General features: G+C 38.3%; 1 protein-coding gene and 1 pseudogene across 3 annotated transcripts in view; both read left to right on the top strand.

Annotated features, from left to right (window-relative positions):
- The first annotated feature begins 8970 nt into the window (after positions 1-8970).
- LOC101424927 (arylacetamide deacetylase-like) lies at positions 8971-50260 on the top strand (annotated as a pseudogene).
- A 20321-nt stretch (positions 50261-70581) lies between these two features.
- The window catches only part of LOC101432426 (arylacetamide deacetylase), a 24582-nt gene continuing 23074 nt past the window's right edge, over positions 70582-72089 (top strand). Inside the window, exons 1-2 of one of the 3 annotated variants that reach the window (XM_058295160.2) lie at positions 70582-70661; positions 70753-70914. In XM_058295160.2, the coding sequence (XP_058151143.1) occupies positions 70620-70661; positions 70753-70914 (204 nt within the window). In that variant the 5' untranslated portion in view covers positions 70582-70619. Of the gene's footprint in view, positions 70662-70752; positions 70915-72089 lie in introns of those variants that run through there. The other 2 variants (XM_058295163.2, XM_058295162.2) reach the window with 2 other exon arrangements.

Raw genomic sequence — 72089 nt, forward strand, 5'->3', positions numbered from 1 at the left:
TTAGCTTTTTATCTAGCAACACGTGTGAGATTAGACTTTCCCTTTAATCACTATTCTACCTAAATATTAGGGCTTCTAATTACAAATGTGCTTTCAACATTTTAATCCATTTCCAAACATTTCCAAAAAAACTTTTTTGACAATTCTACACAGATTAAGCCTCAGCTTTCCATTTTCTGTTCTTACTCTATCTTCTAAAGACCTGTGTTCTAGCTGTTAACTCCATGAGTTTGCTCATTATATTTAGTTCATAATAGCAAAACCATACAATATTTGCTTTTTGCATCTGACTTGCTTCACTCAACATAATGTCCTCCAGGTTCATACAAGTTGTCACATGCTTCACCACTTCATTTCTTACAGCTGAAAAATATTGCATCATATGCATATGCCACAATTTGTTTACCCATTCATAGGTAAACAAATTGACGGATACCTGGGTTGTTTCCATCTTTTGGCAATTGTGAATAACGCCACTTCGAACATCCAGGAGCAGATGTCTGTTTGTGTCTCTGCTGTCACTTCTTCTGGATATATGCCTAGTAGTGGTATTGCTGGGTCATATGGTAGATCTATATTGAACTGCCAAACAATTTTCTACAGTGGCTGTACCATTCTGCCTTCCCACCAAGCAGTGGATAAGTGTTCCTATTTCTCCACATCCTCTCCAACACTTGTAGTTTTCTGTTTGTTTTAATGTTGGCCACTCTAAGAGCTGTGAAATGATATTATAGTTTTGATTTGCATTTACCTAATAGCTAATGATATTGAACATCTTTTCATATTTTTTTTTTCCATTTGTATCTCTTCTTTGGAAAAATGTCTATTTAAATCCTTTGCCTGTTTTTAATCAGGTTGTTTGATTTCTTATTGTAGAATTGTAGTATCTCTTTATATATTATGGATATTAAACCCTTGTCAGATATGTGATTTCCAACTATTTTTTCCCACTTAGTAGGCCGCCTTTTCATCCTCTTGAAAAAGCCCTTTGAGGTACAAAAGTAATTAGTTTTGAGGAGGTCCCATTAATCTATTTTTTCTTTCATTGTTTGAGGTTTGGGTGTGACATCTAAGAACCCACAACCTCCTACTATTAAACCTTGAAGATGTTTTCCTACATTATCTTCTAAGAGTTTCATGGTCCTGGCTTTTATGTTTAGGTCTTTGATCCATTTTGAATTGATTCTTGCATAGAGAGTGATCCTCTTTAATTCTTTTTGTTATGGCTAACCAGTTTTCCTAGTACCATTTGTTGAAGAGAATGTTCTGTCCAAGTAAAATGGACTTGGTAGTCTTGTCAAAAATCAGTTGCTCATATGGGTGAGGGTCTATTTCTGAATTTCAACTTGATTCTATTGATCAATGTGTCTATTTTTATGGTAATACCATACTGTTTTGACCACTGTAGTTTTGTAATATGCTTTAAGTTCAGAAAGTGTGAGTCCTCCAACTTTGCTCTTCTTTTTTAGGATGTTTTGGTTATTTGGAACTCTTTCCTTTCCAAATAAATTTGGTAATTGACTTTTCTGTTTCTGTAAAGTAGGCTATTGACATTCTTATTGGGATTGTGCTGAATCTATAAATCAACATGGGTAAAATTGACATCTTAATGACAATTAGTCTTCCAATCCATGAACACAGAATGTCCTGCTTATTTAAGTCTTCCTTGACTTCTTTTAGCACTGCTTTGTGTTTTTTGAGTACAGGTCCTTTACATCTCTGGTTAAATTAATTCCTAGATATTTGATTCTTTTTGTTGCTATTATAAATGGAATTTTTTCTTGATTTCCTCCTCAGATTGTTCAATACTAGTGTATAAAAACCTTACTGTTTTTTGCATGTTGATATTATATGCTGCCATTTGGTTAGACTTGTTTATTAGCTCTCGTGTCTTTCTCATAGATATTTTCTAAATATAGAATCACTTCTTCTGCAAATATTGAGAGTTTTACATCTTGGATGCTTTTTATTTCTGTTTCTTGCCTAATTGCTCTAGCTAGAACTTCTAGGAGAATATTGAATAACAGTGGTGACAGTACGTATCCTTGTCTTGTATCTGATCTTAGAGGGAAAGATTTCAACCTTTCCCTTTTGAGTACAATATTGACTATGGGATTTTTAGATCTGTCATATATCATGTTAAGGAATTTTCCTTCTATTCCTATCTTTTGAAGTGCTTTTGTCAAGAAAGGATGCTGGATTTTGCAAATGCTTTTTCTGCATCAATTGAGATAATCATGTGTTTTTTCCCCTTGATTTGTTAATGCAATTTATTACATTAATGGATTTTCTTGTGTTGAACAACTCACATACCAAGAATAAAATCCACTTAATCGTGGTGTATCATTATTTTAATATGTTGTTGGATTGAGTTTACAAGTATTTTTTTGAGAATGTTTGCATCTCTATTCATTAGAAATATTAGTCTACAATTTCCTATTCTTGTGGTACCTTTATCTGGTTTTGATTTTAGGCAGATGTTGGCTTCAGAAAATGAGTCGGGTAATTTTCCCTCCTCTTCAATTCTTTTGGAAGCATTTAAACAAGATTGGTATTAATTCTTGAAATTCTTGGTAGAATTCATGTGTGAAGCCATTTGGTTCTGGAATCTTCTTTGTTGGGAGATTTTTGATGATTGATTCAATCTCTTGTGATTGGTTTGTTGAGGTCTTCTATTCTTCTAGAGTCAATGAAGGTCATTTGTGTATTTAGAGGAATTTGCCCGTTTTGTCTGGATTGTGTAATATGTTGGCATACAGCTTTTCATAATATCCTCTTATGATCATTTTTACTTTTGTGGGATCAGTGGTAATGTCCCCACTTTTATTCCTAATTTTATTTGCATCTTCTCTCTCTCTTTTTTTATTGGTCTAGCTGAGGGTTTGTCGATTTTATTCATCTTCTCAAAGAACCAGCGTTTGGTTTTGTTGGTTCTCTCTCTCTCTCTGTTCTCAGTTTCATTTATTTCTGCTCTAATCTTTGTTATTTCTTTCCCTCTCTTTGCTTTGAGATTAGTTTGTGGATCTTCTTCTACTTTCTCCAGGTGTTCAGTTAGGTCTTTGATTTTAGCTCTTTTATCCTTTCTAATGTAGGTGTTTAGGGCTTTAAGTTTCCCTCTTAGCACTGCATTCTTTGCACCCATGTATATATTTATATATTTCTAGGAGGTATCAGGGATCAAATTCAGGACCTCACATATGGGAGGCAGATAGCAACATCGACTCCCCTGTACCCATAATTTTTGATAAGTTGTGTTCTCATTTTCATTTGTCTCAAGATATTTTCAATTGTTCTTGCAATTTCCTTTTTGATCCACTGATTTGAATATTTTGTTTAGTATCCAAATATTTGCAAATTATCCCTCTTACCATTATTAATTTCCTGCTTCATTCCATTAAAATCAGAGAAGATGCTGTGTATTATATAATTTCAACCTTTTAAAATTTATTGAAACCTGTTTTGTGACCCAATATGTGGTCTATCCTGAAGAAGGATCCATGAGCACTTTAGAAGAATGTATATTCTGCTGATTTGGGGTGCACTGTTCTGTATAGGTCTGTTAGTTCTGGCTTATTTATCATACTGTTGAAGTTCTTTGTTTCCTTGTTGTTCCTCTGTCTCATTGTTCTATCTATTGATGTGACTGGCATATTGAAGTCTCCAACTATTATTATAGAGACATCTATTTTTCTCTTCAGTTTTGCTAGATTTTGCTTCATGTATTTTTGGGCACCCTGGTTAGGTGCATAGATTGATGGCTATTTCTTCCTAGTGGATTGCCCTTTTATTAATCTTTATGGCCTTCTGCATCTCTTATAATATTTTTGTGTTTAAAATCTGTTTTGCCCAATTTTAGAATAGCTACCCCTGCTCTTTTCTGGTATCTGTGTGAAATAACTTTTTCTAATATTTTTCCTTAGCCTATTTACATTCTTGTAGTCTAAGGTAAATCTCCTATCAATAACATTTGGATGGCTCATATTATTTTATCCATTTTGTCTGCCTGTGTCTTTTGATTGTGGAGTTTAATCTATTAACTTTAATTGTTATTACTGTATAGGCACTACTTACTTTAACCATTTTATCCTTTGGCTTTCATAGGTCATACCTTATTTTTCTCTGCCTTTTAAACTTTTTGGATACCTTTTCTGATATTCTTCATTTCTAAACTCTTCTCCAAGCCTCTCTCTCCTGTCTTTACTTCTCAGGCTGTAGAACTTCCTTTAGCATTTCTTCTAGAGCTCACCTCATTTCCAATTCTCTTAGTTTCTGCTTTTCTGTGCCTAATTTAAACTCATCCTCATTATTGAAGGACAACTTTTCCAGATAAAGAATTCCTGGCTGGAGAGTTTTTCTCTTTCAGTATCTTAAAATATATCATGCCACTATCCTCTCACCTCTCTGATTTCTGATGAGAAATCCTCACTAAATCTTACTGTACATTCCTTGTATGTAATGGCTCACTTTTCTCTTGCTGCTTTCAGAATTTTCTCTTTATCTTTGACATTTAACGTTCTGAATAGTATGTGTCTCAGAGAAGTTCTATTTGGATTTATTCTGTTTGGAGTACTTTATGCTCCTTCTATACATATATTCATATGTTTCATGACAGTTGGGAAATTTTGGACCATTTTTTCCTCAAATACTCTTTCTGTCCCTTTTCCCTTCTCTGATTCTCTGGAACTGCCATGGCACTTACATTAGTGCACCTCATGTATTATTCAATTCCCTGACTTCCTGCTCCATTTTTCCATTATTTTTTAAAAATTTCTGTTCTTCTGTGTTTTCAATTTTAGCTATTCTATCTTCTAATTCACTAATTCTTTCTTCTGCCATTTCAAATCTGTTGGTCTATGCCTCAAATGTATTTTAAACTCATCAAATGTGTCTTTCATTCCCATAAGCTCTGTTATTTCTAGTCAAGCTTTTAAATTCTTTTTTGTGCTCACCCAGGGTGTTCTAAATGTCCATTATCTCTTTAGCCATATTTTCCTGTAACTCCTTGAATCAATTTAGGAGGTCTGTATGAATATCATTGATTGGTTCTTTCAAATCTTATGTCTCATCTGACATTTTGATTTGTTCATTTGCCTTGTCCATATATTTGTTTCTTAGTATAACTTGTAATTTTTTGCTGATATCTAGGCATGTGATTATGATGGCAAGTTTACTCTGGTGATCAGTTTCTTTCTCTTGGTTAGGGATTTGGTGTTAAGTGCTTCTGTGTTAGGGTTCTTTTTTGATTCTTGGTTCAATGTATTCTAGGTCTTTAATTACACCTGTTTAACTGCTCACTATAGGGATAGGGACCCACTAATCAGGAGCAGACCAGTTTTCAAGGGCCTTGGGGAGAGGGGTAGTAATGGTATCAAAAAACTACTTTTATTTATTTTCTTGCTGGAGTGTGCTTTCCTGGTCTGCTGGCTGATAGTGCTCTTCAGAAAACCCATTCCACTCAAACCGTAGTGTGGAGGTATGTGTTCACTTGAATCCCACCCAGTCTGGCTGTGTAGAATCAATGTCTGGGATAGTTTCCCCTCAGGCAGGGCTATTCAAAGCCAAGCCTCACTGTTTAGACTTGTTGATCAGAAGCCTCTCGCCTCCCTATGCCACACTGTCACTATCCAAGAAGAGAAAGAAATTCCCACATCTCTCTGTGTTGGCAGCCACCATTCCAGGTCAGTAGAAGGGTATTTGAGAAGGCAGATTGTCTTTAGCTCTCTGCCAGCTCCCAACTGAAGACAATGATGCAGTCATGCCCAGCCAGGAAGGGTGGTGCCTGGGATAAGGCAGACCAAATTCACTGGTTAAAAAAGCTGGATCAGCAGGAGGCTGTGTTTCCTCCCTCTCCCATTCACTGGGAAAGTGGACCATTGCAGCCCTCTCATTCTATAGCCACTGGTAGAAACCAGAGGATCCAAAGCTGTCTGCTCCAAGAGTGGGGGTGGGCATCAGCTGCCGCAATGGCCCAAGTTACTCATAGAGTCTCCCTGCAGTCTCCTTTTCTTAGCCCCTCTCTCTTCTGGTGCTGTCTAGCATTCCTCTGGTGTCCTGAGCCCAAGAACAGCTGATCTGGACAGTTTCTACCTGTCCTCTAGTTACTTTTCTGGGAGAGAAATGAGCCCTGTACCTCTCTAATCCTCCATCTTCCCTGTAGTCTGCTAATGGTATTTTGACATAGCACTTTTCTTCTCATTTGAGGGAAAAGGTCAAAGAATTTCAAGTGTTCAAAAAGAAGTGAATCATGGTTCATGGAGGTAATGGTAATTAAAGATCGAAAACCAGCTTAATGGGTAGGATGCATGGGTCTATAGATCGACACAAAATTACCTAAAACAAGTCCCACTGTCCCTCAGTCAGGAAAGAATTTTATTAGATTCTGTAAGTATCTGACTAGTGGGATTATTTAAAAGCTCTATTTCTCTAAGAGCATTAGTATTAGAACAGTTGCAGTGAAGTACAGCATTTAGCAAGTGATGCTGTAACATGAACATTTTCATTTTACACCATCCCATCTTCCATGCAAGAATCCCCTTAATGCAGAAGAAGAAGGTTATCCAACTTCTGGACGATGAGTCAGTGGAGCATACGCATATACACAAATAAAATAAGTCCTAGTGATATGAATTGGTACACTTAATTGATAACAAATAGAATAAAATACAATCAGACAAGATTGCATATTAATTAAGCTAGAACTTGACATACAAAAGAATATGTAGTTATGTATTAGACTGAGAAATTTACATTAAAATAGGAATTACTTAGCCTTCTTGCATGTTCTATTTTAAAAGAATTTTAGCTAGAATGTCTTGCTTTCTCTAAATTACTAACCCATAACACATAGCACCATGTAACCTTTGTCACAAAGCTGCTTGGCAATTTGTTCATTATTATTAAGCTGTTTATAATATTTATTATTCAGCACTTAAGTATATCTTGCTCCTTAAGAGATCATAAAACTTTCTATGGTATCTGTTTTGCACTTCCCTTCTAGGAGGAGTGTTGACTTAAAGGCATTTCCTCCATAAATGTGAACTTTGAAATCAGAGAACATGTATTTTCATCTTTGCATTCCTAGCACCTAACATAATGCCAAACATATAGAAGAACTCTTAAGTTTCAGGAATAGGGTTTGGATGGGTGTTGAGAGATTGAAGCAAGTTTAAAATAGGCAACGAGGAAATGGAAAAGGAAGTTGATTATGGGTACATCAAAGAATCACTGAGTAGCATTTTCATTCATCATGCATTTGATCACAAGTAGACTTTTCTTCCTGGGTTTTCTATGTAATGTAAAATCATCATAGTAGGCTTCCTGCTGAAGACAAAGAAGAATTATATCTGTTAATTCTCATTAATATTTTGATTTTGCTTTACCTGAGTTCTTTTTAGATAAAAAAAAACTTGATGGGTTGACAGACTTGATGGGCTGTTCTTTGAACAGTTGTCGGCTATGTTTTGAGCCAGATGCTCTACACACCAAAATACTCACAGCTTTCTTGAATGTGTTATTATACCAACAATAAATCTGTGTCCCACATGAAGCTGAATGTGGAACAAGAAGCTGATATCAGAGCTGAATTAGAAAGAAAAAGGAGACATAGCTAATTAAAGAGGAAGAGAAGTTCTGAAAGTCAAGAAGTTGTTAAAAGTAAAAGGTGCCACCACATGGACACAACAATCCATTCTGGATTTCCACTTCTCATTAATTTTCAGTTTTAAGAATAAGGCTTCATGGGGAGTGGCTGAGCACCTGCTTCCCACCTGGAAGTTCCTGGTTTAGGTTCCTGGCACCTTCTAAAAACAAAAAAACAAACAACAAGCAAACAAGCGAAAAAAACAACTCAGGGGAGCCAATGTGGCTCAGTAGTTGAGTGCCCGCTTCTCACATATGAGGCCACAGTACCTAAAGGAAAATAAAATAGGGACTCAGAGGATCCAGGCTAATATGTAAACTTTACAATAGATATTGACATGACCTTAGGAAAGAAGGATAGCATCTTATAATATTAGTCCCTACCTTCCTGTATTGATATGAGAGTTAGGTGACAGGATATATACAAAAAGTGATTGAGAATTAAGTGCTATATTATATTAAACTGGGCAGAAAATTTACTTGTTCCTCAAGAACTGAACCCTTTGGCACTCAGAAAATAATTTATATTTTGTGATGCTACCATTTCAAACCATAATTTCCATTTAACTACAAGACATCTAAAACTTATAGACTGGCATATGGATATTCAGTGAGCAGGAACTATCTCTGACAATGCTGCTTGATTTTGTGTATCCTTGGCAAGTTACTTAATCTTCTTAATCTCAATTCCTTTTCTGTAATTTGAGGCTACGGGCTGGAACAAGGGAGATTTTTAATGAGCTCTCATAGAAGATTGTACTGGTTTTTCCATGTATATACCGTTGAAGGAGCTTTCTTCTTTCTCATGGGAATAAAGTTAGAGAGGATTAAATAAGATTATATTGATCTTGTACATTGTCTGGGGCAAGAGTATCTCCATGGTTGTTATGAAATATTAATATATAATTAGTATTATTCACTGATAATTGTATTTGTGGCAAGAGAATAAAAGTAATGTACAATACATGTGACCCTATCCATCTTCATAAAATCTGTCAAAAGTTTTCCAGTATTTACTTGCTCTCTCCTATTCTAAGAGATTTTATTTGAGGCATATACTGGGCTTCCTGTATTTTCTTTGACCTTTCTTTTATTGCTAAAGAAAAGATGCTGTACTTAGAAATTGTGCAAAAAATGTTTGTTTACTGACTGCCTAGCAACATAATAAAGCTGTTGGATTTGACAGACTTACAGGCAATATGCGTTCTTTGTTTTTCAGTCAGTTGTCCTTTCTAGTTTTACAAAATATACTTATTTCTGGATGGCCCATTGAAATGATTAACTGAGCAGTGGAATTTGATTTCAGAAAGTTAGTAAATAGTTTACATTCGGGCTTGTACACACTTATTAAGAGATTATACCATCTGAATGTTTCAAAAGTGTATTTGCTGTTTTACCAAAGGAGAAAGAGCAGAAGGGAAACATGGGAAGAAAGGCTGTTTTGCTTCTCATTCTGGGGTTCCTTGTGGCATATTATATTTACACACCTCTCCCAGATAATTTTGAGGAACCATGGAGAGCTGTGTGGACTTCTGCACAATGAAAACTCTAACAGATTTGGTAAGTTCAGAATATAAACTTTGTGAATATCTAACAGCTTGACCAGGAGAGAAAAATTATGTGTGCTTTTGAAAAAATTTCTACTGTTTTGGAAAGTTGGCTTTCAATTTTTGCTTGTTGATTTTAAATTCTCTTTTGTATCTTTTATGCGGATCTCTAACAAAATAGATATGAAGGAAGTATCCAAGTAATTTTTTTTCTGTGTCTGTATTTTATTTTTATTTATTTCCCCTGCCCCCCTTGTGGCTTGTTTGCTGTCTGTTCTCTATGTCCGTTCACTGCAAGCTCTTCTGCATTTTTGCTTGTCTCCCTTTCTGTTGTGTCACCTTGCTGAGTCAGCGCTCCATGGTGCTTGCGGGCCGGGCAGCACCCTGCGGTGTGCGGGTGAATCTACCTTCACAAGGTGGCCCTGGGACACGAACCCAGGGCCTTCCATATGGTAGATGGGAGCCCAGCTGGTTGAGCCACAGCTGCTTCCCCCAAGTAATTTTTATTTTAAATATTAAACAATACAACATGCTGGTTAAGTAAACCAAAACATCTTATTATGAGTTTAGTGATATGAATGATGCCAAAATAAAACATTTTAATGAAGAAATATATTTTAAAGTATGACGTTCAGAAATGGCAAGGTTGAGCTGTACTGGGATGAGTTATACAATTTAAAAAAAAAATTATTTATTTATTTTATTTTTATTTTTTCACACTATTTTTTTTTTAAAATGTTACATTAAAAAAATATAAAAGGCACCCACATACCCCCACCCCCTTCACCCCACTCCTCCCACATCAACAACCTCTTTCAGCATTGTGGGATATTCATTGCATTTGGTGAATACATTTTGGAACACTGCTGCCCCACATGGATAATGGTTTACATTGTAGTTTACACTCTTCCCCACTCCATCCAGTGGGCTATGGCAGGATATACAATGTCCAGCATCTGTCCCTGCAGTACCACCCAGGACAACTCCAAGTCCTGAAAATGCCCCCATGTCAAATCTCTTCTTCCCTCTCCTTAACTTCAGAAACTACCATGTTCACTTTCTTCACATCACTGCTACAATTTCTTCCATTACTAATCACAATAGTTCCATAGTAGAATATCAGTAGGTCCACTCTAATCCATACTTTTTCCTTCACCCTGTGGACCCTGGGATGGTGATGTCCACTCTACCTCTATATTAAGAGGGGGGTTAGATTCCACATGGATGGAGGATGCAATTCTCCTACTTGCAGTTGTAGGCTCTCTTGGCTCCCTGGTGTGGTGGTTGACCTTCTTCACCTCCCTGTTTGCTGGCCAGGGTAAGTCCAATAAACCAGAGGGTAGAAGCTGCAAGTCTGCTGAGGCTCAGGGCCTGGCTGTCACATGACAGTCCAGAGATTCAGGTCTCCTGAGTATACACCAACCCCAGCATCAACCACAGGTCCAGTAAAAGTGACAGAAGAGGCATATGTAGAAAGGTCATATTTGAGTCCAACTCGATCACACTCAGGAACACAAACTCCAAAGAAGGCCAACTGACATGGTGCTGAACTCCAGGGCCATTTGCCATGACCATAGAACCTGTGGGTCTCTGTATCCTTCAGGAGAACCAGTACCTGGGGTTGTATCTACTTTGGTTGTCTCTGGACCCTGCTGAGGTGTGCGTAAGCGCAACCCCTCTGATGACCTCCCGACTCTTTTTTGGAAACTCAGAGCCATATAAACTCATTTCAGACATGAAAATGGATAGTTACTGAAATATTTTGTAAACAGAGCAACCGGTAAATGGCCAAGGGTAACTGGCTTGCATGCTCTGCAGTTAAGGAGGGTGAGCTGCTGTGATGACAGGGCGCTGGCTGCCTGACTGCCCATGCCGTGACCATGCTGTCTCTCAAAGACCTGTGGTTCCTCTCTAGTGAAGTTAATTATTTCAAAGTGGAAATGTGCCATTTCTCTTTACCTTCTCAGTAATAAATTGCCTTCCTATAGCTAGAATCTGAAGGTCAGTCTTCCTAAGGGTGCCATAAAATTATTTATTGGTGCAGGAAAATAGTAAATTTTAAAGCAGAAAACTGGACATTGATACTGGGTAAATATTTCCAGTAATGGATAGCTGACTACCTTACTGGGTAGCCCACTCATTTTTAAAAATTTTAAATAGTTTTAGGATATAAAAAAGTATATACATTGAGAAATCTGCTTTCATTCTAGTCTCTGTCCAAACCATTTCTCTTATCCACTTCCTCTAAGGAAACATTTTTTATTACTGCCTTCTACAAAATATATGCATTTATCACTATAGATAAATATTTATTTCTCACCCTTGATTACACAAAACATAACATAATAACTTATTGATTTTGACTAGCTGTTTCTTTTCTACTTAATGATATATCCTGGAGAATTTTTCATATCAGCACACAGAAAGCATCTTCATTTACCTTTTCCTCATCTGTTGTGTGTAAATGCATAGTTTATTTAACTAGACTCCCTCTGGCAGGTGATTAGATGTATCCAGAATTTGCTGATATAAGCCAGGATGTCTTTAGTAGCTTAGTGCATTCTTCACTTCATATGTGTACAGGTAAATCTGTAGGATAAATTCCCTGAAACTAAATTGTAGTCAAAACTTAAATGCATTTGTAATTATTAAAATTCTTGCCAATTACTCACTATGATGATAGTAGCATTTTGCATGCCCTAAGCAATATAACAAGATTCTGCATATCTCGACAAAGGAATGTAACAAATCTTAATTTTTAAAAACTTGATAGATGAGAGGCAATCTTTGTTATGAGTGTTTTTGGATATATAGTAATGAGACACTTCATTTGTTTTTCAAATAGAACTATCTATTTTCAGGGACTTAATTTTTTCCCTCTATTTTTGGTCATTTTCTATTCAATCTTCTTTATAGCTCTAGGCTTTGATTTCAAATATTTTTCCCAGTTTGCTATTTGCCTTTGGATTTATAATTCAGATTTTGATAACTCAGAAGTTTTGTTGTATTTAGTTTCAATGTCATTTGATTTACCTACCTTACCTTTTATGGTTTTTGGATTTTGAAGTCAGTTAGAAATATCTTCTTCAGTCAATGATTATAGTGATCTCACCCATGTTGCTTTCTAGTATTATTATGGGTTCCTTATCTATTTAAATCTTTGCTTCATTTGGATATTGCCTGATGTTTTCTAAGGTATGAGTCCATTTTTATGATTCTGTAGAGGGAGGATTGCCAGATTCAGCAAATAAAATTACAGGATGCCAGTTAAACTTGAATTTAAGATAAACAATGCACTTCTTTTAGTATGTCTTTTATTTTATTTTTTAATTTTTTAATTTTTTATTTATTTCTCCCCCATCCCATGTCCCCCATTATCTGCTCTCTTCTGTGTGTTCTTCTGTGTTTGCTTGTATTCTCATTAGGCAGCTCTGGGAAGAGATCCTGGGACCTTCCAGAGTGGGAGAGAGGCAATTAGTCTCTTGCGCCACCTCAGCTCCTCTGTTCTGCTACATCTTCCTATTTTCTCTCCTCTTTGTGTCTTGTTGCATCATCTTGCTGTGCCAGCTCTCCCCGTCAGCCAGGACTCCTGTGCAGGAGTGGCTTTTCCCACCCAAGGCAGCATTCCCTTGCAGGGCAGTGCTCCTGCATGGGGCTGCATTCCCACATGGGCCGGCATTCCATGTGGGCCGGCACACCATGTGGGGCAGCTTGCCCTCACCAGGAGGCCCTGGGTATCAAATCCTGGACCTCGTGTATGGTAGATAAGAGCCCAATTAGCTGGGCCACATCCGTTTCCCTATAAGTATGTCTTATGTGGGGGACACATCCTTAAATATTTGTTGTTTTTTTGAAATTCAAGTTTAATTTGTGTCTGGTATTTTTTCTGGCAAACTTATTCACAAATCTACTTAGTTTTCCCAGGATCATTTATTATAAAATCTCATTGTTGCACCCACTTATGAAATGTTATCTCTTTCCTATATAAATCCCCATACATATTTAGGTCTATTTCTGTACTTTTTAATCTATTTTATTTTCCTATTGTCTTTCAGTGACTATTGTCAAAATGTCTTAATTATAGAGATTTATAGTATATTTCAGTATTTGCTCAGACAAGGGTTTCCTTAGTATTCTTTCTTTTATGGTATTTCTGACTATTTTTGTTTTCTTATTTTTCTATATGCATTTTAAACTTACATTGTCTAGTTTTATGAAAAGGCCTATTGGCTATTTTATTGGTAATCATATTAAATTCACACATTTGTTGCAATTTGACACTGCTACCATTTTTCCCTGGACTGAGGTGTCCCTCAGGCCGGTGGGCTCGAACTAGTTGGCCCCGGGGGAGTGAGGATGGTACGGACACTATGCACACTCTGGAGACAGTGTTCTGGACCAAGTCTAACTTTATTACATAGGAACAGCAATAGGGAAGGGGGGCTAGGTGGTATTTGATTGGCGGAGGCGAATATATGCCCAAACAAGAGGGGTAAGCTATGGGGGATGGTTTTGTTGATCACGCAGGCTGAGCTTTTTCACGCCATACTGCTTGATTGGTGGGGATCAAACAAAGGGAGAGGGGCTCAGAGAGGAAGAAGAAGATGTGGTGTAGCTGGACAGGGCCTGGTGCCATTCTGTCTGACCTCGTGGTTAGCGGCTATTTTGTTTAGCTGTGTGGTTGCCTTAGAGACAGCGTGTCGGCAACTGATAAACTATGCCTTGTCGGCTGTGCACAGGGTGCTCTTGGGCGCTTTTATTCCTCCTACAATTCCTCCTTTTTTATATTTTTAAAGAAAGGGCCTCATGAGTAGAGACTTGCAGTGACTGCGCCTGTCTTAGGTTGCCTTCCCCTGAAGGTCTTACCCGTTATTGGCTGCCAGTCAAGCCTAAGCAAGTGTAATGGTCTAAGGTGGCTGCGCCTGTTTTAGGTTGCCTTCCTCTGAAGGTCTTACCCGTCATTGGCTGCCAGCCAAGCTCTTAGAAGGGGGAGGCCTAGCGTGTACTTTTAGCACGTTTGTCACATGACCTGATTGATGAAGACTGTTTGGTTGTTTTTATGGCAACCCGGGTTGAGTGGGTGCTTGTTGGCATGAGTTGTAGCAGGTTAAAAATTGGTTTGAGCTTCAGTTTGTGGTAACGGCTGATATGGCAGGTGCTGCAATTGAAAAAAGGTTAGTAGGGAGATACTTCGTATTTGCTTCCTAATGAATTTCACGATACAAGAAGCTAGAAGTAAGAAAAAGAACAGGGTAAAGAGGGGGGTAATGAGAGGGGCCATTCAAGCTAGGAGTGGAGAGCTGAACCAGGAAAGAAGAGTGTTTTGGTTTTGGTTTTTATTGGACAGTTTGATACATAAGTTGTGTGGGGTTTGTAGGTTTTGTTCTATGACTTTGGACTCATTTATGTAGAAACAGCATTCTTCTTGTAAGAAGAGGCATGTGCCACCTTTTTCTGCTGTTAGTAGATCTAGGGCATGATGGTTTTGAAGGGCTATTTGTGCTAGTGAAGTAAGCTGTCTTTGGAGGGCTTCTAGGGATTGAGCGGTATTTTCAATAGTGATTTGCAGTGCATTGTTAAAGTTGTTAGCGGTGATAACACTATGTCCTAGGGTGCTGCCAGTGATGGCAACAGTAGCGAGTGTGGCTGTAAGACTGGTGCCCACTAGAATGGGAAGAAACGCTGCTCTCTTAGAGCGGGATTGCGGGAGCAGGTAACTAACCTCGTATTCACTATATAGTGTAAGTTGAGGGACTAAGGCAACTAAGACACAAGGCGTGTTGAAAAATGTGTTTAAACAGGGGGTGAGGTAGTGGTTGCACCAGAAGTAAAGGCCTTTTGGTGCGGGATAGGGTGCAGTGATGGAGAGGTTGTGCATACATGGGAGAGAGGAAGGGCTAGAGGAAGGAGGGGTGGAGGCGGCAGAGGGAAAAGTAAAGCACGTGATGTTGATGAGGCTGACGTTCCAGAGGGGGATGTTGGTCAGTATGGGCTCGGTGCATGAGTTGTTGTTTCTGTGAGGGAAAGATGAATTGTAATTGCTGATTGGGACAGCGGTCATAAGGGGGCGGGCAAAAGAGGCGCATAAGAAACAGTGGATAAGGTTGGGGGCTATGTGTGAGTTGTTGAACTAGATCACAAAGGTGAGTAAGTTTATGTCGAGGTAGCAGCCACTGCTCCACCCAGATGGGGCTTTTAGTATCCCATTGGAGTTTTATTGGATCTGGTTTGCTTATAGTTAATAATGGTTGAGCAGTGGCCTTTAGAATTGGGGGGGCTGGCTGGTAGTTAAAACTGCTCTGAGTTGTTGAAATGTATCTCTGTCCCATAAAGTATTATGTAAATTAGGCAGTACTAGCGGTTTAAAGGAACCCGAATGACTTTCTCAGTTTGACCAAGGGAGTGGGTTATGTGATTGTTGATACGTTCTTAAACCTTCAACCCCTTGTATTATTGGGCCTAGGATTAACGGCCAGGATGGATCAGCATCTTTGGCGCTTAGGACAGAAACATCTGCGCCTGTGTTTATTTGTCTTTTTATTTCTTTACCATGGACTGATAATGTTAGCCAGGCCTTCTGCTGTGTTATAGGGATAGTCCAATAAATGCTAAAAGGGTTGTCATTTGCATTGCTTTCTGATTCTTTTCTTGTTATGCAAAAAGGGTTAATATCATTTCTATAGCCTTTTGAGTCCTCTCTTTCTGGTGGGGCTGAGAGTTGCCTGGGAGGGAGTTTAAAGATGGGAGGGGAAGGAGTAGTAGGGGTGTTACCATAGGAGGAGGACGTAGACGGCTCCAAGGATGTTGCTGGTTGGACGCACCAGCTAGGAACCCAGATGGAATATTTAGCATTTTCTGGAAAGATACAAGCATATCCTCTACCTTGGGTTAGCAATGCATGCGGACTGTGCCAGTCATTTGTTAGGGGATCTTTCTATGTACCAGGGCAACGGCGTTGGCACATTGCGCAGGCCTCCCCAGTGTATGGCTGCAGGGGAAAGACCTTTTTGATTAAAAGAAAGGTAATTTATAGTTATGAGGACTTTAGTGAGTATTTCTTTGGGGGCTTTAGCCTGCAGAGGGGCGGAGCTATCCTGACTGTTGGGAGGAAATGAGGGAGTGCTCACATAAGGGGAAGTATCTAATCGGGGAGGAGTGGGCTCTTTGTTTCTAAGAAAGGTGGGTCTGTGGCTTCCGCTCTCAGAGGCTGAGCTGTGGTTCCCGCCCTCTGGGGCTGGGCTTTCCGGCAACATGTCTGTTTGGTCTGTTAGCAAGTCTGAGCTCTGTGCTGGACAAGGAGGAGGGGATAACTCTTGCCTAGTATGCTCTTGTGAGTTGCGCTCGGTAAAACTGATTTTTTCTGACCAGAACTTGGTTAGCGAGGGGTAAAGGGGCTCCCACGAAGCATAGTGGGGGGGGGGGTGGGAGAATCGGTGCAGAAGTTGGGGGGATTAAGAAACCTGAGCAGTGGCATTTGCTCTGAGGCCATTAGATCAGGGGGCGTGGGGGAGGTTCATCTGGCGGTACGCCAGAAAGACAGGCATTGATAGCGAGCAGTGCAGGGATAAGACCAAGCAGGAAAGTTTTGCCCTCATGAACCTCAGCAGAACGGACCCTTTTTAACAGTTTTGCCGAGGTGTGTGGTCTCAGAGAGAGGCAGAAGAATGCCACGGGTTAAAGTGTACAATAAGATCCCAATACTGATTGAGTTCCTTTTCTGAGGATGCTTGTGGCATCCTCGCGGAGGTCGGGAGGTTGCCCATGATAGGGCAGGGGGTCACTCACCCAACAGTGGCGTACAACGCTGTTCCCCAAGGTCCCTGATCAGCAGGACTGTCTCTGTCCGTAGGCCCCACATTGGGTGCCAGATGTTGCAATTTGACACTGCTACTGTTTTTCACCAGACTGAGGCATCCCCCAGGCTGGTGGGCTGAAACTAGTTGGCCCTGGGGGAGTGAGGACAGATATGGAGACTGTGCACACTCTGGAGACAGGGTTCTGGGCCAAGTCTAACTTTATTACGTAGGAACTGTAATTTATAGTTCAGGGCAATAGGGAAGGGGGGCTAGGCAGTATTTGATTGGCGGGGGCGAATATATGCCTAAACAAGGAGAAGGGTAAGCTATGGGGGACGGTTAGGTTGAACACATAGGCTGAGCTTTTTCACGCCATACTGCCTGATTGGTGGGGATCAAACAAAGGGAGAAGGGCTCGGAGAAGAGGAAGAAGACGTGGTGTAGCTGGACAGGGCCTGGTCGCCATTCTGTCTGACTTTGTGGTTAGCAGTTATTTTGTTTAGCTGTGTGGTTGCCTTAGAGACAGCGTGTTGGCAACTGATAAGCGATGCCTTGTCGGCTGTGCACAGGGTACTCTTGGGCACTTTTATTCCTCCTACATACATTAACTTAGATAGCTTTGGTGTCTTTAAATTCATGTCTTTTTATTTAGGAGAATGTTATTTGTAATTATTCAATCTTCAATTTTTATTTGAGAAATATATTAAAATTTTCTTCATATTGCCTTTTGCATATTTCTGTTAAACTTACTTTAGGTATTTTATCTTTTTAATGTAAATGTGGTCTTTTTATGTTTTTTAATTGTTTTATGTGAATATGTAAAGGACACTGGTTTTGAATTTTGTTTCTGCTATCTTTTCAAATTCTCATTCTGTATGCTGTAATTTTTCAAATGATTTTCTAGCATTTCCCTGGTATATAATTATACCACTTGAAAATAGTGAAATAGTTCTTGCATGTTCACATTGGTTGTTTATAGCTTTTATAATTCAAGGACATTTAGCTTATTAATACTTGACTCACTCTTTCTTTCTTGCATATTTATTTCAAGTGGGTCAACACTTCTTTCTGGCATTTAGTAGAGCTCTGAATAAATGTGATGCATGCCCTATTTTCATTTTCTTATTAGTGATTTTTTCATTTTTTGGTAATTTTATTAACACATATATTTTTGCTGGGTTTTTGGTCAACTTTCACTGGAATGTAGTATTGTCTATATTTAAAATTTTTTCTTGAGTGGTATTTTAAAATATTTATTTTGGTTCATTGTTTTGCTTTATTTTATTATTTGGATCAATACAAATATACTTATATTCATATATGTATTTTTATTTATTTTTTTAGATTTATTTATTTCTTGCCCCCCCACCCCACTGCCATCATTGTTCTGTGCTCACTGTCTGCTTTCTGTACTTGTTTGTTGTGTGCTTTCTGTGTCTGCTCATCTTCTTTCTAGGACACACTGGGAATTGAACCCAAGACCTCTGATGTGGGAGGGAGGTGCCCAATCATTTGGGCCACATTCACTCACTACTTGTTTTGTCTTTCATTATGTCTCCTCATTGTGTCTCCTTGTTGCATCATCTGATTGCATCAGCTCTCCACTCCAGCCCCTCACATCAGCTTGCCGTCTTGTTCGTCTTCTTTAGGAGGCAATGGGAACCAAACCTGGGACCTCCCATGTGGTAGGTGGATGTCCAACTGCTTGAGCCACATCTGTTTCCCCTGTATATTTATTTTTATACACACATTTATGAACACAGTCTTTGTAAGTATTCTAAACTATATGATTTTCTCTCATAATTTTTAATCTCTTTCTACATTTCTCTTTCCTTTTGTTTGTTTTTGTATTTATATCAGATATAGTACTTTGATCTCCTTGTAATTTGGTCTTTATATCAGATATAGTACTTTGATCTCCTTGTAATTTGGTCTTTATTTCTGAAATAATTTTGTCTATTTTTTAAATTCCCTTTTTGAGTTTTACAAAAACTAATTTGTGGTCACCCCTTCCTTCTGAATTGCAGTCACCTCCAAATCTTGGCTGTCTATTCCTTGAATATGTGTATTTCTGCTTTGTGAGCTTATGTGATTTTTAAAATTCATTTTAGAATGATGTATAGTATATTTCATCTGCTTTCTTGCAAACTTTTCCTAGTTTGTTTTGATTAGAATATTGCTAATATTCTTATGACTTGCATTTACTTGTGTACAACATTTGCATTTTTCATATTTGAATGAAATGGGTTTTCTTGGGCGAACAATTTCAATAAATTCTTGGGGAATATAGGTAGGGTCAAAGCAATTTTTTTTTTCCAGTTTTTGTGCTCAAGGATTCCTTATTCTGTTGCTATAACGAATCTCTCTCTCTCTCTGCCTCTCTCTCTCTCTCTGTCTACCTCTATCTCCATCTAATGTCTGCCTATATATGTACATATGTATGTATGCATGTACCTATGTAATCACCACCTATTCTCATTTCTCTAACTAGCTATCATCATCATCTATCTATATCTATATCTATCTATACCTATACCTATATCTATATCTATATCTATAGATAGATATATACTCACACCTTTTTTTTCTCTTCAGTCCTTCTGAAATCCTCAGTTCCATCACTGTATATTGTTAACAAAGAATATAACCATGCTTTCCCAGTGACGTCCTCCCTTTTAGAAGTGGGTTCTTTTGAGATCGCCATCTCTGAACCCACCTGCGTAATTTCTGAGTTCCTTTGGATTCTTCTCCTAGTTATCAACCCTTATTATATTTCAGTCCTGCTCATGGCAGTTTTAATCATGGTGAGGTTCTTTCTTCTTAGAATAAACATTTATGGCTTTCTAAAATTATCTGCCACTTTTGGAACCCCCCACTCTCCTTTCTTATCTGTCATATTGCCCTAATAGCATGGATTTCTGTGCAGTTTCTGATGGTTTTCATTTCTTTTGCCTAGTCCTCCACATAATTTGTAGTTCATGGGTTTTCCATGACTCTTAGTTTCTTGGAAGAAACGTGTTTACATTGTGGTCATTTTTTTGTTCTCCTTTTTGCTCTCACAAGTTTCCTGTATAAAGAAAGTGTGGATTTATGGGAAGTAAAAGTCCTTGCTTCATTTTTAAAATAAAGTAAATCTAATTTATTTGTTGGAGTACAACAGATTAAGTTAAATGTGGCATCTTTTTGTTTTTTAAAGATTTATTTTATTTATTTCTTCTCTCCCTCTCCCCCTTCTCCTCTGCCCCCCCTCCCCTTGTCTGCTCTCTGTGTCCATTCGCTGTGCATTCTTCTGTGTCTGCTTTTTTTTTTCTTTTTGCAAGAGGAGGCCTTTTTCAAGAAGGGTCCATTCCAGAGAGAAAGTCATCACGGGATGTCCAGGCCTGCCTGGGTCCAAGTCACAAGGCTGAGCAGTTCATGGCAGGAGAGATTCCTGAAAATTCAGCTCCAATCTGAAAGGCTTAACAAAACCCTTTCCTGTCAGATGCCTGGACTCTCCCCTCCAAGTTGCTAAGGCCACTTCTCCACAAGCTCCCAAGTCCTTGGCCGAAGAGGGGACTGACAGTTCCTGGCAGATGGTGCTGTGGCCCGAGGGTTAGCTCCTGGCCCTGCTGGCAGGGTGGCCCTGCCGCTGTACATGTCTGCAGGCCTCTTGAAGAGGCTGCCTCTCTCTTTCAGATAATCATAGTCTTGGTCATGGTTGGAGGCCGAGGAAGTGAGGCAACTCAGAGAGGCAGCGTAGAGCAGGGCCATAGGGTCTGTGTTGGCCGCCAGCAGGTTCTCAATGATGCAGTTGTCAATTTCATCTGGGATGGGATGGCTGGATGTGGCCAGTATGTGGGTGTGGGGATGAAGGTTGGTGCCACATCATTGTGGTGAACCACATCAGGCCAGGACTCCAGACCCCGGTGGAGTTAAATGATATCTTAGTCCTGGTCCTCTTTCCTACCCCCTCTTCATCATAGTAGAAGATGTCACATGAGTCATCCATCTTCTTGCAGGAGGAGGGGTTCCTTGACCTTGCACTTCTTTCTCAACAAGAGGAGCACCAGTAGGAGGAAAAGCAGAGCCAGGATAGCTCCCAGGATGGGAAAGATAAAACCCCCCTTCCAGTGTTCAGGGCAGGTCTCCACATGGTCGTGGCAGTCACACACTGTGGCCCTGATCACCGTCAGGTGATCCTTATTGCATTCTCGGCGGCACTGAGAATCTGTGTCTCTTTTTGTTGTGTCATCTTGCTGTGTCAGCTCTCCTTGTGTGCGGTGCCACTCCTGGGTGGGCTGCATTTTTTTGCGCAGGGTGGCTCTCCTTGTGGGCAGCAGCACTGTGTGTGGGCCAGCTCATCACACAGTCCAGGTGGCCCTGGATTTGAACCCTGGACCTCCTCTATGGTAGGCAGATGCTCTATCAGTTGAACCACATCTGCTTCCCAATATGGCATCTTTTAAGACCTGTATAAGGTCCATCACCCATTGATGAAATAGCCAGTTTTCCCCTACTTCTTACCCCCTTGAAAAAAGAAAAAAAAAATTCCAACAACTTCTTGCTTAAATTTGTTGTCATCTGGTGCTTTCCCAATCAATGTGAGCATAAGATATGTAGTGGTCATTCAAACTTTTAATAATTTAGTGATGATAATAAATGGAAGTCAATGAATGGAATAAACTGCTATTGGCTGCAATTGTAACTTTGGGGCAGTTATTTCTTAAAGGTATGTGATTTTTGTGAATCTAACTCCTAGTCCTTTGGGGACCATTCCTGGGCACTGGTAAGCAGGGATATTTGTTCTCCGCTTAAGCATCTACCAGGAGGTGCATGTGCATGAATGGGCATGGATAATAACACTGCAATCTACTGGACCTTGGCTGTGCCTAAGGTGACGTTAGGGACAGGGTTTCTCAGATTCTCCCACCCATAAAACTTCTGCTAATTCTGAGAGACCACTGAATACTGTGCCCCACATCAGCTCTCCTCTTCGCCTTTCATAATGATGATAGTTAAGGGACAGCAAAACGGCTAGTCAGTAGTGGCCACTGTCTCCAGATTGAGATCCGGACTGGAGTCCCACACAACTCTTAACCTTTCCCACCTCAATATACTCATCTGAAATGCTGGAAATATGTTACTACTTACCAGGTTCTAGCATGAATTAAATATGTGTATGGATGGAAAGCACAGTACCTGGCAAAGATTAAAGACTCAATAAATATAGTTACTATTTAGATCCATTTCCATAAAAAGGCCAGTGTAATCATTGGCTGTTTCTGATATTACTGTCTGATATAATCATATGAAAATTTTTCCTGGTTGAACTTTGACAATATTAAAAAAACCAAATATTGAAAATCCTGTCTAAATGAAATTCATAGAAAAATATCTGAGTTTTATAAAGACAGAGACATAGATATAGACATGGATATGGGTGCTTATGAATACAGACTTGGATATGGATTAGATATGGATTTAAATAAGATATATAAATCAATATAAATATAATAGTACATTATATATAAGTGAACGTATATATTATGAAGTTGTTAGTGTATGTATATGCATTTATCTATATGTCTAGATATACTATTAATATATAATTATTTAGCTGATTGCTTGATATTCTTGGCCAACTCTTTTGTCTATCACCAGCTACATAATTTCAGGAAAATATAATAACAACTCCTGAATATATGTCCATATCATAGTATTATTGATTTTGGTCCAAATTAGTCTGGGACAATATTAGGCTAAATAATTCAGAATTATAACTAGGAATGACATTTAAATATATGAATTAAAATTTTTGAATAGATTATTATCTATTTTAACTCCTAGATTCTGTTTCAAAATGCCCACAATTTTTTTTCATTTTCTATTTTTTAAAGATAATCCCTTTAATTCTTTATTTCATTGTTGCTATTTAGAACATATCAAGCCATATTGTTACCACTCTTATAAAGAATGGGCATCTGTGTTCTCAATGTAACCTCAACAGGACTTCCAGGTTGATTTCAACCAAATAAGTTAAGAAAGTTAGCTTCTGGCTAAAATGCTTTTTGTAAACACAAGCGAACTTCCTTTTTTAGGTCTTTGATCAAACTACTCTTGCCTTTCCCATTAAACTTCAAACTTTCAGAAATACAGTTTTTCAGCTCTGGCAGACTCAGCTCACATAGCATTCAGAAGAAACTTTCTCCATGTTTGTCAGTTTGTGGGTTGCAGCCCCCTGCACATCCTCTCAGAGCACCTTATGCAAGGTCTTTCCTCATTCTGCCTTGTATTAGAGCTTATTCATGTGAATACCCATGAACAGGAAGTACATGAAGGTGGAAACTCTGTCATAGGCACCTTGCATCAATCATGCTTTCCAACACTGTGCTTTACACACAGTGAAAATTCAGCATATGTTTAAGTCATATCACATTCAAATGCGTTGAATACCCCATCTCTCCAGAAAAAAACTTGCACTTTCAGGGACTCTGTTGAGGTTTTCTGAAAGGGAGTCCCTGCAGAGACTTCGTTGCTACCAGACTCCGTTTGAATTTCTTCCCACCTGGAGTCCAGAGGAATTGTTGTCCCCAGTGCTCAAAGAGAGGCCTCTGCTCAGCCATTAAAGACTCAGGTTAAAAGTAACTCCATTGTATCTTTCTTCTCCCCTTGCAAAACCAGGCAAGTTGCTGACAATGAAACTTATGTAAGAGAAAATGTGAATTCAGTTAGAAGTCTGTAAAAAAAAAAAAAAAAGGAAAACTTCCAAACTGAGCCAAAAATACAGCAATATGATACATTTTATAATAGCGGAAATGTGAAAGTATGGTTATTTTAATGACAATTTGTTCTTTCCTGGTGCCAGTTTTTCTCCCACTTTCAAACTTGTACTTTACTACTGTAAGTCAAGAGAGTAATAAGAATCCTAGAACCTCAATTGCTGTTTGCTTTTTCCACCACCTCATTCTGTGGAGTGAGTGTGTAGATATCAAGCAAGAATATTTTACAAGCAAACCACTTGGTATTTCCAATTTACTTGACTATTCTTTGTTTCTTTCTATGGTGTCACTTCTGGCGACTTCCTCAGTGGGCCACTATGTAGTGTCAATAGCCTGTACACAGTCTGAAAACACAAAACTTGCCTGTAGCTGGAGAAAAGCTGTCACTTGGGGCTTAGGTCACAGTCAGACTGGGATGTAGACCTGCAGAACCAGGCAGTTTTAAGTGCTTTGAGGTTTGTAAAGGAATTCATATGGCTTCTGAGCTGCACATGAGAAATTATCATGACTGTGTCTAATAGCAGTTGAGTTAAAAGAAAAGAAACCACCTGGTGTGGTATCACATCAACACTAACCACCTCTAAAGCCCCAGCTGCTGGCTTTGATAAGCCATTGCAATAAAGTAAATACATGGAGACACAACTATTCTCGATTGCACCCTGATGGACTGTGTGGCTTGGCAAGTGATTACACCTTCCACTGACCCCACCAGCTTATTAACAAAAGCAAAGCTCTTTATCCTGGAATAAAGGTTGACAGAAGGGAAAATATGCTGATGAAACACACTGAGGAGAGCACACACAGATTTACAAAATGTTTCTAACCAGATTGGTAGTTAAGCTTTCATAGATTTTATGTACCCAAATAGTGGCACCTCATTTTGGCGGCCATTTGGTATGTAAAAGTTGAATGTTGATTCCCAAGTTCTTTCTCCAGTCATTTCTGATATATATTTCTCTAGGAAAGATTATCAATAGATAGCATCAATTTAGGGACTTGGATGTATTATCCCTGCAGGACCCTGAAAGCTCTTCCCTTTTTGAGGAAAATGTTCTGGGATAGATATGGGCAAAGACAGGTAAGTACTGTCCATTTTGGTGCAGCCCAACAATGGAGTCCATTTTTTCCTCCTCATCTAGAAAAGGAATAAAACAAGGTTTCAAAGTCAGAGAATCAGAAGAGCAGCAGGAAGAATATTGGGAAGGAGGACTTTTATAACAGACAATAAATTGGGGCTCAGAGTACAAAGAACTTGGGCTATAAGGATTTTATCAAAAACTAGACACATACATCGTGTGGGGCAAGTGACTGATGGAAGGAAATACTACCAAGAAAGTGGAGACGGACCTTAAGAATGTGGAGAGAGATAGTGCGAGCTGTCAAAGCAGAAGGTCAAAGTTAGACGTTAGAATGTGGTGTCTCTAGATAGTGGAGAATGGGTAAACAGCATTTAAGAGTAACTATGTGGAGACTTACAGAAGATTACTAGTATCTAAGCTGCATTTAAGAAAGCCTCTAAATTCAGAAGACAGATTATGAGAAAAATAGCATCCCTGTTTTGGTGAGTCTGGAGTACCTGATTAAGTTTAAGATAATTCACAGGTCTTTCCCAAACATTCACCTGTCCTCTGTGTGGGCCATATGGTAGACATACCCTTTAAGAACATAACATCACCACCTCTGAATTTTTCAATTTTTTTTTTTCCAAATTCTACTCAATTTATTCATTTTTAAAAAAGATATTACATTAAAAAATATGAGGTCCCCATTCGCCCCCACCACCCCCACCCCACCACTCCCCCCACAGTAACACTCTCCCCCATCATCATGTCACATCCATTGCGTCTGGTGAGTACATCTCCGGGCATCACTGCACCCCATGTCCCGTGTTCCACACCATAGCCCACACTTTCCCACATTCCATCCAGTGGGCCATGGGAGGACATACAACATCTGGCAATTGTCCCTGGGGCACCACCCAGGACAATCCAAGTCCTGAGAATGCCTCCACATCTCTTCTCTTCCTCCTATTCCCTGCACCCAGCAGCCACCATGGCCACTTTTTCCACATCAATGCCACATTTTCTCAATTATTAACCACAATAGTTCATGAATAGAATATCATTAAGTCCACTCTGATCCTTACTGTATTCCTCCTTCCTGTGGACCTGGGCTTGGTTGTGTCCATTCCACATCTATGTCAAGAGGGGGTTTAGATTCCACAGGGATATTGGATGCAATCCTCCTGCTTTCAGTTGTAGGCACTCTAGGCTCCATAGTGTGGTGGTTGACATTCTTCAACTCCATGTTAGCTGAGTGGAGTAAGTCCAATAAATCAGAGTGTAGGAGCTGAAGTCTGTTGAGGCTTAGGGCCTGGCTATCATATTGTCAGTCCAGAGATTCAAATCCTCTAGATATATCTTAAGCCCCAGCACCAACTACAATTCCAGTAAAGTAGCATGAAAGGCTTGTGAAAAGAGATCCCATCTGAGTACAGCTCCATCACGCAGAAACACCAGCTCCAAAGAAGGGCCAACTGGCATGGCAGTGAACCCCATCTGCCATGACCATAGAACTGTGGGTCTCTTTAGCCCTCAAAAGGACCAATATCTGGGGTTGTATCTACTTTATCTGTCTCTGAGACTCTGCTCAGTTGTGCAAAAGGGCAATCCTTCTGACAATCTTCAGTCTCTTTTTTAGAGACTCATATGCATACGAACTCATTTGTCTTTTCCATTTCCCCCTTACTTTAGGTCAAACAGCATTTTTAACTCCTGTTATTATATGTAGACAGGGATATTCTGCTGGTTGGCATTGAACCTTTAATTTAAGGTCATTTTCTAGTTACGTCATCAGCTGGTACTTGGTAGTGATCCCTCGGTGCCAGGGAGGCTCATCCCGGGTGTCATGTCCCATGCTGGGGGGAAGGCATTGCATTTACATGCTGAGTTTGGCTTCGAGACTGGCCACATTTGAGTAACATGGAGGCTGGCAGGAGGGAACTCCTGACAGTGCTGCTCTAGGCCTTGTTCTTATTTCAGGTGTATAGGCTCACAAGCATAGTCATTAGTATCAGGGGCTCACTGTTGGACCCTCATTCCTTCCTGGTCCTTACCATTGCACCTGGGGGACTGCCGCTGCTCCCCTAGGGACCACAACAGAGCCCCCCCACCCTGGCCAGTAACCCAGTACCCCCCCCAGGTGTTGTTTTTAATTGTTTCCACTATGAGTATATCTAAACATTTCCATGCACCCTGGACACATGCCCTGTATAACTTCCTGTCAACCATATATCACCTGTCAATAACATCCCATACCAGTATTCCTCCGCTGCCATTGTTGAACCACTCTGTGATCCAAAACTTCCTGAAAAGTGAAGCCCAATATAATGTCAGGTTCCCTTACTAGTAAAATGGAATATAGCGAGGAGTTTAAAGGTAAGATATAGAATACATATTGATTTGGAAAAATTCTACATCCTATCTTTTTCTTTTCTTTTTTCCTAATTATTGAGCTTCTCTTCACAAGAGCCTTAGATCACAGTAATTCATATATACAATATACAGTACTCCTACACATCCACCATAAAACCTTTTCCCTTCCACAGTGATAATCTTTTAACTTATTCATATCATATTTACTGAAACTGATGTACAGATATTGAGACAATAGCTTTCAAACAAGGTTACATCTGTGCTTACATTGTGGTCCATACCTTAGGCTATACAATTTACTAAATTTTTTAGTATCCTATGTTTTACATTATGGTTTACATTATTAGTCTGTCATCCCCTATATGTTCTTGGTGTAATATTACATGTTTCATATCCATCCTTGTGTACTCTCGCAAAACTCCTCTCTTGCCCCCACATTTACTCTGGTTCCATCCATTCAACATCCATTTTCCCCTCCCCTTGGGGCCTACAGCGATAGCCAATCTCCATTTCCTGAGGAGCCACGTCCAGAGATACTTGCAACAGTGTTCAGGGCCTGACTTGCTCAACTGCCCTAATGCCCTGGGAGACACCCTTTCTCTCGAGAGATACAGTTCCCTCTATTTGATGGCATTAGTCCTCCCCAGGATGTGGGTCCACCCCCACTCTCAGTACTTGGGTCTCTACCCAATGGTACAACCCACCCTGGCAAAATGAGCATTCAGATATTCCCCAGGAGTCCATCCCGCATCAGACCATCCCCTCCAAGCATCCTAAACAGGTAACCCTCCTAATTATATTTTGATACGGTTTTCTCAGCATTTTACTCTCAATCAACACCTGACAATCTCCTGTGTTCGTATGTTGCCCCTCCTTCCCCCCAATTTTTTGGGCAATATTACCCATCCGCCCATCCATCAAGTATTTGATTGTGGTGGGAATCTTTACTATTCCTTCAGATGCACCATGGGTTTTGTTTTACTATTTTAGTAGGGCGGAGCAGTTTCAGATATTTCTGCTTGGCCCTTACCTCCATAATATCTCTCAGTGGATGGAAAAAGGAGCCAATATAAGACTGTCAATTTCCAAATATGTTTGCTTCAATTATGTGTGGAGAGAAACAATACAGATTTTCAGACTCACTGGAAAGAAGACACCATTTTTCACCTGAAATCTTTGAGCCCTCACTCTCTCTGGTAGACCACAGTAGCTTTGGGTTCTATAGGAATTAATATTTATTACTCCAGAACTATAGTCTAGTAAGCCCCATCGTCAACTCTCCCTCATATGCACACTCAAAGTCCACATATTTCCCCTTCCCCCCTGTAAATTCACCCAGATCAAAGGTCTTGGTTCCTTTGAGAATGCTAGAAGGCAAATTTATACCGTGTATTTGTGGCAGTCTTGCATAGACCTCCCTCAACGCAACCCTCCTCCCTTTCATACCATGAAGTAACTTAACTCTAAGAATGGAGTGAGAAGTCATGAAAATATAGATTACATCAGACTTTAGTCAATTGCCCAACCATTTCCATCTTCATGACATTAGGGTCACTTATTATTGTCAGACACCTCTGAGATTAAAATGTTTCACCACTGCTGCTCATTTCAATCACCACATCCACCTTGTAAATGATAGTTAGTCACTGCTACTTGCCCTCTACTATTGTGGGATTTCATCCTCCCCATTGAAATCAGAAGGTCACTTTCAATGACAGAATCTTCCACTGTCACGCCTGAATAGCAGATTACTGCCACTACAGGAATTTTACTAAGATGCTGGGATTCCTTTCACCAATATATTTCTCAATAGCTTGGCAAAGAGAGCATCCTCTGGACTTTCCTGAGATACACAGTGAAAGGATGGGTCAAGGGTTACAATAGTACTTTAGCTCCAATACTATTTCCCTAAGCCTTTGAACTTCTTCCTTTACAATAATACCTTGGAAATTCCAGCATCTCACCTTTATCAACTGTTGAGTATCAACTGTTGAGACTACTTGCTGCTGCTTTTGGCATGGGAGACTTGGTGGGATTGGGGAGATCAGGGTGTTCAGGTACATTAGAATCAACACAGAGGTTTCTAATCCAATCCTAAGGATATCACTTAGATATGAAGGTTAGACCAAGCTTTAACTTTCATTTAAGACATCTGACAGCACTGTGAATTCACCTTGCATTGTAATTCCACTATTACAATATTAAATGTTGGTTACATTTTCAGACAGAGAGGTAAGAGATAACAAGATGTCTTTCAGGGAAGATTTAGAAGGCATGTGCCTTTCTGACTATGATTAGAGTGTAAAAACTAAAGGTCTGACAATCTAATTTTTCTTTCTGTAAACTCTTGAGTCAAATCAGTACCTGAACTTATCATTTTCACTATATTTTATTGCAACAGATACATGGTCCCCCCACTGTCAATATGCACTCCCACAGGTGTTAATTAAATGACTGTTTAGCTACCGCATTCTGTGCCTTAACGAGGTCTCTTTTATGCTAGCCATGAAGTCACTACTGTCTTTAAATCTATACTAAGATCAGAGATCTAATTCCAACATATGTCTTCAATGACCTCCTGTCTGAGAACTCCTTCTAGACATGATTCTTAGTCATAGCCTTGTCAAAACATAGATGTTACTGTAAGTAACAATGGGAATAGATTAAGAACAGGCACTATGACATACACTATCCTTAGGATGGGTGAGTAAAGGGACCATCCACAATTCCAGCTGCCTGCATCACCGTAGTGGTAAATATCAGGAGGGTAACCAGAAGAAGGTAAAGCCACATGTTGTCAGTGTTCGTATGAATGCCCATGGTGACCCAGCAAAAATGATTGCTTTGCCTTCATTTTTGCCCCCTCAGTCTTCTAAGAGTGTCTCTGTGGCAGAATTTCATCTGTAATCACATTGGCAACAAGTTTTGGGAAATGGATTTCCCTGACTTCCCTTTTAGGTACAGGATGGTGGTGATTCCATATTGCTAATAGACAATTTTGTTTATTCGTTTTGTACTTATTTAATCTCGACATAATGGAAATGAAGATGCCCAGATAATTAATTGATAACGTATGATCATAATCTACATGTTTCCAATTCAAGCTTGGAAAACAAATATTTTTAATACTTGGATTCTCATCATTATAGGCCCTTCATGATCTAGCTCACACCCCCTCTTAATACTCTTTTTCTTTCATGAATCTCTGTGCCGGCTGGCTTTACCAAACTGTCTGAGTTTCTCTGATTGCAGTAAGAGCCTTCCAGTGGCTGTACTTATGGCCTCAAATTAAATTTCCTCCTTTGTTTGAATGAAGTCTATTCCCCTTTCTATACTCATATCAAAATTACCGTTTGAAAATTCCCTCCTATTCCTTATGTCCAGACCACTAGTTTATCTTCTCCTTGGCCACTACAGACATGTAGTTATGCTCTTCTGTAACTACTTATATGTCCATCTCTCCCATTTAATTCTGAGTTTCTTTAGAATAGAGAACTTGTTTTGTTTATCTTTGTATTCAAAGTACCTAGCATGAGATAATTCTTTAAATATCCTTTTTTACTTGAGGTAACTATTTCAGTAATGCCTCTGAACCTCCAGTATTTCTTATTACATCATTTGGGCTCACCTGTGAGAATATGGTACAGAACTATTGGGGGAAGTATTATGTAGACATATTGGGGGTAGAAGTATTCTGCATACTTCTCTGACCATAAACAACATTTATAATCTGGTATTCTCCTTCTCTTTCATTTTAGGCTCTGTTTGCAGAACTATTGGGAATCATTTAGTTAACCTACTTAGTTTCTTTGTGAGCCTTCAGGAAGTCCCACTGACACCTGATGAAATGTCACTGTAGTGGAGACAACTTTCAGCAACATTCCTGTTCATGTATATGTGCCAAAGAGAAAGTCAGAAATATTAAGAAGGAGCTTATTTTATATTCATGGTGGTTGGTGTTTGGGGAGTGCTGGTATGCACCCCTTGATGAAAAATATAGTTTATCACATAACATACATTTTATTAACATGTTGACTTTAGGATATCAAGGTATATATGTTTAACATTATCAGAAATAATGAATACTTCATCTGTCTGAAAGTGATTTCTTTGGAGCTATGTCAGTTTAAAGGAATTATCTTAAATCTCTTTCTGAAAGGGTATAGTTCAATACCAACAGTTGAAGGAAATCAAGAGTAAAAACAGAAAGTGTTTTGTGAACTTAGAAATTAATTACTAATCTTGTAAATTGTAGACTTGGCGAAATGTTACCATTAAAACCCAAGTGAAATGAGCTGCTATTCAAATAGTGGATGAGAAATGAGGAAAATGGAGAGAGTGACTCCAGTATTTCAATCAGCTTAGTTATGAAGGAAATGAGAAAAAAGGAGCTAGATGGAAAATAAACAGAGAATAAGGGTATTTTATTTTATATATGGAAAGTCTATGCTTATACAATGAAGGTAAAGATGACAGTAAATAGAGGTATACTGGAGAAATGTGGGTCATGGGGGGATGGAGAATTTCCTGGCATAAAGAAATGGAAAGGAATTGTTTTTAGCACATTGGTGAAAGATTGGTAAAACACAGGAGGAGGAAAGGAATTATTGATGGATATTGATGTAGGTTGGAAGTGTAAATTGGAGCAGTAATTGTGGGCAGTACAGTAAATCATTTCAACAAATTCAGGCAGGAAGGTCATCAGCTGACACTGAAATGATGCTTCTAACACACAATCTGATTATGCCTTTTCTCATTTAGTTTTCTATGAATCTAAACTCTCCAAAGCACAGCTTCACAAACTTTTCCACAACAAATTTTAAAAAGTCCCAAAACAAAATTATATTTGCCTGATGCTTTCTATGTTAATATTAAAGAAAAACATGAAAATTTGCATTCTAATCTGAAATATAAGCAGGGCTTTTTATATGAAATTTTTTCTCTTAAAACCTAATGTATACAGAGTTCCAGAAAGATGGGATTGTAGTAGACAGGCAGGGCTCAGATCTCTCACAAAAACAATGGAGAAAGGGCCAAAATCTGTCCAAAGGAACTGATTTGTGATCAGTAGACCAGAACAGTGCTGCACAACCCCCAGGATACCTAGGGACATAGAGATAACCCAAAATGACAACTGTGAGTTACTAAACCCCTGCAGCAGCTGGGAAGGGCACCAATTCCCCACCTTCAAGGTGGGAAACCTGGATAAAATGTATTGCCCACTCTAGTTAACTGAGAGGGGAACAGATATCATCCTCCCTGGGAAAAAGCAGGGTACACTGGAGGAAGGAGAGTAGTTTCTCTTCAGTGAATTTGACCAGCAGAACCTGCTTTGAATCTTGGATCTGGCCAGACTGAAAACACAGGTAAGCTGAGATTGGAAGAAACACCTCCATGTAAAGGTTGGCCTATGATTGCCAAACTGCTGGTCTAGCTGGTAAACTGTAAGAGAAAACTATTTTTAGGTCTCTTTTAACCCAAATTCTAGAAGAAAATCTGTGATCCATTAATGAGTCCCAGCACAATTTTGATAACTTACGCTGAGCAATTTTAAAGACTCAGAATAATTAAAACCAAGAATTAAAGAAGAGTCATAAAAAAAAAAAACATAGGCAAGAGAGATAAATTGACTGATAGAGTAAATTCATCAACCTATTCAGATACCTAAACATCAGCAAAAAATTACAGTCATACTAGGAAACAGAAAGACATGGCCCAGTCAAAGGAACAAACCAAATGTCCTGGAGAGAAACAGGATTTGAGACAAATAATCAATGATAACCAAATCTCCTTTAAAAGTCAAAGAATTGAAGGAAAATATTACAAAAGAGATAAAGGATATTAAGAAGACACATGGATGAGCATAAAGAACAATTTGAAAGCCTGCATAGAAAAGTGACAGAGCTTATGGGAATGAAAGACACAATGGATGAGATTAAAAATAACTTAGAGGCACTTATGAGCACAAATGAATTGAAGACAGAATTAGTGATACCAAGGATAGAACATCTGAACATGAAAAAACAGAACCGAAAGAAAAGAAAGGAAAAAATGGAATAAGTTCTCAGGGAATTGACAAGATGAAAAGCACAAATACACACTTTATTGGTGTCCAGAAGGAGAAGTGAATGGAAAAAGGAAAGAAAGAATATTTGAGGAAATAATGCTTGAAATCTTCCCAAGCCTTACGAAAGATAACTATCAATAGATAAGAAAGACACTGCACTCTAAAACAAATCCAGATAGACATACTCTGGGACACCTACTATTCAGAATGTCAAACACCAGAGGTAAAGAGTGGATTTTAAAAGCATCAAGAGAAAAGAAAAGCATCACATATAAGGAACCTCAGTAAGATTACATGCTGACCTCTCCTTAGAAATTATCAAGGCAAGAAGACAGTGGTTTGATGTATTTAAGGTAATAAAAGAGAAAAATTGCCAGCCAAGAATTCTATATCTGGAAAAACTGTCCTTCAAAAATGAGGGTGAATTCAAAATCTTCTCAGACAAATAAAAACTGCAGGAGTATGTTATCAAAAGACCAGAATTACAAGAGATATTAATGGTGTGCTACATCCTGAAAGGAAAAAAACAAGAGTAAGAGACTTGGAGGAGACTGTAGAAATGAAGATTATTAGGAAGGGTAAAAAGACAGGTTGTAATAAGATATGACAACTGAAAGCCAAAGGATAAAATGGATGAAGTAAGTAATGCCTTTACAGTAATAACATTCAATGTTAATGTCTTGAACTTTTCCATGAAAATACACAGACTGATAGAATGGATTAAAAAAAATAAGCCATCTATTTGCTGTCTATGGGAGATGCAACACAGACACAAGGACACAAACAAGCTGAAAGTGAAATACTGGGAAAAATATTCCACACAAATAGTAACCAAAAAAGATCTGGAGTGACAATACTAATATTGTAAAAATATAGATTTTATATGCAAAACTGTTTGATGAAGAAGGTCATTGTATATTAATAAGTGGTGCAATTCCCCAAGAAATAACTATAATAAATATCTATGCACTTAATCTGGGTATGCCAAGATGCATGAGGCATACACTGGCAAAACTGAAGGGAGAAATTAGATGTCTCTACAATAATAGTTGGAGACTTCAGTACACCATTCTCAGTATTGGACAGAACATCTGGACAGAGGATAAATAAAGAAACAGAGAGCTTGAATAATGTGATAAATGAACTAGACCTAACAGACATTTATAGATCACTACTCCTTAAAACAGCAGAATATACATATATATTTCAAGTACTCAAAGATCCTTCTCCAGGATAGACCATATGTTAGGTCAAAAGACAGGTCTCAATAAATTTAAAAGCACTTTCTCTGATCATAATGGAATGAAGCTGGAAATAAATAATAGATGGAAAAAGAGAAATCAATATAGGGAGATTAAATAACACACTACTAAATAATCAGTGGGTCAAAGAAGAAATTTCAAGGGAAATAATTAGATATCTTAAGATGAATGAAAACAAAACTACAACATATTAAAGCAAATGGGAGAAGCAGATTTGGCTCAACAAATAGAGTGTCCACCTACCACATGGGAGGTCCAAGATTCAAACCCAGGTCCTCCTGTCCCATGTGATAAGCTTGCCCACATGCAGTGCTGATGTGTGCAAGGAGTGCCATGTCATGCAGGGGTGTCCCCCACATAGGGGAGTCCCATGGACAAGGAGTTCACCCTGTAAGGAGAGCCACCCAGCAGGAAAAACGTGCAGCCTGCCCATGGGTGGTGCCACACACACACAGAGTTGATGCAGCAAGATGAGACTCAACAAAAAAGAGTCACATATTCCTGGTGCTGCTGACAAGAATATAAGGAGACACAGAAGAACACAGTGAATGGACACAGAGAACAGACAAATGGGGGCGGGGGCAGGGAAGGGGAGAGAAATAAATTAAAAAACAAATAAAAATCTTAAAAAATAATAATAAAATAAATGGGACACCACAAACATAGTGCTGAGAGGGAAATTTATAACCCTCAATGCATACATCAAAAGAGAAGAAAGAGCTAAAATTGCAGACCTAACTGCACACCTGCAGGAACTAGAAAAAGAAAACAAACCAATCCCAAGCCAAGCTGAAGGGAAGAAATAATAAAGACTAGAACAGGAATAAATAATATTGGGAACAAATGAAAACAAAACAATAGAGAAAATCAACAAAACCAAAAGTTGGTTCTTTAAGAAGATCAACAAAATTGACAAACCCTTATCTAGACTGACAAAGAAAAAAAGAGAGAAGATGTAAATAAATAAAATCAGTAATGGGGGGCAGGGGAATGACATTACCATGACCCTGAAGAAAAAGGAGAGATCATAAGAGATTACTGTGAACAACTGTACATCAATAAACTAAACAATGTAAATGAGATAGACAAATTCCTAGAAATATATGAGCAACTTACAGTGACCCTAGAAGAAATTGAAGAGCTCAACAAACTAATCACAAGTGAAGAGATTAAAACAATGATAAAAAAAATCTCTCAAAGATGAAAAGTCCAGGACCAGACGACTTCACAGGTGAATTCTACCAATCATTCAAAGACAATCAAATACCAAACTTACTCAAGCTCTTCCAAAAATTTGAGCAAGAAAGAATGCTAGCAAACTCATTCTATGAAGCCAACAACACCCTAATACCAAAAGTAGAAAAAGATACCACAAACACAAAAAGAAAATTACAGACCAATATCTCTAATGAGTATAGATGAAAAATCCTCAACAAAATACTTGCATACTGAATCCAAAAGCACATTAAAAGAACTATACACCATGATCAAATGGGTTTTATCCCAAATATGCAAGTGTTTTCAACACAAGAAAATCAATTATTATAATAAACCACATTAATAAATTCAAGGAGAAAAATCACATGATCCTCTTGATAGATGTAGAAAAAGGATATGACAATATACAGAATCCTTTCTTGATAAAAACTCTCCAAAATATAGGAATAGAAGGACACTTTCTCCATATGGTAAAGTGCATATATGAAAAACCCACAGCTACCATTGTTCTCATTTCGGATGAAAGTCCGAAAATTTTCCTGCTGAGATCAGGAACAAGAAAAGGATGCCCATTATCACCACTGTTGTTCAATATTGTGCTACAAGTTCTAACTAAAACAGTTAGGCTAGATAAAGAAATAAAAGGTAGAAGTAAAACTTTCATTATTTGCTGATCATATGATCCTATTTCAAGAAAGGTCCTGAAAAATCCATAAAAAGCACCAGAACTAATAGACGTGTTCAGAAAAGTGGTGGGATACAAGATAAATACACAAAAATCAGTAGCATTTCTGTGCACTACCAATAAGCAATCTGAGTAGGAAATCAGAAAAAATTCCATTTATAATAGCAACTAAAAGAATAAAATATTTAGGAATAAAGTTAACCAAAGACATATGATAACCTTATTCAGGAAACTACAAAACATCGCTTAAAGGAAAAAAGAAGACTTAAATAAATGGAAGGATATTCCATGTTCATGGACTGGAAGACTAAATATTTTTAAGATGTCAATTCTACACAAACTGATTTACAGATTCAATGCAATCCCAATATAAATGCCAGCAGCCATTTTTGCAGAAATGGAAAAACCAATTATCAAATTTATTTGGAAGGATAAGAGGCCCTGAATAGCCAAAAATACCTTTAAAAAAAAGAACAAAGTTGGAGTACTCTCACTTCCTGATATTACTCATGTTACTTAGCTATAGTTGTAAAAACAGCATGGTACTCACATAAAGATAGGCAGATTGACCAATGGAACTGAATCAAGAACTCAGAAATATACCCTCACATCCATGGTCAAGTGATTTTTGACAAGACTGTTATCCCCTACCAGCTGCTTTAGAACAGTCTATTCAACAAATGGTGCTGGGAGAACTGGCTATTCATGAAGGAAGGAAGGAAGGAAGGAAGGAAGGAAGGAAGGAAGGAAGGCCCCTATCTTACACCTTATAGAAAAATTAGCTCAGAATGGATCAAGGACCTAAATATAAAAGCTATAACCATAAAATTCAAGAAGAAAATGTAAGAAAATATGTTTAAGATCTTGTGGTGGGCAGTAGTTTCTTAAACCTTACACCCAAAGCACGAGCAACAAAAAAGCAAAAAATAGATAAATGGAACCTCCACAAAATTAAACACTTTTGTTCTCCAAAAGACTTTGTCAAGGAAGTAAAAAAAAGGTAGCCTACTCAATGGGCAAAAATATTTGTAAATCGGATATCTGTTAACGGTTTGAGATCAATGCTACATAAAGAGATCATACAACTCAAAGATAGAAAGAGAAGCAACCTGATTATAATTGGGCAAAAAACTTGAATAGACATTTCTACAAAGAGGAAATACAAATGGCCAAAAAGTACATAGAAAAATGCTCAACCTTAAGAGCTACTAAGGGAATGCAAATCAAAACCACAAAGACATACTATTACACACCTTATGGAATGGTCACTATTAAAAATACAGAAAATTTCAAGTGCTGGAAAGGATGTGGAGATATAGGAACACTTCCCTGTTGATGGGAATGTAGAATGGTGCAGCCTCTGTTGAAGACAATTTGGCAATACCTCAAAAAACTGTATATAGAACTGCTGCATGATCTAATAATCCCGTTACTAGGGATCTATTCAGAAGAACTGTAAGCAAGGATGTGAACTGACATTGGCATACTGATGTTCAAAGCAGCATTATTTACAATTGCTAAAATATGGACAGCACAAGTGTTCATCAACCAATGAATGGGTAGACAAAATGGGGTAGATATAAACAGTGGAATATTATTCAGCTGTAAGAAAAAATGAAATCAGGATGCATATGACAACATGGAGGAACCTAGAGGATATTATGTTGAGTGAAGTAAGCCAGACACAAAAAGACAACTATTGTATGGTCTCACTAATATGAACTAAATGTGATGAGTAAAATCAAGGCGGTAATCTCTAGATTACAGGTTACTAGGAAATGGAAGGTGGTTTGAGAATGGGAGATAATGCTTAATGTATGTAGAATTATTAATAAGGTTAATTTTAAAGGTGTAAATGAAGATTGTGGTTAATATAAGAATGCTCTTCTTTTACAAAGTGCTAAGAATATAGTGATACATGGGGAAATTTCAACTAACGTAACTTATGGACAATAAACAGTAATATTGCAATATTTTGCAGCAATGATGAAAAGATATTTTTTTCAATACTAAAGGACAATGGAAAGGTGAAATGGGGATATGGGATTTTTCCTTTTGGAAAATGAAAATGTTCTAAAATTGATGGAGGTGATGACAGCACAACTCTGATAAAAATGAAATCCACTGAACGTACACCTTGAACAAATTGTACAAAGCAATTGGACTGTAAAACACAGGGAACCAGTGGTGGATGATGGGCTGTGTTTAACAGGACAAATATGAGACCTTTATCTCATGAATGATAATAAATATATACTACCAATTCAGGGTGTTAATATTTGCATGGGTTTGGGGAAAAATATACAACTGTAAGATATGGACTATAGTCAGTATAGTAGTAATATTTTGATGATACTCTTTCATAGTTTGTAACAAATGTTTCATAATAATGCAGGGTGCTGGTGGTGGGGAGATATATGGGAACCCTATATGATGATATGCATGTTTGTTTTGTAAATTCAAAAATTTTACTATAAATGTATTGTTTATGTATATTCATGTATGAATTACATACTTCAATAAAATTTTATTTTATGCAAAGAATGTAGACAAAAGGCAAGAGTGGCAATAGGCAAAGTGAGAAATTATATAATAAATACTTTACTTGATTAGATAGGGAACCTACTCTGTTTCCAATGACATAAAACAGTTATATGGAAAGCTTGCTCTTCAGCTAATATTTTATATGAAGATATCTTAGGACTGGATATGACTACTTAGAGGTTTGAAATATTAATAAGCAATAATAATAATTGGTAGTTTAAAAAAAATCTACTATGTACCAGCTACTGTGCTAAGTACTAAATATCCATATCTTATCACTCTTTACAACCAACCTAAATTAGAAAGAAAATGTATTATACCCCATTTTACAAATAAAAAAGATTAATGAAGTGATAGAATTTCCTAACTAGTATGTGGCAAAGCCAGAACTCAAGTCAAGAACTGCTTGATTCCAAAGTCCATTTTCTGAACCTCTTTGCTAAACACAAATAGGTTAAGAATGGTGTTCTACAAATAAGAGTGACTTTTCATTTGCTTATCATCTATCAGGTAGAAGGGGGCACTTTAAATTGAATCCAAGATAGTCAATACATGCCATTTTAAGGAACATAAAAAAACATAATGTATATTTGATATTTTAAATATTTTCAACACAATTATTCTGGAAGCATCACGAGATAGCGAGATAGTATTTACCATGCAATGGTAAAAGAGTCTTTGTAAGAATTCATGTTCTATAGCTGCAATGAATCTTAGAAATATTTTCTTCCAAAACATTTCTGTGAGGAACAAGGTTAGGTAGTAGGCTTTCTGCAAAAGGAAATATCATCAATTCATTTGTGAGTTCTCATCAATTTTTAGATTTTTCTTTCTTTTATTTCAGCTTTGTTTAATTATGACCTACTATCCAGATGGACAGCTGATAGACTCGACGCTGTTGTCTATCAACTAAGTAAGTACACTGTCAGTATGTTTGGTTTTAGGTCAGATAAGCTGCTCTTAGCTTTTGTGGCCATTGTTTGTTAATATCAAGAATGTCCCAAATGAAATTGACTGGGTGAGAATTAAGAAAATAAGTTGAACATGACGGAACAGAGTCAGAGAGAAAAGAATTGTATATAATAAGGTCAAGCAGGAATCAAAAATAGGAATTTCACCTCATGGATATAATTATTTCAACTGCATTTCTAGGAACTCTTAATTAGCAGAGTAATTAAGAATGAGGGCTTCAGAGGCAGAGAATTGGGTTCAAATTGTGTTTCTAAGATTAATGGAGTGTCTCTAAGTTACTATCTCTAGCTCAGTTTCCTCATCTTTACAGATGAGGAATCATATAATATTTTTTACATCATAATATTGCTTTGAGAATTACGTGCTAAAATACATTTAAAGTGGTGAGCACAGTTTGTCACAGTTTAATAATCTTTCACTAAAAGCAAGTTGTCATCAATTTACACATGGAAATACAGGCAAAAATCAATTCTCAAAGAACATTCTAGATCAACAATCAATGATATCAATCAAACAAACAATCAAAGAAACCCAGCCAGAATGAGTAGAAAAATGCAGAAGTTATGAAAAACATAGTAATGATCATATGCTGCCAGCATGATTATTAGACTACACTGGAATAAAAGAATTCCTAAAATTTCTTTGCCATTTATTGATTACTAATAAGATAGAATGACTACAAAGAAAATAACATTATAGGAAAAATTTAGCTAGGGAAAGTTATGTCGTGGTTTTTTTTCTCATACTTAATCCAAAATTTGCATTCAAGCCTTTACCTGTGTGAGAGTGACATTCGTAAAAGCTGGCATATCAGGTATCTTTATAAGGAAGAAGTCTTCCTTTTGATTCACAGACTCAAAATTTCAGATGAACTAAAGAAAAATTTACCTTTGACTTTAGGGTTGGAGCATGCATGAGCATACACACTCATACCTGTGTAAATATAAACATATTTTTCTATTAAAAATAATTGCTTTAAAAACATTGTTATTCTGACTTCAGCTACAGACTAGCCCCAAATTCCCATTTCCCTGTTCAGTTTGAAGATGTCTATAATGCACTAAGGTGGTTTTTAGGCCAAGATGTTCTTGAAAAATATGGAGTAAATCCTGAAAGAATTGGTATTTCTGGAAGCAGTGCTGGTGGGAATTTAGCTGTAGCAGTGACTCAACAGGTATGATAGGTAGATTTTTAAAAAATCTTACATTTAATTATGTTTATTTTAAACACTAAACATCAAATATAATATATAGTTATATAACTATATCAATTTTAGAAATCATTTACATGCCTAGTACTTCTATTCCTACCTCCTGCCAGGTTTCCTTTCTTTTTAAATAAAGGGATAAAATTATCTTTCTTAATCATTGCCTTAAACATGACCCACTTGGCTATTCACCATATTGTTTGGTTTTATTAGGGTGTGTATTTATGAAATCAATCAATGATACCAATCACCACAACTAAAGAGTCAGATGATTCCAGTATTTATCAGTGGAATATAATAAAACTGGCATGAGAACTTTTGCTATAAGAATAATCAGATCTCCCACATAAAATATATTAGCAGATTCAGAGGTATCATTTAATTACAGAAGGAATTAATGATTTTCAGATAACAATTACTCACATTATTTCTATGATGTTTAGCTTAAACTAGACACCTATTAGTTATCAGTTAAAAGTGCAACATAATTATAATTAACCTGCAAGATTGTGGGTAAAATTGTTTTTGGTACTTCTAACCTAAGAAATAAATCAGGAATTGATAGTTTAGAAATGATGTTCCTGAGAATTCTCCGTTACATGATACTTCCCCTAAATGTAATGCCTGTTGATATAACAATATTATGTACATTCATTTTTATTAGCAAAAGGAATTGCTCCTCTGATTGCCATTCTAGGTGGTAAGAGTGGAGATTTTACTTTTTTTTTACTTTTTAAAAAAATTTATTGAAGTATATCAATCATATATAAACATACAAAAACAGTAAGTGTATAGTAATTGTTGTGAACTAATAAAACAAACATATATAACATCATACAGGACTCTCATACTCACTCTACCACCAATAACTTGCATTGTTGTTAAACATTTTTAACTAATGATTAAAGAGCATCGTCAAAATACTACTAACTGAAGTATTTTCCCCAACACACCCTATTATTATTATCTTTTTATCATTTATATATGAACATACATAAACTATAAGTGTATAGTAAAAGTTGTGAATTTACAAAGCAAACATACATAAGATCATACATGAACCCATACATCAACCCTCCACCAACACCTTGCATTTTTGTGAGACATTTGTTACAAATTATGAAAGAATATTGTCAAAATCTTACTCCTAATTATAGGCTTTATCTTACATTTGGTGTATTTTTCCCCCAACCAACCCTATATTATTTTTAAAATATATTTTTATGACATAAGTTGTAAACTTGCAAAACAATCATGCACATGTGCAGAATTCCCAAACAACACCCCCATATCAACACACCACACTGTGATGGAACATTTGTTACAGATTATAAGATAATATTACGCAATGTGTAATTATAAGATAATATTATGCAATGTTTATCACGTCCATAGGCACACATTTTCCATATCTCCCCATTATCAACACAGTACTTCTTTGGCATAAATGCAAGAATATTACATTATTACTGCTAACCACATTCCGTAGGTCACTCCAGCTGTATTTTCCACCTGCTTTTCTGTATTCCCACTACCCTGCAATAGTGATGTACATTAGCTCTAGTTAACAAAGGACACTCTTGCAACTGTACTATCAGTCACAATTCTCATCCTCCTCTGGGTTTACTGTGCTATTCAGTTCCTAGATTATTCTCCAGCATTCTGTCAATTGGCATTTACATCCCTAGACTATGATTTTCAGCCACATTCCCAATTATAAACTAGTTGTTACTCACTATGTGTTACCATCCACTCTATTCATTTCCACCCTTTTACAGTAAAGCTTATTAAAACTTCTACATACATTAAATATCTATCACTAGTCCTTCTCAGTCCTCCACTTACCTCCTTTAAGAATCCATTACCTACCACCAGCTCTTGAAGATATTTTCCTACATTTTCTTCTAGAAGCTTTATGGTTCTTGCTTTTATTTTTAGGTTTTTTATTCATTTTGAGTTAATTTTTTCATAAGGTATGAGATAGGGGTCTTCTTTCCTTCTTCTGGCTATGAATATCCAGTTCTTTCAGCACCATTTGTTGAATGGACTGTTCTGCCCTGGCTAGGTGGGTTTGACAGGCTTGTCAGAAATATTTGACCAGACATGTGAGGGTCTGTTTCTGAACCATCAACTTGGTTCCATTAGTCTATGCATCTGTCTTTACGCCAGTACCATGCTGTTTTTATCACAGTAGCTAAGTAATATGACGTAAAGTCTGGAGATGAGAGTCCTCCAACTTCACTTTTCCTTTTTAAGATGTTTCTGGCTATTTAGGACTCCTTACTCTTCCAAATAAATTTGATAATCATGTCTTCAATTTATTTTTAAAATGTTGGTGGAGTTTTTATCAGAATTGTATTGAATCTGTATATCATTTTGAGTAGAATTGACATCTTAATGATATTCAGTCTTCCAATCTGTGCGCATGGAATATTCATCCTATTATTTAGGCCTTTTAAACTTACTTTTAACATTTACTTGAAGTTTTCGGAAAGCAAGTGCTTTACATCTTTGGTTAAGTTTATTCCTGAATATTTGGGTTTTATCTATCATATTTTATTTTCACCACTCTTTTGACACTCTTAGTTACTTTTATTGATATATTCCTCATTTCTATAGTCTGTTCCTGGCCTCTCTTTCCTGTCTTTTCTTTTCAGGCTCTAGCACACCCTTTAGTATTTCCTGAACATCCAGTCTCTTGTTAGAAATTCTTTCATATATGTTTATCTATGACTATTCTAAACTCGCCCTCATTTTTGAGAGACAATCTTGCTAGATATAAGATTCTCAGCTGGAAGTTTTTCTCTTGTAATATCTTAAACATATCATACCACTGTCTTCTTGCCTCCACGACTTCTGGTGATAAATCGGCAATTAATCTTTTTGGGTATCCCTTATATGTTATGCATTGCTATTCTCTTGTTGTTCTCAGAATTCTCTGTCTTTGGGCATTTGACATTCTGATTAGTATGTGTCTTGGACAAGGTCTATTCAAAGTTTTTCAGATGAGAGCACATTTGGTTCTTGTACATGGGTATCTATGTCCTTCAATAAGGTTAGAAATTTTCTACCATTAGTTTTTCAATTATTCCTTCTGCCTCTTTTCTCTTCTTTTCTCCTTCTGGGACACCCAAGTCATGTATGTTTGTATGTCTCTTGCTGTCATTTAGTTCCCTGAGATCTTGTTCAATTTTTTCCATTCTTTTCTTCATCTGTTCTTTTGAATGCTCACTTTCAGAGGCCATTTCTTCAAGCTCACCAATCCTTTCTTCTGCATCCTTAATTCTGTTATATGATTCCAATGTATTTTTAATTTCATTTTTTATGCCTTTCATTCCTATAAGATCTGCTATTTTTCTATGTATACCTTCAAATTCTTCTTTGTGCTCATCCAGTGTCTTCTTAATACCCTTAAGCTCCTGAGCCATCTCATTGAATCTATTAAGGAGATTTGTTTGAACATCTACGATTAGTTGTCTCAACTCCTTTATGTCATTTAGAGTCTTATCTTGTTCCTTTAACAAGGCCATATCTTCATATTTCTTGGTGTGGATTGTAATTTTTTGTTGCAGTCTTGGCATCTGGCTTACTAGAGTGTCTATTGTCTTTAGTTCAGGGCTTCCTGCCCTTTCTCCTTTGCTGACTGTGTAGTAGGAGCCAAGGATGTAGTTGGTGTTATAAGTTGTGGAGGCTTAAGCTTCCCTCTTTACCCCAGGGACTGATGAAGCTTTTTCCAACTTTCTTCTTTTCCAGGGGTAAGGACAGAGTCACAGCTGAGTGGAATAATCCAAGTTGTGCAGGTCTAGACTGTAGTTGCCCAGAGAGACTGATGAAGCTTCACACCCCTTTCTCCCCTGCCTGGGGCAGGGATGGAGCTGCAGGTGTGGGCAGTAATCTATGCAGTATGGGTCCAAGATGACTACAGTTGCTGCAGTAGATTTCTGATTATTCAGTCTGTGCCAGCCAAATGTACCTGCAGTTACCTGGATAGGCTGGAGCAGGGCCTGCCAGCTTCCTCCTTGCCAGAGGTAGGGCTGAAGCCTAGACTGAGGCTGCAGGCTGAACTGGGTGAAAGAAACTGCACTATGATTTTCAGTCAGTCCAGCTTCCCCTCATGCTGAGGGTGGAGTCAAAATAGCAACTACTGTCAAATTTGGACAGGTTCAAACTTTAGTCATTTTAGGGTTATTCTTTAGCCAGCTGAGTCTACTAATCAGTAGCTGAAATTGGTGGTCAACCATCTGCTCCTCCCCTGTTTTTGGGAAATGGAGCTTCCAATTCCAGTCACAGAATAGCTCCTGGGGCGGTCTCTGCTGCCAAAGTAGGATAATCCCTGGCCTCCACGGTGTGGCCAATAATTTCCCAGAAAGGCTGGCGCAGGTCCCCCCTGCTTCCTCACTGCTGGAGGTGGCACTGGGGCTTAAGTTAGAGATGCATTCTGATTTGGATGGAAAAAAGCTGGTCCCCACCAGCACTGGGATTCTCAGTCTGCCCTGCTTCCCCTCATACCAGGCATGGAGTTAAGATGGCAGCTCCCAGCCTCTTTCTGACTTGGACAGGCTCAAACTTTAACTGTTCTTAGAATTATACTTTAGCCCATTGAATTTACTCATCAGGAGCTGAAGCTGGTGCCCAGCCATCTCTTCCTCCCCTGTTTATGGAAAGTGGAGCTTTCAATTCCAGCTGTGGAACAGCTTCTGAGGAGGCTTTTTGCCTCCAGTGGAGGATGGACACAGGCCTATGTGGCATACAGTGTTCTACTCATGAATCTTCTCTGCAAATGGGCAGTCTCCTCCTTCCATTCCTTCAAGGATGTTGTAGGATGTTCTTCTGGTCTCCTGGAGAAGCCAAACAGGTGCATCAGATAGCTCTGGGTATTTACTAACTGCTCTGTAGCAGGAGCTGACTCTAGGTGCTCCTTATTCTGCTGCCACCTTGCTGGTTCAGAGATTTTATCTTTTAATCACTGATTAAATACCATCCCTGAGGAAAGAATTGCAAATCATTTTGCCTTCATTGAAAGTATCTAATTATAGACAACTAGTCTTAGATAAAATATTGAAAATGGAAATTGTTTCCAAGGTATAATATTTCATGTTGTTTCTGACTGTCTTTATGACAGTTAAAATTTACTCCCTTGTCAATCTAGTTTTTAAATGAAAATATTTCACTTATATGAACATTATTCATTTGAACAACTAACTTTAAATTATTTTACAGCTATTAGATGACCCAGATGTTAAGGTCAAACTCAAGATCCAGTCTCTAATTTATCCTGCCGTTCAGACTCTTGATATGGACTTACCATCTTACCGGCAAAATTCGCATTTTCCATTTTTCCCCAAATCGTTGTGGTCAGGCTCTGGAGTGAATATTTTACCTGAACAGATCACTTGAAAAAGCCATGCTTTCCAATCAACATGTACCTGTGGAATCAAGCCATCTGTTCAAATTTGTTAATTGGAGCTCCTTGCTCCCTGAAAAGTTTAAGAATGGCCAGGATTATAAGCATCCGACTTATGGTAGTTCTGAACTGGCTGAAAAATACCCAGGATTCCTAGATGTGAGAGCTGCCCCCTGCTTGCTGATGACAAGTTACGGGGTTTACCCCCGGCCTATGTCATCACTTGCCAATATGACGTTTTAAGAGATGATGGACTCATGTATATCACGCACCTTCAGAATGCTGGAGTTAAGGTGACCCATAATCACCTTGAGGATGGATTCCATGGAGCACTTTCCTCTTATGGATTTAAAATTCAAAATAGGACAGAAAATCAATATATGGTTTGGCTAAGGAAAATCTGTAGCAATATTCCAAACAATGGTTTATTAATTATATATATACCCCAGAACAGGAAATAAATGATTGAGAATGAAAGAGTTTATATATGAATTGATGTTTATCATCTGTAGCTTTTGTAAGTCCTACATAGCCCTTGTTTGCTTTTTATCTTTTTTTGACTAAGATATTTTCTTTATTTTATTCCTTATTCTGTATTCATTCACTTCTGCACTTTAGAGAAAATGTAATTTCCTATGATGCTTTTCCTGCTGCCATTACTCATTTCTTATTGCTCTAATTTACAACGCTAACTTTTTTTAACAAATTGATTTTATTGATACTTATTAATAAAGCATAAATGCCTCCAAAGTGTATAATCAATGGTATTCTGTATAATCACATAGTTGTATATTCATAACTTCAATCAACTTTAGAATATTTTCATTATTCCAATAAAAATAAACTAAAAACAAACAAAAACTTATCAACTCTCAGTTTCTCTATGCAGCCCTAACTTTTTGATTATCTATTAATTTCACCTTTGATACGAAAATTTTAAACAAACACATCAGTCTGTGAAATGCCAGAACTTTAATCAGCATGGATTTAGAGCCTTGAAATGCTGTCCTTTAGGCACATATTAATTACATACCAACTCTTTTATTAAAATTCTTTGCTTCAATATAATTCCATTTACTACTACTATAAAATTCACTTCAAATTCCTATTCCTGTGAATGGCACCAAAATGAATCCCAAAGATGTCTTAGGCACCTTAGGAAAAAGCAGCTCTACTCTTGTGGCAAATTAAGGACACTGAGGTAGGCAAGGAGCCAGCATGAGGCACTGGTTCCACATGCTGCTGTGGCTCAACGTGGATAGTTGCCCACAGTGCATTAGCAGATAAACAAAAATTGAGGGAATGTGTTGCTACCATAGCTTTCACATGTCCTTGTGGCTAAAACAAAGTGACATGAAGTAGTAAGTTCAATATAAAGAATGAAGAGGCACAGAAATTGTAAAAATGCAGGTGAATATAATAGTATGTATGTGTGTGAGTATAATTATCACCTTAAAACACCTTACTATTTTTAAAAACTTAAGAGAAAATATTATGTTTATATTTATGTATGTACATATTTTTTCATTTTCTCAATTTTAAAAAATAATAAGATGGCTTAAGACACTGAGCTGCTAGATTCATCATATAAATGATGAACAGATACTTGAGTATACATATATTATATATCTGAGCACAAAAGCACAAAGGAGGAGGGAGTAAATGGAGTTATATTGCAGAAAAACTGCTACATTTTACACACATACACCCACCCACACACATTCCAGGTAAGGAGATTTTTGCTTCTGCTCAAGATGAAGTAACAGGATAACCCTTGCCTGAAGTAAAAACAACAAAAAGATTTTTTAATAGAAAACATACGAAATGAAAGAGAAAATCATTTTCAAGAAGGGATGGAAAGGAAGAAACAATGATTAGCAAGTAAATTGATATACAAGACTCTATTGTTTGTAGAAAAAAGGAGGGACAAAGAAAGAAGACAAACTGACCAAACAAATTATGAAGGGTATACGGTAAAAATGCAGTACAGCTAATCTATCACCCAATATTAATTTGTAATACGGCAAAAGGAGAGCTGAGTTTTAAAGTTCTATAGAGTCTTTACAGTTCATCAGGTAAATATAAAGATATTAATTTATAATAGGCTTTGCATTTTTGTTAAAAATTTAAATGTCAAGACTTCCACATCTAATCAAGAAGAGTAACAGGACCAGATTTGTCCTTCCACCTGAAACAAATGAAAAATCATACTTATCAGGAAGCAGATGTGGCTCAAGCTATGAGCTCCTTTCTACGATACGGAGGGTTCCGGGTTTGGTTTCTGGGGCACTCTGGTGAAAGCGAGCTGACCCATGCAGAGGGCTGGTGAAACAAGATGATGCAACAGAAAGAGACACAGAGGAGAAACAGTGAGAGACACAGCAAACCAGGTTGCTAAAGTGGCTCAAGTGACTGAGTGCCTCTCTCCCACGTCGGAAGGTCCCGGATCAGTTCCCAGTGCTTCCTAAAGAGAAGACAAGAAGAAATGACAAGAAGACACAGAAGAATGCTCAGCAAATGGACACAGAGAACAGACAGCAAGTGCAAGTGGTGGTGGGGGGGAGTAAGTAAATAAAATAAATCTTTTTTAAAAACCATACATAATAAATGTAACAATAGTCCTCATAACATTAGAGTTAGGGAACAAAGGCAGTGATCATGAAAGATGGTAGACAGTATGGGCCCTTTTATTTCCCAAGCCTACTGCTTAGAGCCTGTTACCAGGCCCTGGTACAGGAAGGACTCCCTGAGTTGATGAGACTAAGCAGAGATTCTGGGAAGACCCAGGCAGCTACAATTTGAATCAAAAAGAATAGGAGGGGAGAGGACTGAGAAGAGAAATAACCCAGGAGATCGGCAGGGTCTCTCTTGAATTTTAACAGAATACTGATCCGTGTATGTGCAGGGAAACTGCGAAACTAGGAATAATGCCAGTTCCAATATACCAAGGTAAAATTATTTATAATTCATAGGGCATTATATCAGTAGTGGGGACTATTTAGTCCTAGACCAAGCTGCTTCAGATCTCCCTAACAAGTCATAAAAGCAATATCCAAAATGACTGAACTGTTACCTAAATGCATCTCAGAACAGTGTAATGGAATAACAAATATCTAACACTTGACAAGGTAAAACTCATAATACCTAGCATTTAATCAAAGATTGCCAGGCATGCAACTTAATTAAGATATGCTATTTGTTTTATATATTAATGGGCTCCCTTTGTTAAGAATATAGTGTTTAGAATTTTTTGAATTTCCATGAGGTATATTGTAATTTTCTTTTTTACAATATCTTTGTCATATTTTGGTTTCAAGGGTTTGCTGGCCTCAAAAAAATAGTTTGGCAAGTACTCGAAATTTTTTTTGTCTCCAGGGGACTTGGGGTAATATTTGTTTGGGAGAGCTTCTCAAAGAAGATGCCTTGGCCTGTGGTGTTTATTGCAGGAAGGTTTTAAAGTTACAAATTAAATTTCTTTAATAGTTATTTAATATTGGGATATTTTACTTATACTGGGATACTTTTGTTTAGTTGGATTTAGTTGGGATTTCCAAGGATTTTCCATAATATCCTGCTCTTGTCTTTTTAATATTAATAGAATTTTAATAATGACTTCTTTTTTATTCCTATTATTGTTAATTTGTGCTTTATTTCTTTTTGGCTTAATAAATCTGCCAGGGATTTGTTAAAATTTTATTTTGTTAAAAAATAGACCCGTGTGGAGCTAGCCCACGCACAGTGCTGATGCACGCAAGGAATGCCCTGCCATGCTGGGGTGTCCCCCGCGTAGGGGAGCCCCCGCGCAAGGAGTGTGCCCTGTAAGGAGAGCCGCCCAGCGCGAAAGAAAGTGCAGCCTGCCCAGGAATGGCGCCACAACACAAGGAGAGCTGACACAACAAGATGATGCAACAAAAAGAAACACAGATTCCCGGTGCCACTGATAAGGATAGAAGTGGTCACAGAGGAACACACAGTGAATGCACACAGAGAGCAGACAACTTGGGAGGTGGGGAAAGGAATAAATTTTTAAAAATAGGTCTTTTATTGATGCTTTTTGTTCTATATTTTAATTACATTAATATCTGCTCTTACTTTTATTATCTACTACTTTCTACTTACATTAACTGTCATTTTCTGTTCTTTATGAACATTGAGAATGATGATTATATCACTGATTACCATCCTGAGTAATAACATTAAATTTATTTTTTTAAAATATTATTTTCAGACATTCAAATATGTAGAAATAGCAAACAACCATTCAACTATTTTTTAAGTATGAAAGCAAATGTTGATTAATGGGATGTCCTTGCCAAGAGGACCATTTATTGATCCCACACAGTTGAGTGATATGAATCTATCTGAAGTGATAATTGTTAAATGGAAAGGCAGTGAGAATTGTACAAACATGGTAAAGATTTTAAAGATTTAAAAATAATACCACTACAACGCAGTCAACATCTTTCTGTGGTGTGTCAAAATTAATTAAATCAAAATATAATTATCACATCATTAGCCTTAACAGAAAGACAGGAAGTAATTTTTCCTTTTTCAAATAATTGAAAATACGGTGCTTACTGGGACACGGAGACTGAAATGACTATAGGTAAAGAAAGATTTATTGAGAAGCTCTCCCAATGGAGGGGGTCTGAAGAACAGACTTCAGCCCCCCCACCAGCATGGTGGGGGTCTGACGGGAGACTCCAGCCCACTCCTGGGGGCGGGATGTGAATTCATACAGAACTTTCCTAGGTGGGGAAATGATAGTTGGTGGGAGGGGGTTGAGGGTCCGAGTGAGGTGCAGGGACCAATAGGAAGCCCTAGAGGTGAAAACTTTCCCCGATAGTGACTAGAAGACAGTGGTTTAGGGAGCTAAGGTTTTTTGGAGTGCTGCAGGAGCAGATGTTTCTTTGTTCTGTAGGAATTTTATCTTGCTCTGATATGCAGGGAGGGAAGGTTTTCATTTCCCTTTACTCCTGTCTCATGTGGTTTCTTTAACCTTTGGGGAAAGGCCATGCCCTTGGAAATGGAGGCTTATGGGGGATGGGGTTAGCCTTTCCCCAGTGCATATCAGGGGAAGCTGAGCTACAGCTTGTTAATTATTGCAAACCTCTAACATTCCTAACTCTTTGTTTATACATATATATGGGGACCTGGGTATTGGAGTATGATGTACTGGGCAGGATGAGAGGGTGAGGGGATTTGGGGCGTTGGTTCGGTCTGGCTATTTCCTGCTGTAAAGGGTTGGAGAAGGAAGTTCTCTTTTATCCTGTACTGTGGGCTGTGGTTTCAAGTTCTGCAGGGGTTGACATTGTTGTTCGCGCTGCAGAAAGACGCTGTGTACGTATTCCTGTGTTATTGACTGTGCAATTCCGTGTATGAATTGGAGAAGAAGCTCTGTTTTTTCTGAGCCTCAGTTGTAGGTTTCCGAGAGGTTTGCAGGTGTACATTTGACGTTTTAGGGTTGTACTTGTCTGCAGTTTTAGGATCTGATGTTTTACTGTTCTCAGGAGGTGGTGGGGCAGGTTTTAATCTGGAAAAGTGTATCCATGACAGAAAGTTTAAAAGTTTTGCTGCAGTGGAGTGGTTAGAAGAACAGGAAAAGGACCCATCCATTCTGGGATAAGGGTTTAGGGTGTAAGGTGTTTAGGTACACCCAGTCACCTGGGTGAATAGGTAGGAGGGAGCAGAGGGTTCTGTGCAGGAAGCGCAGAGTCAGTCAGCTGATGGAGGAGTGTTCACATCTGGGTTCAGCCAAGCGGGTCTCTTTTGAAATCTGATGGCTGAAAAGAAATGGTGGTGAAGACAAAGGGGCTAAGGAAATGTGGCATTTGAAGAAGGGTTCAGATTCTAATGAGAGCTAAGGGTAGGAGTTCAGCCCAAGGTGCTCCTATCTGCATTGTTAATTTGACTAAGTGTTGTTTTAAGATTCCATTCATATGCTCAACCTTTGCAGAAGATTGGGGCCTAGAGTGGATATACAATTTTCAAGTTTTTCCTAGGGCACTACGGATACTTTCTGTGATTTGTGAAGTAAAAGCCGTTCTGGTTGTCTGACTGCAGGGAAGGGGGAAGGCTAAAACTGGGAATGATTTCTGATAATAGGATTTTAACAATAATTTCTGCCCCTTCTGAGATTACTGGGAATGCTTCAACCCACCCAGAAAAGGTGTTTATGAGGACTAAGAGATACTTGATTTTTTTTATTGGTGGCATGTGAGTGAATTTTAATTGCCAATCTTGTCCTGGTTTGGAGCCTCTATACTGGTGTGTTTTAATATCTGTGGATATTAGTTTGTTGGCAAAGAGAACAGTTTTCTGTGATTATTTTTAAGAGTTTTGAGAGCTCAGGACAACGTAGAGAATTAGATAGGAGTAATGAGAGTGGTTTGTGTCCTACATGGTATTGATTGCGTAAAGAAGTGAGAATGTTATGTCTTTGCAGTTCAGGTAAAAGGATTTTTCCATCGTTCATGAACCGTCCTTCATTTTGTTCTGCTCCAATAAGGGGAAGCGTTGAAGTTTCTTCAGGTGTATAAGGGGGAGCAGGATATGGAGTGCTAGGAGAATGGGTGTGATAGTGCTGTGTGCACTTAAGTAGGGTTTGGTAGCCTGTGCTTTGACTTCAGCATCGGCTAGATTGTTGCCAACAGATACGGGGGTATTTGAATTTTGGTGTCCTTTGCAGTGAATTATAGCAGCCTGGGTTGGAAGCGATGCCGCGTTGAGTAATTGTAGGATGAGATCTTTATTTACAATGGAGGATCCAAGAGAAGTTAGGAACCCTCTCTCCCAGACTGTAGGATGTGGTATGAATATTTGGAGTCAGTGTAGATGTTTAGGGCTTGCCCTTTGCCTCTGACTAGTGCTCTGGTGAGGGCTATAAGCTCAGCTCGTTGTGAGGTTGTGCTGGGTGGGTGGGACCGATTCAATGGTGTCAGTCAAGGTAACACTAGCGTATCCAGACTGGGTGGAAATGTTAAGTTTAGTGGAGCTGCCATCAATAAACCATGTGTGAGTAGGATTAGGGAGAGGAGTATCTGAAATATTGGGAAGATGTTTAGGGAGGAGATCAAGCACATCACCACAATTATGAGTGTAATCTGTGTCCAGTGTTTCCGGGGATGGGTTGAGATCAATGGGGAGGAGGGTGGCAGGGTTGAGAAGAACAGTGTAAGAAGACGCCAGGATTTTGTAGAAGAGTTGCATGGAGGGTTTGAAGACAGGTGGAGGAGATAGATGCAGTAGTTTTGTGAGTTAAAATATGAGATAGGGAATGTGAGGAAAAAAACATTGAGATAATTTATTGGGGATCGTTTAAAACTTTGTTGAACTAGGAGAGAAGCTGCAGCGAGGACTTTGAGGTAGGTGGGCCAGCCTAGAGTTACTGGATTTAGCTGTTTGGAGATGTAAGCAATAATTCAGTTATTAGGGCTGTATGCTGTGTTAAGATTCCTAGGGCATATTTTTGTTTGGCATTTATGTAGAGAGAGAAAGGTTTGGAGGGATTGGGGAGAGCTAGAGCAGGTGCAGTTAAGAGGGCTTTTTTAAGCTGATTGAAGGGAAGTTTGAATGATAGGAGGCAATTAAGTGAGTCATGTGAGTTGCCAGAAGCAGCTTGGTAAAGGGGTTTAGATACAGGTCAAAGTTTGGAATCCAGAGACCGAAAAAGTTGACAAGCCCTAGGAAAGAGAGGAGATCTGATTTAGTCTGTGAAAGAGGATAGCTTTTGATGAGCTGGATTCAGTCTGCAGTTAGATGTATATGTGAGGGTGAAAGGTGGAACCCTAGACAGGTTACTTCAGATTTTAAAAATTGTCCTTTGCTTGGGGAAACCTTATATCCCTTATTACCGAGAAAGTTAAGCAGGGTGATACTGTGGGTTATAAAGGTTTGTAAGGAGGGGCTACAAAGGAGGAGGTCATCGACATATTGGAGAAGGGTACTGGAGGGGAGGTGAAGGTCAGAGCGATCTCGGTGTAGGGCCTGTCTAAAGATATGGTGACATTTCTAAAGCCTTGGGGAAGAACTGTTCATGTGAATTGTTGGGGATTTAGAGGGTTTTTAGGATCTGTCCATGTAAAGGCAAAAAGTCTTGGGAAGTTTTGTCTAGGTGAATAGTGAAAAAGGCATTTTTGAGGTCAATTACAGGGTAGTGTGTAGTTTGAGGGGCTGTGTGGGACAGAAGACTGTACGGGTTAGGAACCAGGGGAACACTAGGCTGTGCAGCTTCATTAATAGTTCTAAGGTCTTGCACAAGACGATAGTTTCCATTGGTGTTTTTTTTTTTTTTAAGATTTATTTATTTCTCTCCCCTTCCCTGCCCCCCATCCCGGTTGTCTGTTCTCTGTGTCTATTTGCTGTCTTCTTTGTCCACTTCTGTTGTTGTCAGCAGCACGGGAATCTGTGTTTCTTTTTGTTGAGTCATCTTGTTGTGTCAGCTCTCCGTGTGTGTGGCACCATTCCTGGGCAGGCTGCACTTCCTTTGGAACTGGGCGGCTCTCCTTACGGGGCGCACTCCTTGTGTGTGGGGCTCCCCTATGCGGGGGACACCCCTGCGTGGCACAGCACTCCTTGTGCGCATCAGCACTGCCCATGGGCCAGCACCACACGGGTCAAGGAGACCCGGGATTTGAACATGGACCTCCCATGTGGCAGATGGACACCCTAACCACTGGGCCAAGTTCGCCACCCCATTGGTTTTTTTTTATTGCTAGAATCGGAGTATTGAAGGGTGAGTTAGTTGGACGCAGAAGGCCAGCATTACAGAGTTTGTTAATGGTAGGTTTCAAGTCTTGTCGGGCTGTGATGGATAGGGGACACTGAGGAATCTTTGTGAAAGACGAGGGATTTTTTAAGACTATTTTGACCGGGGGATGGTGTGATGCGACTGAAGGGGAGCTGGTGTTCCAGACCTGGGGATGGACTTCTGTTTGCAGCACAGGGTTGTGTCAGCAGGGAGCTGGGAGGGGCAGGGTGCGCTAGACAGCAGGAGAAGGAGGTTGGTTTGGGAGGATGGGAGTGTAAAGGATATGGAGGAGTGGAGTTTAGACAGTATATCGCAACTTAGAAGTGGGGAGGGGCAGGTATGGATTATGAGGAATTGGTGGGAAAACGTATGATTTTCTATTGAGCATATGAGTGGTTTGGTAATTAAAGGAGAAGGGATGCCATCAACTCCCACAATAGAGATAGAGGAAGTAGATAAAGGTCCTGAATGTCTAGGAGGACTGCATATGTGGCCCCCTTGTCAATTAAGAAGGAGATCGGCTTACCCCAACCTTGGTGATAACCCTCGGCTCAGACTTGCTGATGGAGATGTGGGGCTGCTCCGAACCTGGGACCTGTCAATCATCTTTTGTCAGTCCGAGAAGGTCTGGAAAGGAAGATCTTGGCTCTGGATCTGTGGGGTGCGCTGCAGGAACTTGCCTGGAAACAGGGTTTTCAGGACATTCCGACTTCCAATGACTCTTGTGTTGACACACTGGGCAAGGTGTAGATGGGGGCCTTGGACTAGGGCAGGAACGTGCCCAGTGACCTTCCTTTCCACATTTGAAACAGGGTCCGGGTGGTGGCTAAGGGGAGGAAGGGGGGATGGGTTCAAGAACTGATTTTGAGGGAAGCGGACTTGGCCCAGTTGTTGGGGCATCGACCTACCACATGGGAGGTCCACGGTTCAAACCCCAGGCCTCCTTGACCCATGTGGAGCTGGCCCATGTGCAGTGTTGATGTGCACAAGGAGTGCCATGCCATGGAGGAGTGTCCCCCGTGTAGGGGAGCCCCACGCACAAGAAATGCTCCCCGTAAAGAGAGCCACTCAGTGCGAAAGAAAGTGCAGCCTGCCCAGTAGTGGCGCCGCACACACGGAGAGCTGACACAACAAGATGACGCAACAAAAAGAAACACAGATTCCTGGTGCCACTGATAAGGATAGACGCCGTCACAGAAGAACACACAGCGAATGGACACAGAGAGCAGACAACTGGGGTGGGGGCGGGGGAAGGAGAGAGGAAAAAATAAAAAAATTAAAAATTAAAATTAAAAAATTAAAAAAAGAAAGAAGGAAAAGGAATGCCTGAACGTAAGGGATCTCTGACCATCTGCCAGTGCACTAGATAGAGTTCTCTAAGTTTTGGAGAACTTGGAAATAAAAAGTGCAGTTTTCTGGTCATTGACTTTCATTGTCCAATTTGTATTGTGGCCACACAGAGGTTGAATAGAAAATGAGTTTTTAGGTCTGATGTTTCCTTCCAGGTACTAAGTTTTAAGGTTATGAAGGAGACAGCCCAGAGGCATGGATTTGGGGGCGGGGGGGGGGGCGAAATTGAAGTCCCATTTTAGGTGGCTGGGGTGAGACTAAGGGATCTGTAGAACAGGGGAGATTCTGAGTGACACAGGCATCCCCAAATCAGTCAGATATCTCCAAGGAAATGGGAAACCATTCTTGGAGCCAGACATATCCAGAGCCAAGGGGTTTCTTCCCATGAGGATGCAGGCCTACAGCCCGCCGTGGCCCTCGGGGAATGGTGAGGATCCTGACCTAGCGCTAGGTTTTCCAGGTGGGTTGTCCTGGACAACGGAAAAGGAAAGAGAGAGGCAGCAGGATCCTCCGGTGGAGAAATCCTTAACTCACCCAGCCGAGATTTGATGTCCAGTGTTGGAAGGGTGTTTGGCTGTGGCAGAGGGGAGATTCCTCACTAGTCAATCAGTCTCAACATGACCCCAGTCCCAGGTTTTGGCACCACATGTTGGAGAAAATACGGCGCTTATTGGGACACAGAGACTGACATGACTATAGACAATGAAAGATTTATTGAGAAGCTCTCCCAATGGAGGGGGTCTGAAGAACAGACTTCAGCCCCCCCACCAGCATGGTTGGGGTCTGAAGGGAGACTTCAGCCCACTCCTGGAAGGGGGGACTTGAATTTATACAGAACTTTCCTAGGTGGGGAAATGATAGTTGGTGGGAGGGGGTTGAGGGTCCGAGTGAGGTGCAGGGACCAATAGGAAGCCCTAGAGGTGAAAACTTTCCCCGATAGTGACTAGAAGACAGTGTGGTTTAGGGAGCTAAGGTTTTTTGGAGTGCTGCAGGAGCAGATGTTTCTTTGTTCTGTAGGAGTTTTATCTTGCTCTGATATGTAAGTAGGGAAGGTTTTCATTTCCCTTTATTCCCTTCTCTATGTGGTTTCTTTATTTAACCTTTGGGGAAGTGCCGTGACCCTGGACACGTAGGCTTATGGGGGATGGGGTTAGTCTTTCCCCAATGCTACAGCTTGTTAATTATTGCAAACCTCTAACACATCCCTTCATCAAAAATAAACAACTGGATGTATAAATAATGGAAATTACCTTTTTAAGAACTTATACAATAAATTAAAACTGGATGCTACAACAGCGATTAGATGTTAAAAAGGCAGGTTGAGCAAACGAAATTCCAATTCTGTATATTTGTAGATAGCAATACCAACCCTGGGAGACATATTTGGGACACACATGGAAGTGGAAGGGGCTTAGGTCATGGTAATAGCAGGAAAAATAGTCCAGATAAATGTATTAATAAACTGCTAAGGGCTGAGTTACAGGGAATAGGAGAATATTGAACCAATGGGAACCTCAGACATTAGAGGAGCTGTCTTCTATTTGCAGGCTTTTCTCCACGGACTTACTGGGTGATTATGAGAAAGATAAGGTGCAGGACAAAAGACCAGAGGATGCACCCTACATGGTGCAGATGTGGAAGAGCAGAGCAGACACCACTGGGAGAAAGGAACAAAATCTTGTCTAAACCCTTCCACACTATGCAAAGAGCAAGTAAACTTGGTCCCTTGCACCAACTTGAAAAACAAGGGAGAAATGGCGAGGAAAAAAAGAATGGAGCATGTGAGAAATGTAGAGAATTTTAAAGGATATGTCTTATATGATTTTGTAATCTCAGAAGCTGAAAGTGGCAGAATAGGACAGAAGAAATATTTGAAGAGATTACAGCCATTAATTCTACAAACACAATGTATGATGACAAACTACAGACCCAAGAAGCCCAGAGGATACCTAGAAAGAGAAATGGCAATTAAAACAGCAACAGCCACAGCAACCACCACCACCACACACACAACTAAACATTCCACTTGAAAATGTTGAAAACCAAAAATAAAGGGAGAATGCCTTGTGAAAAATAATCTTCTAACTTTAAATCTTTGTTACTGAACAATTATACAAATATACGTTATGGTAGCAAGAAAAAATAAATAAAGGGAGAATCTCGTAGGTTGTGAGAGGAAAAAGACATTACATACAGAGGAACAAAAATAAGAATTGTAGCAGACTTCTCTTCAGAAATTTTGTGAACAGTTTACAATAAATCGCATTTTCAAGTACTAAAAGGATCGGGATTGGGGGCGGGGCGTGGAATCTCTTAATTAGAAATCTGTACCCAGTGAAAATATCTTTCAAAAACAGAGAAATGCCTTTTCAGATGACTCTATAGACATTAAAAAGATAAAAAGGCAACATTATAAACAACATTATGCTCATAAATTCTAAAACTAGATGAAATTAGTAAAGCCCTTAAATGACACAAACTATAAAACTCATACAGAAAGTAACAGATAACCTGGATGCTTTTATACCTACTAATGAAATTACTGAATTAATTATTTAAAATATTTGAATAAATAACATTCTATTCCCAGATGGCTTCGTTAAAAAATTCTATCATTTAAGGAAGAAAGTATGCCATTTATAGACAATCTATTACAGAAATAGAAGATGGAACACTTTCTTCACCTCTTGTTTTATGGAGCAAGCATTACTCCAAGCAAAAACGTCAAGAAAAGAAAATTATAGACAGATATGCCTCATGAACATAGATACAAAAACTTTTCAACAAAATAATAGTAAATTGAGTGCATCAATATATAAAGATAATAATACATTATGATCAAGTGAATCTTTCTTATACAAAGATGATTCAACATTCAAAATTCAGTTCATATGAAACAACCTGATCATTTTAGTGATGTGTAAAAGTTACTTTATAAAATTCAACATCCACTCATATTAAAACTTACAATAAACTAGAAATAGCAAACAAAGAAATAGAAATAGGAAACTAATAAAGAACATCTGCAAAAAATCTACAAGTAGCACTATATTTAATAGTAAAAAATATAATTCTTTCCCTTAAAGTAGAAAGAAAAGAGTCTGTTTCACCATTCCAACTCAGCATTGTACTGGAGGTCCTTGAGAATACAACAAGGCAAGAAAAAATATAAAGGAAAAAACAAAAAGATAGAAATTATTAAAAGAAACAAATAGAATTGCTGGAATTGAAATTTTCAGTAACTAAATTATCGGTAAGTCTAGAATAGTTGCTACTTCTTGCTCGCTAAGTCAAATCAACATAATGTCATCAATGTAACGGAACAATTGGCTGCATTGTGATGTATTTTGGGAGGGAAAGAAAATCAAGACGCTGTGGACTAAATTATGACACAGAGCTGAAGAGTTGATATAACCCTGAGATAGAAGAGCGAAGGTACATTGCTGGCCTTGCCAACTGAAAGCAAACTGTCTGGTTGTCTTTACTAAGATATTTAGAGAAAAACAGTATTTGCCAGATCAATAGCTGCATATCAGTACCGTGTAATTTGATCAAGCAATGAAATCACATTTAGAACAATTGGAGTCACCATCTGGTTAAGTTTTTGATAATCTATTGCCATTCTCCAAGATCCATTTATTTTCTGCGCATGCCAAGTAAGAGAGTTGAGTGGGGATGTGGTCAGAATCACCATCCTTGCAATGAATTTGGTAGCACTTGATGGCAGCATTTACCTCTGCAATCCCTCCAGGAATGTTGTATTGCTTTTGGTTTACTGTTTTCCTTGGGAGAGGCAGTTCTACCACTTCCATTCGGACTTTCTACCAAAATAGCCTTCACCAGGTGCCAGTGAACCAATGTGGTCTGATTCAGTGCAATCCCTATTGAAATCCCAACTGTGCTTTATTGCAGAAATGGACAAACTGATCCTACAAACCATATTGAAATGCAAAGGATGCAGAATAGTCAAAATAATCTTGAAAAAGAAGAGCGTTGTATGACTCAAACCTCCCAGTTTCAAAACTTACTATAAAGCAACAATAATCAAGAAGGAATGGAACAGGCATAAGAGGAGACATATTGACCAGTGGAATAAAACTGAGCATCTACAAATAAACCCATACATCTGCAGTCAATTGATTTTTTACTAGGGTGCCAAGAAAATTCAATAAGGAAAGAATAGTCATTTCTCTAACAAAGATAAACAGATTACTAATAAGCACATGAAAAGAAGCTCAGCCTATTTAGTCATTAGGAGAGTGCCAGTCAAAAATACAATGAGGGAAGCAGATATGTCTTAAGCAGTTGGCTGCCTGCCTACATGAGAGATCCTGGGTTCAGTTCCTGGTGCCTCTGAAGGAAGATGAGTAAGAAGACAACAGGCTAACACAATGGGCTGGCGTAGCAAGCTGATGCAACAAGATGACACAATGAGGAGACACAATAAGAGACATAACAAGCAGGGAGTAGATGTAGCTCAAACAATTGGGAGCCTCCCTCCCACATAGGAAATCCCGGGTTCAGTTCCCAGTGCCTCCTAAAAAGAAGATGAGCAGACACAGAGAGCACACAATGAACAGGCACAGTAAGTGCAAACAACAGGGGTGGGGGGAGTAGTAAATAAAATAAATCTTACAACACACATACAATGAGATACCACTTAATTAAACAGTTGACAATGACAAGTTTTGGCCAGGATGTGGAGAAACTAGAACCATCATACACTGCAGGTGGGAAAAAAAAATAGCCACCTTGGGAAACAGTTTGGCAGTTCATCAGATGGTTAAACATAGAGTTGCTATATGAACCAGCAAATGAGAGCCCATTTGATAAATAGATTGCTTGGAGTTAGGCTATTTTTCCCAGATGGAGTGAGGAGATTGAAGAGTGTAAATGCAACTGCTTTCATAATGGTTTTCTCTCCCTTATGAGATCTTTTCTGATATCCACACAATTATTTCAAGTTCATGAGCATATTTCTGGATACTCAGGGGAAAATTTAAGTATTAATTGAAAATCTTAGATGAATTTGGCAAAACTCATGTACTACCAAATCACAACCACCTTGTAGGCATTTGCAAAAGCTTTAATTTGCTATTGGAAACATATTTACATCGTAACAATTAACTAGGTCACAGAAAATAGCACTAGATTTTATTTAGTATTTAAATTCTGAAAGCATTTCCCTACCAAACATTTTGAAACTGGTTCACAGATACAAGACAGGAAGCCATATGCATCTCCTTCACAGGTTTTTGATATCAGTTTTTGAAAGCTGCATGAATTTCTGATTATGAGAAGTCAATTTGGTTCAATGATAGTCTCCTGTGTCAGTATTGTCCCAGTATTGTTGCACACAGTGCTCTCTTGTGCCATTATTTTCATTTCCTTTGTTGGTCTTCAGTGCACAGATCCATTTAAAGGAAAATGCCCTTCTACCAGTGAGCAGCATTCTTTCCTAACCTCTTTCCCACCATGCTTCTCTGTATTCAATGTTTGCTCATAGATAAGGAGAAGACTTTTTCCATCAGCTCCCTCAAGGAGCCTGACTTGCTTGAATCTTGTATATTGTGGGCTATTCAAAAGGAACTGTATGATCCAAGTAGACAGAGGGAAAAAATCATCAAAAACTTCGGTCCAGCAGTGCTCCAAAATGTATTTACCAAATGCAATGAATGTGCCACAATGATGAAAGAGGTTGTTGATGTGGGAGGTGTGGGGATGGGAGTAGGGATGTGGGGTATATGGGAACCTCTTATATTTTTTTAATGTAACATTTTTCTGATCTATGTATCTTCAAAAATATACAATTAAAAAATAAATTAAAAAAAAACTTCATATCAGGAAGCAGACTTGGCCCAGTGGTTAGGGTATCCGTTTACCACATGCGAGGTCCGCGGTTCAAACCCTGGGCCTCCTTGATCTGTGTGGAGCTGGCCCATGTGCAGTGCTGATGCGTGCAAGGAGTGCCATGCCATGCAGGGGTGTCTCCGCGTAGGGGAGCCCCATGCGCAAGGAGTGCGCCCCATAAGGAAAGCCGCCCAAGCGAAAGAAAGTGCAGCCTGCCCAGGAATGGTGCCGTACATACAGAGAGCTGACACAACAAGATGACGCAACAAAAAGAAACACAGATTCCTGAGCCGCTGACAACAACAGAAGCAGACAAAGAAGAACATGCAGCAAATAGACACAGAGGACAGACAACCAGGGTGGGGGGCCGGAAGGGGAGAGAAATTAAAAAAAAAAATCTTTAAAAAAAACAACTTCATATCTGTGCGAAAAAGCTGCAGTTCTTTAATTTATAGAATTAGAAATTATAAATTTATATTTATATTACAAATTATTATTATATATTATTTATATTATAAATTATAAATTAGAATGACTATTGGCACATTTTCTCCTTTTTTCTATTTGTTTTTAAGAATTAATATTCCATAAGCATCCAAGGAAGCAAATGCTCTGACTCTCCTTGGTCATTATGTCTTTATTCTATCATACTTTCTGCTCTGCAAAATCTTGGCCTTTCCTATGCTGCCACCAAACTTGCAGAAGCAGTTCTTAGGGTTTATACATTAAATTGCTGCGCTTCTTATATATTTCAGTTCAGCAATTTAGGCAGCATCATGGGGTAGATTTTTTTTAAGTGGGGGAGGGAGATGGGGGGATTTAAGTCAGGTCCATCTGGGCATGAATCTTGATTGTGTCTCTCACAGTAATGATACTACTACTAATATGAAACATGATAGCAATAGAATCTATAACATTCACATTTATTGATGACCTCTTAGATGTCAAAAGCTATGCTTAGCTCTTTATTTACTATTTTAAATTAAACAACTTGATTAGATGTGAATTAGCATGCCTTTATTATAAATGACATGATTGCATAAAGAGCAGTCTGAGAAACTTTCCTAAATATCATATTTAGGTAAGTTTTGATTATCTCACCTTTAAAATGGTAAACATCACAATAAAGACTTACTATGAAATATTGGTTTTTTTTTTAAGGCGATACTGGAGATTGAACTTGGGTCCTCGCACGTGGGAGCCAGGTGCTCAATCACTGAGCTATCTCCACTCCTATGGAATATCTTTTAACAGTTAAAATTTTTATCACATGGGCTGCAATTGAACAGAAGAGGGTATAGTTAGCTACCTGCACCTTTATCTTACTCAGATGTAACTCCTCCTTCTTTGACCTCTGTGCATAGCAACCTTTTGATTATATTGGAAATTGGACTAGCTTCAAAATGATGAAGCAAGAACTTGTCCTGCTGGATATGCTGCTGAACTCTGTTGACCTTAGCATTCTTTCATCATATTGCTTTTGAAATTACTTTCCCTGATATTTGTTTAAAATCTCTTCCTCCTTAGGATTCTGTAAATGGAATATAAAGATGGATGAGATAGAATGCAGTGGAGCACTCAGCTCAATGCAGTGAAAGTCATCAAGAAGACAATCTGCTCAATATTGTAATATATTGAAGATATATACATTGAAGAGATATATGGAAGATACATTTTGTGTGTGTATATATGTATATTTATATGTAAACACATTTTTTTTTTCTTTTGTGGCTAGTGCTTTATGTGCCCTCCTAAGAAATACTTACTTACTCCAAAGTTGAAAAGATATACCCCCATGTTTTGAAGCTTTGTAGATTTGCCTCTCACATTTGTGTTTGGGATCCATCTTAAATACATTTTGTGTACCATATTGAGTAGGAATTGAAGTTCTTTTTTGTGGTGGTTTTTGATATCCAGTTGTTCCCAAATAATTTGTTGGAAAGACTATCTTTTCCACATCAAAATGTTTGGCACCCTTGCCAGAAATCAATTGACCATAAATGTTTGAATCTGTTTCTGGACTCTGTTATGTTTGTTTGACCTACTTATTTATCTTTATAATAATTGCCTGTTGTCTTGATAATTAGAGCTTTAGAAAAAGTTTCCATTGGGATGTAGAAAGCTGGAAAGAACATTGCTCACACTATTGCCAATGCAGGAAAAGCTGGACAAACCGCAGGGTCACGGAGGGCAACGAGCTAACCTCAAAACATGTGGAGAGACCGGCACAGGCGCTGCGAGACAGGGTGCAGCACCTGCTAATGGCACAGATGCAGCTGGATACTGGTAAGAATAATTAACAAATTGGTCAAGACTGAGTTTGGGCCAGCAAAAGTGCATTGAGCCCCTGGGGTCACAGATAGAAAGCTCCTTGTTGTAGGCTTTTTCTTCATAACCCCCACTAGGTGAACATACACACACAAAATTGGGGAGAATCCTGAAGGATCCTGAAACTGTTTTCTCCTTATGTTGTAAGTCAAGGGAGGGCAAGAACAGCTACTGCAGAAGGGGACAGAAGGCAACTGGGACTTTTCTCCCTTCTCTCTCCTATGAAACCAAATCTTAAGCAGGAGAGAAGGGCACCCAAAATTGCTGCCCTTGGGACACTGGTTAACACCTATTGTAGTGGGAGAAGGAAACAGAAAACAGCAAATCTCTACCCTATGAGGAGGCAGTGTTTGAAAATGCTTAGTAATACAGCTAAGAAAATAGCCTTAACTATGAAGAGTTTAATTTTCACATATCTATTTGTGAAAATATTTCACTTTTTTATAAGCTTAAAACTGTATCTCACAATTTTTGTTAATTGTGACATTGCTAATCTTTACCTTCATGGTTTTTTAAAGTAAGTTTGTTCAAAGGAGCTATGAACAAGGCAACAAAAACAAATGGGGGAGAAACATGAGTTTCTGTGTTGTGCTCCACTTCTACCCAATCTATTTGGGTCAATCTTTTCCTTTTCAGTCATTTCTGGCAAACTTAAATGCCAAGTTTTTGACAAGAGGATTTACTCAAAAGTATGCTTTCCAAAATAAGCAATTTTATCATAATTCTTAATGCAATTAGGAATAGAAGTTGTTGAGACTTCTGGACATGCCTTTGCAGTATCCAGGCTCCTTTCACAGCCCAAGAATGATTGTCAAGAAAGCTTTCTGAAATCATCTAGCTTTACTTAAGAGTTGGCCCACTACCTTATGCCACCCAATCAATTATATTTTCTAATAATTTCCCTGAAAGACTCTAAGTCTATTTAATTATTTAGATATCAATACTGGAGTTTTTCATAGAAGCAGTAATTCTCAATATGGGGGTAGGGCCAGGTCAGAATCACTTAAGGATCATAGTTTTCACTCCATGGGTCACCTCACTTCCTTTGATATTAAAATTCTTGATGCTTTGTTCAAAAGGTGTGTAAAATTCTCAGCTGAGTACCACCTGTGCTGGGAATCACCATTATTAATGGAAGACTGTATCCCTTAGATTTGTAGGTCTGGATGGAAGTAGAAACCATTGAGTAAATGAAACACAGAGTTCTGTAATAAAATTTTCCATTCCTTCTCCTGAGTTTTACAAGGAAGTAAGACACTCTTATCATCATGGGCATCTAAACAAATCTTCATTTCCATTATGACCATGGCAAGGTTCTTAATCTCCCTGAACCTCAGTTTCCAGCATAATGGGAAAAATCATTCCCAGCTTATAGGTTACTTGTGAAAATTGAATGAGGTAATTAATGTAGGGTATATAACATAGAACCCTGTACTTTATTTATTTAAAAAAAATTTTTTTTAGGCACTGGGGGCCAGGGATTGAACCTAGGACCTCTTATGTGTGAAGTCACACTGGCTTCCCTGAGTTGGTTTTATCATTTGTTTTACTTATTGTTTTGTTCTTGTTTTTTCAGGAGGCACTAGGAACTGAGCCCAGGACCTCCCATGTGGGAGGGAGGAGCTCAACTGCTTGAGCCAACATCCTCTCCCTGTAATTTGTGTTTTGATAACTGTTCTTCAGACACTTTCTTTTTGTCCTGGGCCTTAAGCTGCCATTTATCCCTGTGGGCCTTCTTGCTACTGTCAAATAATAAAACAAACACTCCATAAAATTTTTTAAATGCTGTGTTTATTGCCACGCATAGTACATAAACCAGTACCCTAAAAAATCACAGAGTTGTTTGCTGAGGGGAATATCAGATCATTGTGAATACTACAAAGTGAAGGGTTATTATCCATGAAAGCTATGGTAATTAAGAATTAAAAATTAGCTCTCTCATAGTATGAATGACTCCAATTGTTCACTGGTCAGGAAAGAATCTTGGGTTAGGGCCACATCAGGATTGAGTCATTTGAATGTTCATGATTCTTAAAGGACATTAGTGTCAAAAGTGTTAACATGAAACACAATATTAAGTTTTGATATCTTCTAGGCAAGTGCTAGAAGTAAGTTGAAAGTTTTTCCCTTTATACCACCCATGCTCCATGCCGGAATTTCTTTGACAATACAGAAAAAGATGGTTATCCATATATTTTTCTTGCTTTTGTACAAAGTAGAGCAGTGGAAAAGGAAGAATAAATCTCGCATAAAATCAATAGAAAAAGAAAACACGTAGGGCCTCATTTCTGATATGATTCAGCGCAGTTAATCTACAACACAGCAATTGAGGTTATTTATTAACCATGTTAGAATTTTGAAAGAGTAAGGAATTATATAGGAAATGGAGAAAATCACTTTAAAAGTTGGGCTTGCAAAGTCTGCTTCAGTACCTTTTATTTATAAGATTGTTTATCATTTACCAGTCTACCAAATAATCAGTCTTGCTAAGACAGATGATGCAAAGCTATCTTTTTTCCTTCCAAAATACTCCAATCACCAAATAGCACTTAAGATATTCAATTTTCACAGTTGAACAGGTAACTAAATGACAGTAAAAGGCATACAAACGTATGTGTCATGGGTGTCCCAGAAGGAGAAGAGAAGGGAAAGGGGGCAGAAGGAATATTTGAATAAATAATGGTAGAAAATTTCCCAACCCTATTGAAGGACATAGATATCCCTGTCCAAGAAGCATAATGTACTTCCATCCAAAAAATCCAAATAGATGAACTCCAAGACATACTCATCAGAATGCCAAATGCCAAAGACAAAGAGAGAATTCTGAGAGTAGCAAGAGAAAAACAATGCATAACATATAAGGGATATCCAATAAGATTAAGTGCTGATTTCTCACCAGAAACCATGGAGGCAAGAAGACAGTGGGCTGATATATTTAAGATACTACAAGAGAAAAACTTCCAGCCAAGCATCTTATATCCAGCAAGACTTTTTCAAAAATTAGGGTGAAATTAGAATATTCACAGATAAACAGAACTGAGAGAATTTCTAAGCAAAAAACCAGAATTTCAGGAAATACTAAAGGGTGTGCTAGAGCCTGAAAAGAAAAGACAAGAGAGAGGGACCTGGAAGAGAGTCTAGAAATGAAGATTATATCAATAAAAGTAACTAAAAGTGTCAAAAGAGTGGTGAAAATAAAATATGACAGATAAAACTCATATAGTCAGGGATACACTTGACCAATGATGTAGAGCACCTGTATTCAGAAAACTGCAACTCAATGTTAAAGCAAATCAAAAAAGCCCTGAATAACTGGAAGACTAGTCCATGCTCATGGATTGGAAGACTAAATATCATTAAGATGTCAATTCTACTCAAATTGATATACAGATTTAATGCAATCCCAATAAAAATTATACTAGCATTAAAGAAAAAATTGAAAACACGATCATTAAATTTATTGGAAAGGTAAGGGGTCCTGAATAGCCAGAAACATCATAAAAAGGAAAAGTCTCCAGACTTTAAATCATAATACCTATCTATAGTGGTGAAAACAGCATGGTACTAGCCTAAAGACAGACTCATAGGCCAATGGAACCAAATTTATGGCTCAGAAACAGACCCACATAGGTATGGTCAAGTGATTTTTGACTAGCCTATCAAACTCACACAGCTCGGGCAGAACAATCCATTCAACAAATGGTGCTGAAAGAATTGGATATCCATAGCTGAAACAAGGAAAGAGGATCCGTATCTCATACCTTATCCAAAAATTAACTAAGAATAAAAGCAAGAACCATAAAACTTCTAAAAGAAATTATTGGAAAATACCTTCAAGACCTGGTGGTAGGTGGTGGATTCTTAAAGGAGATAAGAGGAGGACTGAGAGGACTACTGATGTTTAATGTATGTAGAAGTTTTAATTAGCTTTACTGTAAAGGTGTAGAAATGTATGGAGTGGATGATAACACACAGTGAGTAACAGCTGGTTTATAAGTGGGGATGTGACTGGGGAGAGAAATAAATTTAAAAATCTTTTTTTAAAAAAGAAAAAAAATGGTAGTCTAGTTCTGTAAATGCCAATTGACAGAATGCGAAAGAATAATCTAGGAACTGGGTAGCACAGAAACCAGGAGGTGGGTGAGAATTGTGGTTGATGGTACAGATGCAAGAGTGTCCCTTGTGAGGTAGAGCAAGTGTATATCACTACATCAGGGTGTAAGGAATGTGGAGAAGCATGGGAAAAATACAGCTGGAGTGACCTATGGACTGTGGTTAGTAGTAACAATACAATATTCTCACATCTATGCAAAAGAGGTTCTGTGTTGATAGTGAGGCAGTATGGAAAGTGTGAGCCAAATGTACACTATGGACATGGTAACAATCAGATAATATTATTTTATCTGTAGCAATGACACATCACATTGTCATGTGTTGATGGAGGGGTATTGTTTGGGAATTCTGCACATGTGCATGATTGTTTTATAAACTTACAACTTCTGTCATAAACAAATACATTTTAAAAAATCATGATAGGTTGGGTTGGGGGAAAAACATACCAAATGTAAGATAAGGACTATGATTAGTAGTAAGATTTTGACAATATTCTTTCATAATTTGTAGCAAGCATCTCATGACAGTGCAGGGTGTTGGTGGAGGGTTGATATGTGGGTTCCCTGTATAATGGGAATGCTTGTTTGTTTTGTAAATTCACAACTTTTACTATACACTTATAGTTTATGTATGTTCATATATAAATGATATAAAGATAATAATAGGGTTGATCAGGGGAGAAATACTTTGTTTAGTAGTAGTATTTTGACAATGCCACCCCCCTCACCCCACTCCTTCCCCCATAACAACAACCTCCTCCATCATCAGACAATGCTCTTTAATCATTAGTTAAAAAGGTTTAACTACAATGCAATTTTTTGGTGATAAGGTGAGTTATGAGAGTCCTGTATGATGTTATATATGTTTGTTTTGTAAGTTCACAAATATTATTATACACTTATTGTTTATGTATGTTTATGTGTGGGTGATATACTTCAATAAAAAAACACAAAAAAATTTTATCAATATCTTCAATGCCAAATACATACAAATACATACTAAATATATCAATCATTTATAAACAGAGCTTTCAAATACTTCTAGAATATTCTTTTCAAGTATTTCAATGAATTTAATTATTTGAACATCATTTTCATTACTACAAAACACTATAACTGCAAGTCTTCAAGATTCTGTGTATTACTAAGAAGCAACTAAGTGAGCAGATGTAGCTCAGTGGTTTAGTTCTTACTTGCCATGTACAAGGTTCTGGGTTCAATCCTTAGCACCTCCTTAAAAAAAAAAAGAAGCAACTGTAGGTTTTGTAAGTTTGTATGAAATTAAGGCATATTTACTAAGGACTTGGCAAATAAATTAATGTCAATTTGAGTTAATAAAAATCCCCCAATATGAAAAAAGTCTATCAGACCTAATTGTTAGCATTTCTGTCTCCTACAAGATAATACAAATTCTGTAAGTGCAGAGACTATGGCTATTTTTTCCTTTGGCCTCAACACTTTAAAAACATGCCCATTTGTTTTCCCCTATTCTAAGGAAAGGTTTTTCAGAACAGAGATTTGTATACTGTACAGTTTCTTTGAATAATTGTGTTAGAATTAAAGTATGCTTTACTCATTTATGCATGCTTGTTCACTGGAATAAAATTAAGCGTGTTGTAGTTTCAGTTTGCTTGCTGAACTCTGAGCTTTTATTCGACATGATTATCCTTGCATAACCAATGAAATTTTAACCTGATTATGTCAGTCCTAAAACTAAGCCAGCAACTCTGCATTCAAAAAGTAAGATAAAATTTCTGGGTGGAGGTGGAACACCGTGCTATTGTACATGATTCTTGCATGCCAAGAGCATTTACTTTTTGTGTTCCTGTAGAAGGAGAAGCAGATATATTACAGCATGGGAAGAAAATCTCTCTACCTTCTGATTTTGGGAGTCCTTGTAGCATATTATGCTTATACACCTCTTCCACACAATCTTGAGGAGCCATGGAAAATGATGTGGCTGAACACATATTTGAAAACTTTTTCACATTTGGTAAGTTTGGAATTGTGTGAATTCCGGTGTAGATATGTAACCGTTTAATCTAGAGGAGTACGTTTTCCAGAATTCTGCTTACTTATTTTGTCTTACCAATTGTTTGATTCATCTATTTAAGTAAGTGTTGTAGACATGGTACTATTAAGATTTTGCTTTTTTTTTTCTTCTATTGTATATATTCAGAATGATATTTCTAGAAAATCAAGAATGAGCAAGGAGGCATTTGAGTAAGTTTTACTAAAAATGCTTTGTTCAAGTAGCATTCATGTCATGTTGATGGCAGTTGTTTGAAATCCCTGTCTTAGATGTGGTTTATTATTTAGATTTAATAAAGAAATCAGCAATCATCTGAGGTGCAGCCCTGGGTTAGTAATGGACTGCCATGCAGTCGTGTAGGGTTCAGGGTAAAGTCTAAGGGCATGTAAACATTTCTGCCAGCAGGTTGGTTGGTACGTTCCCAGGGTTGACCCTGAGGCAAGGCAGGCAGCAATGGAGGGAGAAGGGGCCTGGGGAACAGTCTCTTGTACTGTTCTGCAAGAGAGGCATGGCTCTCTTTGGTGTGCCTACTGCCTTGGGAATGCTACTTATTAGTCCTTTGAATGTTTTATTCCTACCTTTTTTCTATCATCTTTCTAGAATTTAAATCGGTTAGATGTTCTAACTCCTGGGTGACCTTTTATTTCTCATTTATGTCAAATCCTATTAGGTGAAGAAGGACTCTGTCTCCACAGAGGTTACATTCTAGTGGTGGAGAAAAGCAATAAATCAGAATGAAATGAATGATTAGTTTCAGATTGTGAGAAGTGAGTTGAAGGAGATAAACAGGATGAAAAGAGAGTAATGCAGGCATATGGTAGGGACAAGACCACTGTCTTTATAGAGAAGAGGAAACGTCTGCTTAAAGAACTGAAAAATGGAAAAGAACTAGCCGTCGTAAGTGTTGAGGAAAATTTTTCCAGGCAGAGGCAGCCACAAGTACAAAAGTCCCAGCTGTAAAATATTAAGTTCAAGAAATTGTGTGAGATATTTGGCATCAATGGATAAAGTGCTGCAATTTAGTTTGCAGAGGTTAGGTTACAGCACTTTGTGAGCAATGGTGGTAGGTTTTTATTTAATTCTATGTGCAATGTAAAATTATTGGAGAGTTTTAAGAAGGAAATGGTTTTGCTCAT

The sequence above is a fragment of the Dasypus novemcinctus genome, chromosome 4 (assembly GCF_030445035.2).
Source record: "Dasypus novemcinctus isolate mDasNov1 chromosome 4, mDasNov1.1.hap2, whole genome shotgun sequence".
Classification (NCBI taxonomy): Eukaryota; Metazoa; Chordata; class Mammalia; order Cingulata; family Dasypodidae; genus Dasypus; species Dasypus novemcinctus.